Source organism: Salvelinus alpinus, chromosome 9 (genome assembly GCF_045679555.1).
Source record: "Salvelinus alpinus chromosome 9, SLU_Salpinus.1, whole genome shotgun sequence".
Taxonomy (NCBI): Eukaryota; Metazoa; Chordata; class Actinopteri; order Salmoniformes; family Salmonidae; genus Salvelinus; species Salvelinus alpinus.
In genome coordinates, this window is record NC_092094.1 from 78,025,491 (window position 1) to 78,097,579 (window position 72,089).

Sequence of the window (72,089 nt, forward strand, 5' to 3'; positions counted from 1 at the left end):
ATTCCAGAAAATGTCATGGCTTTAGAAGCTTCGGATAGGCTAATTGACATCATGAGTCAATTGGAGGTGTACATGTGGATGTATTTCAAGGCCTACCTTCAAACTCAGTGCCTCTTAGCTTGACATCATGGGAAAATCCAAAGAAAATCAGCCAAGACATCAGAAAAAAATTGTAGACCTCCACAAGTCTGGTTCATCCTTGGGAGCAATTTCCAAACGCCTGAAGGTACCACGTTCATCTGTACAAACAATAGTACGCAAGTATAAACACCATGGGTCCACGCAGCCGTCATACCGCTCAGGAAGGAGACGCGTTCTGTCTCCTAGAGATGAATGTACTGTGTTGCGAAAAGTGAAAATCAATCCCAGAACAACAGCAAAGGGCCTTGTGAAGATGCTGGATGAAACAGGTACAAACCTATCTATATCCACAGTAAAACAAGTCCTATATCGACATGGAAGAAGCCACTGCTCCAAAACCGCCATAAAAAAAAACAGACTACGGTTCGCAACTGCACATGGGGACAAAGATTGTACTTTTTGGAGAAATGTCCTCTGGTCTGATTAAACCCCAAAACATTGTTTGGCCATAACGATCAGGAAAAAGGGGGACTGACTTAAGACAGGACATTTTTACTAGGATTAAATGTCAGGAATTGTGAAAAACTGAGTTTAAATGTATTTGGCTAAGGTGTATGTAAACCTCCGACTTCAACTGTAAATGCAAAATGTAAAGTGTGGTCCCATGTTTCCTGAGCTGAAATAAAAGATCCCAGAAATGTTCAATATGCACAAAGCTTATTTCTCTAAAATGTTGTGCACACATTTTTTATATCCCTGTAAGTAAGCATTTCTCCTTTGCCAAGATAATCCATTCACCTTACAGGTGTGGCATATGAAGATTCTGATTAAACAGCATGATCATTACACAGGTGCACCTTGTGTGTGGCACAATTAAAGACCACGCTAAAATGTGCAGTTTTGTCAAACACCACAATGCCACAGATGTCTCAAGTTGAGGGAGTGTGCAATTGGCATGCTGACTGCAGGAATGTCCACCAGAGTTGTTGCCAGAAAATTGAATGTTAATTTCTCTACCATAAGCCGCCTCCAATGTCATTTCAGATAATTTGGCAGTACGTCCAACCAGCCACACAACCGCAGACCACGTGTTTGGCGTTGTGTGGGCAAGCAGTTCGCTGATGTCAATGTTGTGAACAGAGTGCCCCATGGTGGCGGTGGGGTTACAGTATGGGCAGGCATAAGCTACGGACAACGAACACAATTGCATTTTATCGATGGCAATTTGAATGCCCAAAAATACAGTGACAAGATCCATTGAGAGGACAATTGTGCATATCTATACGCTCAGTCATGTGAAATCCATAGATTAGGGCCTAAAGAATGAATTTATTTCAATTGACTGATTTCCTCAAATGAACTGTAAATCAGTAAAATCAATGAAATTGTTGCATGTTGCATTTATATTTTTATTCATTATACTTAGACAAATGCTAAATAAAGAATAGTAGCAACACCTAAAGCAAAGTAGTTGTACAACCTAAAAACACACATGGGCTTCGTTCTTAGATTAAAGGAAGGGAATCTGTCATGTTCCATTGTCTGAGTTTGTAGCAATGATGACCCTCGCTCCACATCTGTTTGTGCTTTAGCCAACTCTTCTCTGCAGTGTTCCTTTGTTGTCATGCCAAAGGTAGTCCATGGCATGACAACAATAGTTAGAAGAATTGGCTAAAGCACAAGTCGATCTGGGACTAGGCTAAAGCTGAAGGGTTACAGTATGTATAATCTGTTTCCTGATTTGGAAACAGGTCAGTTCATTGTTTACTGGAATGTCTTGTTAATATTTCTCACCTGCATGGTCTCCCTCAGACTCTGGACCTCTACGGTCAACTTCTGACGTTCCACCAGCAGATGCTTCAATACATCTAATAGATGGGGAGTGAGAAAAAGAAAGTGAGAGAGAGGAGAAGAGAAAAATATGTGTTTGTTCAGAGGTATGAGATCGTGCATTTCAGAAATATGTCATTGTGGGATTATTTTAGGCATTGCTAGAAAGAGGGTCTGTTAATGTCTACGTACAGTATGTGCTGCTCTTACCCGCGCTGCTCAGTGCAGCATACTGACTGGGGCTGAGACCCAGTGCTGACCTACACTCCTCCACCAGTCTCTCCAGCTCTCCCTGGTTGTCTGCCGTCCTATGGACCTCCAGCATGGATGTGCTCAGCCCACTGTCCTTTTCCTTCCAGCTATGCTCAGAGGGGCTGACCGGGCCGGCTGAAAACAAGGGGCTATCCAGAGATGGAGGACTCTTGGTGGGGCTAATCGTTGAGCTATTCCCCTGGGATACAGGACTCCTGGGAGTAGAGCAGGTGGGGCCTCCATTAAGCCCCATCACAACCTGCCTTTCAGGCGCTGCTGCATCACTTCCTGTCTTGCCCTGCAGGGAGATAAACCCAGGACCAATCACAGAGTAGCCTGGGCTGACAGGCAGGGAGGGTAGTAGTCTCTTCCCACTTAGGGCTGGAGCTGGGGCCGGAGCTGTGGCTGGGACCGGCTGGCCTGGTGTAGAGGGTGTGATCTGAGTGAGAGCAGGCAGGGTGGAGGTCACTGGAGAAGTAGGGGGGGTGTGAAACACATCCAAGTTGGGCCCTGGAGAGAATAAGAGCAACAACGCAAAAGTGTGAGTAAGAGACACAGCCAACGAGAGTGTGAGAGATTGAGTGCAGTGGTCACTGGTTGGGCATGTATCGTGTGATGGCATGCAAAGCTGCCAGGATGACTAATCCAGACCATCAACCCCCCACAATACTCAGGCTGTCATTCTCAGGATGAATGGGCCATTGCTTGTCAGGAGACACACATTCCTCTGCTCTGTGCTGCTGATCTATACCACCACTGACCCTAAGTCCTCCTTTGTTCTTGGTTTAAACAGATATTCTCTAAGCTTAATGGATATCATTCCTGATAGAGTTCAACAATACAAGTTATGGAAAGTGATGCATCATAATCAGGTCAATCTAACCCACAGCAAATTCAGTGACTGGCCGTAACTTCCCACTTCACCCGCTGCCTTCTATTCACCCATTCCAAGCCATAATGTGTGTGTCCGCCAGCATTAGGCTTACCATGATTAATCCATTTCAGTTGTGCTGAGCCGGGGAATTCTGCAGATTCATCACAGCTTGGGTAGCAAAGCCTGACAAATCGCAAGGGGACGCGAGGAGAATGACCACCGAGCAACACACACACAGGAACCAAGCCAAGATTCCTACCCCCTGACCCACACACACTCTGGAGATTGGGGAACACAAATGGAGAGATGGATCCAGTCTCTCCTCACTCCCTCTTGTCTCATTCCTTCTCTCTATTAATGCCTCTCTCTGTCCATCCCCATTCGGTCTTTTCACCATTGACTAAAAGCTGAAATAGGTATGTGAGCATCCCGCCGGGTATGCTGTCTGATCTCTGAAGGAAGAGTCAAAATACTTCAGAGACAGCTGTTCAGCACATCAGGAGGGTTGACAGGTTAAGTGAGGAGTGAGTGTGTGTGTGTGTGTGTGGGGGGGGGGGGGGGGGGGGGTACCTGTGGGTCCATGGCAGTCCTTGCTGGAGAAGTTACCCATGATGCAGTGGGAAAGTAGACAACACACCAGTGGCCCTGGCCTTTATTGGCTCTCTCTGTCTGGACAGAGCTGAGGCTGCAGAGGAGACCTGCACAACAAATCAGTACGATTAATCATCTCTAATATGGCACCGCACAATTACGTAATGTTCCACAAGGGAAATGATGCACCAATGAATAACATCCCGCACACAGCAATTCTCAAAACCCCTCGATATAGACACCAATCTATATTAAAAGTGATTAGAGAAGTATGCCCAGTGAGAGAGAGAGAGAGAGAGAGAGAGAGAGAGAGAGGACATGAGTGTACATCCAGACTAAACATTAGATAGACATCTTAGTTCTGCACCATGTTCATTTGAATTGTTCACCACCTTCGGGGAAAAACAAAAAGTCTGCAACAAACCAAAGCACATTTTAGTGAGGGATAGAACAGATGACAATATAATCCCACAACTCCATTTTAGTAGCTTTAATAAAACAGTGCCCGTATCATGAATTTGGTCGTCTAATCTGTCAGTGAGATCTGTCCAAAGCGTGCCAATACGTGACTGAGGAGCTGGCGGTTCTCAACTTTAATTATTCTCATTTGTAGCCGACTAATGACGGAGATCATTCAAACCTCAGTGGCTTTGGGCGTTTGCATTGATCTCCCATGTTAAATATACACGCAAGCCCATTTCAATATCTAAATTGGATGATTGATAGCCAAACGAAGTTGAATGCATGTAGCCCTAGAGTTACAGAACCGCACCTTCCCCTAAAATGAATTTATAGGCGCAACTCAGTCGTCCCATCAAAAATACTAAAACTCAACTTATATATTTATACAAGGAAGGAGAAGAGAAAACATTTCGTTTTTCTACCAACACGAAACCCGTCACAAAGAAATGTGAAAGTTGGCTGAGACATACGTCTTTCTATCCAAACTGCGACGCATTTATCAAGCTTTATAATCAGAGAAAAAATAAACTGTAGGCCTACACACCCTTTAAACTTTAAGGTATAATTATTTATTTGTATCCCTTTCTTTTCCTCCTCGTGCAAATATAATCAATTGTATCTCCTCCTCACCTACCTTCCCGCTGTAGCCTACCGCGGACTGGATCTGTCCTCTTTGTCAATGCGGGGAGTGCGTACCACGAAAGAGGAAGAAGTAGCCAAACGCACAAACTCCGCTTGTTCAAGGTGAAGTAGACCTATACACTCTTGTTTCTCTCGTGAGAACCCCCAATATGTAATGTGACAAGTATTTTTTAACAGAACTTAATGCATCTTCATCAACTTTATCTAACTTTCATCCATTCTGCTCTGATACAGTAAGCGCTCAGTTCTGGCCATGGCCACTAGGAGCATAATTGCGCTCTTCTATTTGCATGCAATAGTGATTGGTCGTTCGCGAACGGATCTTTTTGGTGAACGCAGGGAAAAGAATAGCATCGGTGAAAGAGACGTTAATTTGGCTCCCTGATTTGCATACTGCTACTACTGCTTTTTGAGCTCAAAACAACGTTTTTCTGTAGATAAATGACCAAATAATTATCGAAAGACAGTGAATTCTCACTGCAGACAATGAATAGTGGGGATGGAGAGTTGTCAATCTGGTCCACGTTGATGTTTTGTGCATAAAAAATGTAGTTCCTATTTTTTGCAGGCCATCTAATAATTTGGCCAGGTAAAATTGTATTTGAACAACCATTTCACGATCTGACATAATGGTAGCCTACTTTTTGGGCTTTACATTAAAGATGTTTTAAAAAAGCATGGTTCTAGGTAGATTTTTAAAGGGAAACTTACTGCTAGACACAATGTAGGGTGTTTTTCCAGTTCCCCTGCATAATTCTAATTGATGAGAGGGTGTTTCAGACATAATTATGCACTACAGCTGTGTTTTAGAATTTTCGAGCCGGTAGAGTTCAACCAATGACGTCATTGGTTGATTGATCCTGCTGTCAGATCTAAAACTGAATGGTCATGTTTTGTAGCAATTATTGTGTCTTTGTGTTTCGCAGATTGCACGATCACGCTAGCAGAGAGTAGATATGGTTTTCCTTGTTCAATAGAGCCATAGAGTACCACGGCATGAGTCATAATACCCATAAAACCTAGCGGTGAAACAGGGAAATGGTTCCAATCGTTTTTACACCATTCATTTTTCCCATAGGGGATTTTAGAAACATAAAAAATAAAGGCTGTGTTTCATGTAGACTTACCATGGTGTGACGTTTTGATAACCATATAAATCTCTCTTGGACAAGGTGACTTTTATCAAGACATCTTAGACATGCAAAACTACAAATCCCTGCAAGCTCCTGCACATCATCTCTAGCTGAAACCTTTGCTAAACAGGTATTGTCAATTTAAAGACAGTTCACAGAATTGTCAATTAAAAGAAATGTAGGCAATTTATTCATTACTATATTTAGCTAACGTTAGATAGTTAATCCAGAGATTCTTACCTTTGCCTTGATTCGGCAGTCTCATCCAGATCGCCATGGTAATTAGCATTTCATTTTTTCGGGTAAATTCAAGTTACTGGTTACTAGTTACTGGAGTTATGTTACCGTGCACTGTCTCGCCGAGATTGTTAAATAATTAACTACAATGGCTGCTTCTGATGATTCCTCTTTCCAAGATGAGCTGGATGACAATTATTATGTTTTTAATGTTCTATTAAACTGAAACATACAGCCCTATTTATTTGAGTTGGAATACATGGAAGAGGAGTTGAGACAGTGAGAGAAAAAAATTGCGAGACCAGCAAGCAGTGGGGACAGCTTAGACAAGTTAGTCCAGGACTCATGTGGGCAAATGACAAACTACTAAGTTGTTTTGCTGTCGGTAGCTAGCTAGCAATATGACCTCTCTTTTTACAGGAGGCAGAGTTGTTCAATACAGTACAATTTGGTGATACATTTGGCCATAACGGTACTTGCTAATACCACTACAAGCCAAGCTAGCCAAGTTTAGCTAGCTAGCTAACTGTGTTTGCCATACCTAAAATGTACTGCAATGTAATGTTATAGCTAGTTTGCTAAACTGGAGAATTGTTTTGATGATGATGGTAGAGGATAATGGAATGACTTTGGCTTTATATACTCCTATTAGTCTTCAGAAAACCCCCTTGACTTTTTCCACATTTTGTTGTGTTACAGTCTGAATTTTAAATTGAGATTTTTTTGTCACTGGCCTACTGTACACACAATACCCCATCACGTCAAAGTGTATTGTTCCCCCATACATTTTTTACAAATTAATAAAAAATGAACCCCTTTCTTAAGGCAAGCCTAAATAAGTTCAGTAGTAAACATTTGCTTAACAATTCACATAAGTTGCATGGACTCACTCTGTGTGCAATAATAGAGTTTGAGTAAAAATAGCATATTGTATGGATTATTTTCGCTATAACAAATACTCAGATGAAACATATTGTGCTATTTATCACAGACTACTTTGTGTCAAAGTTTAACAAGGACATTTGTTTTGAAACCATTTCAATTCTTTTTAATAGTGGTACAAAATAACATCTGTTGTGCTCCCGGTCAAAACTCACCGGTATGATTTTATGAGTAAAGAAAGGACATAGGCCCAAAACTACACATGAAAACTTTACCATATTACAAAATTAATGTCTGAACACATTAAAGAACAACAGTAACAATAACAGTATTACTAACAATAACAAAACATTCAAATCTGTCAATCAATTGTGGTTGCCTGTTGTGTGTTCTCATGCACCTGTTGGACATGCACCTGTTGTTGCATGTGCCTTGCAAATATATGCACTGCATTTATGGAACGTAATGCTCGTTTTGACATCTCTTGGTGCACACAGATCTCTTCCTTTTGTCTCTTCGGTCTCTGGTGGCCGTAGATCTTGCTTCTGGCCCTTGTATATCTCTAACCAATCCAGCAGAGGATGGTGTTGGAGGAAGGTGTTGGTGCCTTTGAATGAGGGGTGCCACCATGGCTTTCCCCAACTCTTCTCGGAATAGTCTCGTCTTGAAGAATTTCCCCTGCTTCCAGCCTGGATTCACCTCCATCCACGCCACAAACACGGTGTAGGCCGACACATCTATGATGTTGGAGAACACCACCATGAGCCAATGTGCCGTCATCCTCTTACAAGAGTATGTGCCAGTAACCTGCAAAAGTGCAACAATCAGTAAATAAAATAATGAGTACATACAAGTGATACTTCATGTCTTGCACAGTAACGTGAATAATTGTATTAAAGCGTTGTTTTAATTTATCACATCTAAAACATATTTACATATTCAAATGAATAGAATTGACTCCATACGATTAAAAAATTCAATGAGTATTTCACTAAACAACATGTCTTATTTTTATGGTGCAGATAAAACAATCTGATCATAGAGAAAAAGTACATGAGACTTGAAAGATAAAAAGTAACATACCTTAACATACCGACGAAGAGCATATGAGGTGAAGAAATTTTCCCCTGGAGACCTACAGTCATTTCCAGGACCACTCGCTTCCCCTGGTTCCTTTACGGGAACACCGTCAGAAGGTTTCCCGGTGTAAACCTGCATGTTCCAGGCATAACTTGTCCTGGCATCACATGCTGCCAATATCTTTATTCCATATTTAGACGGTTTGCTTGGCATGCACTGTTTGAATGGGCAGCGTCCCCTAAAAGCGACCAGACGCTCATCCACTGTGATGTCTGGACTTGGGTTATAGATGAGTGGCAGGCGCTCCACCCACTTGTGCCAAACCTCTCTGATCGCTGCCAGCTTGTCTTGTTGACGGCGGCCTGGTCTTGTATCACGGTTGTCGAAGCGAATCAACCGTGACAACACGTGAAATGTCTGGAGTGACATAGTGGCACCCAAAATTGCCTGACCAGACTCTATCCCATAAACTGGTGGTAGATTTGTTTCTGGATCTGAACACACCAGCCGAAATCAAGAGACCCACGTCTGCTTGGACGTCTGTCCGGTCTACCTCTTTCCAGTTGTCTGTGTAAACGCGTCTCCCCTCCAAGTTTGTCATGTTTATCGCTATAGTTTCGATTGACTCTGTCAGGAACAGTTCGAATCAGCGTATCTTGTTGGCCCTGGGGTCATCCTGATAACATTTTCAGCCGACAGCAGACCTCTCCTCTCAGCTGGGGATGAAGACCAGGACAAATTCCAATTCTTTGACCGGAATGTAGCAATAACCTCAGCAGGGCCCTCTTCCTCATCACTGGATTGTTCCACATCTTAAAAAATTATTATATAAAACACCATTATATACATATGTACAACAGCTAGCAATATCTATACCACAATGCAGTTATGAGCATACTAGGCACTCTATACTATACTACAACATCAGTCTAACTAAATATGGATGTTGTATTGGTTGAATGTTCCAGGCAGGTTCCAGAATGTTCTTCAGCTGGTGAACCTCTTCTTGTGGCAATGTTCTTCACCACCCACTGCTTAGACCTCTTGCAGAAGATTTGTATGTATGTACAGTACTGCAAGTCTCCTGGAAAGACATGAAGACTGATCATGAGAATGTGTAACCATACAATAAACCATGTTCATCTGTAAACAAGAAAGGGTACAGTAGACTGGTATGTGTTTTGTTACACTCAATAATGAGGCATTGAGATGGGCTGTTAGCAAAGATATAAAACATTTGAGGAGGGCTTGACTTATATACAGTCTAGTCGTGTATTGTTGTGTGTGAGCACCTACAGTTGTGCTGTTAAGTAGACAAGCACTGCCAACAGTAGAGTGGATAGGGTAGAAGAGTGTACTAACAGCCCCTCTCTCCCATGCCAAAGAACTGACTGCAAGGGTGTGAAAATTTGAGAAGCACTTACATTTATATATTTTTGTCTTGTACACAGTAGTTTATTCATGATTCTGTTTTCCATTTGGCTGTTCTGGCTTGTTTCAAAGTTTCAAAGTCAGATGATGTTGAGTTTGAGCTTATTCCAGGCTGAAAGCTTTCATCCAATGGGTCTACAGGCTCTGCACTACTGAAGCTGATGTCAAGGTCATCGTCGTCAGCAACAGCAGGACTAATCTGTAGAACACGCAGTGATTAGCCAACATTTTACTACTTTGTCCCATCAATAAACACTCAAACAACGTACTATTTTCACCCCCCCCCCCCATGTCAACAGATCATGCATACTAACCTTCACAGACAATACCCACCCCCAACAGACACCAGTCAGTGACCCACATCATCCGCTCCTTACTAATCCCTCCTTTTCTCCAATTTACACTTCAAGCCTTGCATGAACAATCAGCTAAACCTCTATAATACAGAGAAAACTACAGTAGTAGTTGTAGCCGACTTGTGAACACATCAACTGTCACAACAAGACCATGTTTATGCCTAGCTCATCATGGAGTCATGGAAAGATTTAGTCGATTTTATTAAGATTTTAGAAGGGGATTTCTTTACAATAGTTTCTGGTGCTTAGCTTGATGTTGATGCCTCTGCAGATGTTGATGGGATTGGACTCTAAATAGAACACAGTCATGTTAGCTCGCTAATGGTTAACTAATGTAACCTAACAAAGCTAATGTTAGCTTGCAAAGCTACACATCTTTTTTTGTTGTTGCACAAAACTACCCTCTATACTTCCTTTAATTTTTTTTAAACCGGTGCCGGTTACCTTCAGATGAGTCCCGTGACAGTTGTGGGGGTCGTAGAACCAAACGGAGAACACCATCGTGTTCGTGAGAGTCTCATCTTTCCATAGTGGCCATATTACTTTCCATGAGAAGACCGATTTTCGGGATGTCTGATGGTCTGACAAACACAGCTGTAGTCCGTTCACCTACCACCGCAGATGTGTAAGGCCGATATAGGTGGATGCTGTGGATTGAGACACAGTCCATGCAAGATATCTCTAGCTTGGTTGTAAAATAGTTGCAGGCCTGCGCCTGTGAGTCTCTCCCTTCCATAGTGGGGTAAAATATATTTCAAGTTTAAAGTTTTAATGTCACATGCACAAGTACAGTGAAATGCCTTTATTGTAAGCTCTAACCCCAACAATTCAGTAACAAAATAGAACAAAAACACACAAGATAAGAAATAAGAAGAACACAATAAAATAACTTAGCATACTATATACAGGGTCAGTTCCAGTACCATGATTACAATGTGCAGGGATACTGGATCGCCAGAGGTAGATACAGTTGAAGTCGGAAGTTTACATACACCTTAGCCAAATATATTTAAACTAGGTTTTTCACAATTCCTGACATTTAATCAAAGTAAAAAATATCCTGTCTTAGGTCAGTTAGGATCACTACTTTATTTTAAGAATGTGAAATGTCAGAATAATAGTAGATAATTATTTCAGCTTTTATTTCTTTCATCACATTCCCAGTGGTTCAGAAGTTTACATACACTCAATTAGTATTTGGTAGCATTGCCTTTAAATTGTTTAACTTGGGTCAAACGTTTTGGGTAGCCTTCCACAAGCTTCCCACAATAAGTTGGGTGAATTTTGGCCCATTCCTCCTGACAGAGTTGGTGTAACTGAGTCAGGTTTGTAGGCCTCCTTGCTCACACACACTTTTTCAGTTCTGCACACAAATGTTCTATCGGATTGAGGTCAGGGCTTTGTGATTGCCACTCCAATACCTTGACTTTGTTGTCCTTAAGCCATTTTGCCACAACTTTGGAAGTATGCTTGGGGTCATTGTCCATTTGGAAGACCCATTTGCAACCAAGTTTTAACTTCCTGACTCATGTCTTGAGATGTTACTTCAATATATCCACATCATTTTCCTACCTCATGATGCAATCTGTTTTGTGAAGTGCACCAGTCCCTCCTGCAGCAAAGCACCCCCACAACATGATGCTGCCACCCCCGTGCTTCACAGTTGGGATGGTGTTCTTCGTCTTGCAAGTCTCCCCCCTTTTCCTCCAAACATAACGATGGTCATTATGGCCAAACAGTTCTATTTTTGTTTCATCAGACCACAGGACATTTCTCCAAAAAGTACTATCTTTGTCCCCATCTGCAGTTACAAACCGTAGTCTGGCTTTTTTTATGGCGGTTTTGGAGCAGTGGCTTCTTCCTTGCTGAGCAGCCTTTCAGGTTATGTCGATATAGGACTTGTTTTACTGTGCATATAGATATGTCTGTACCTGTTTCCTCCAGCATCTTCACAAGGTCCTTTGCTGTTGTTCTGGGATTGATTTGCATTTTTCACACCAAAGTACGTTCATCTCTAGGAGACAGAACACGTCTCCTTTCAGAGCGGTATGATGGCTGCGTGGTCCCATGGTGTTTATACTTGCGTACTATTGTTTGTACAGATGAACGTGGTACCTTCAGGCGTTTGGAATTTGATCCCAAGGATGAACCAGACTTGTGGAGGTCTACAATTTTCTTTCTGAGGTCTTGGCTGATTTCTCTTGATTTTCCCATGATGTCAAGCAAAGAGGCACTGAGTTTGAAGGTAGGCCTTGAAATACATCCACAGGTACACCTCCAATTGACTCATATGGTGTCAATTAGCCTATCAGAAGCTTCTAAAGCCATGACATAATTTTATGCAATTTTCCAAGCTGTTTAAAGGCACAGTTAGTGTATGTAAACTTCTGACCCACCGGAATTGTGATACAGTGAATTATAAGTAAAATAATCTGTATGTAATCTGTATATAATCTGTATCCGTGCTTCTACACCTGCATTGCTTGCTGTTTGGGGTTTTAGGCTGGGTTTCTGTACAGCACTTCGAGATATTAGCTGATGTACGAAGGGCTATATAAAATAAACTTGATTTGATTTGATTTTGATGTAAACAATTGTTGGAAAAATGACTTGTGTCATGCACAAAGTAGATGTCCTAACCGATTTCAACTGGGGTAAGGTGACTAGGCATCAGGATACAGTTGAAGTCGGAAGTTTACATACACTTAGGTTGGAGTCATTAAAACTTGTTTTTAAACCACTCCACAAATTTCTTGTTAACAAACTATAGTTTTGGCAAGTCGGTTAGGACATCTACTTTGCATGACACAAGTCATTTTTTCCAACAATTGTTTACAGAGGTGTTCAGTCCCAGGGTCCTAAGCTTGAACGGCCCGACCAGCGCTCTAACATCCATGGGAGTGGAGAGGGGCTGAGTGGGGACATTCAGCTCAGAAGCCAGGGTAGCGTCTAAAAAGCTCTCATCGACCAAAGAGTCAATGAGGACCCGGAGAGATTTGGACTTGTTTCCCCACAGCAGAATGGCATGAGAAGGGGTGCTAGCAAGGGAAGCAGGAAAGTTCTCCATATGAACCACCCGAGTACTCGCTTCTACCAGTGAGCCTGGTCTTTTTTAGGCTCACTGAGCAGGTGGAGTGACCGATGAGACGGCACTGCTAGCAGCTGGGTTACTGAGGGGCTGTGGGGTTACCACCGTGGTAGGCTGCCTCCCAGACAACCCACGGAATTGCTCCAGCAAAATGTCCAATGCCCAGTCATGGCGTTCAGCCAACATTTGGACCCCCTCCATAAGGCCACAAAGCAGTTCCTCGTGCCTCCCGATGGTGGCTCATTGGGAGGAGATGGCGTCGCACAGCTGGCCCGGGTCTGCTGGGTCAATCATGGCCATTTCGTACTAACACGTTTGAAGGTAAGACCCAGGTGCAGACCATGTTGAAGTAACAAAAGTTTATTGATTCGAACACGGGCAGTCAAAGGTACAGGACGGCAGACAGGCTCAGGGTCAGGGCAGGCAGAAAGGTAAAAACCAGGAAACCTAGAAAACAGGCACTATAAACAGGACAGGAGAAAGGGGAAAAACGTTGGTAGGTATGAATGAACAAAACGAACTGGCAACAGACAAACAGAGAACACAGGAATAAATCCACAGGGGATAATGGGGAAGATGGGCGACACCTGGAGGGGGGTGGAGACGATCACAAAGACCAGTGAAACAGATAAGGGTGTGACATTCTTACTAATTAGTGACCTTAATCAATCAATTAGAAGGGTGGAGCGAAATCCGCAGACACTCGGCCCTCTGTGGAATGAGTTTGACACGTGGCTTACAGTGCTTGTTTACATTTATTTTGTTTATAAAATTTGGAGTAAAACAAGCTTATATTTTGGGTTCTGATGATCAACGAAAGTTGAACTAAGCTCATGAGGCATTTATAAGTTATCCTTTCACTGCTACCAAACCCGGATCCGGGAGCACCCCCCACAGTAAAAAAGCTGACTAGCATAGCCTAGCATAGCGTCACAAGTAAATACAAGCATCTAAATATCATTAAATCACAAGTCCAAGACACCAGATGAAAGATACAGATCTTGTGAATCCAGCCATCATTTCTGATTTTTTAAATGTTTTACAGGGAAGACACAATATGTAAATCTATTAGCTAACCACGTTAGCAAAAGACACCACTTTTTTTACTCCACCAGTTTTTTCCTGCATGGGCAGCTATCACAATTTCGACTAAATAAAGATATATATAGCCACTAACCAAGAAACAACTTCATAAGATGACAGTCTGATAACATATTTATGGTATAGCATATGTTTTTTTAGAAAAATGTGCATATTTCAGGTATAAATCACAGTTCTACATTGCAGCTGCAATCTGAAATAGCGTTGGAAGCAGCAGGAATAATTACAGAGACCGACGTCAATTACCAAAATACTCATCCTAAAACATTTCTGAAAAATACACAGCATACAGCAAATGAAAGACCAACATCTTGTGAATCCAGCCATCATTTCTGATTTTTAAAATGTTTTACAGGGAAGACACAATATGTAAATCTATTAGCTAACCACGTTAGCAAAAGACACCACTTTTTTTACTCCACCAGTTTTTTACTCCATCAGTAGCTATCACTAATTCGACTAAATAAAGATATATATAGCCACTAACCAAGAAACAACTTCATAAGATGACAGTCTGATAACATATTTATGGTATAGCATATGTTTTTTTAGAAAAATGTGCATTTTTCAGGTATAAATCACAGTTTACCATTGCAGCCACTATCACAAAACTCACCCAAAGCGACTAGAATAACTACAGAGAGCAACGTGTATTACCTAATTACTCATCTTAAAACATTTCTGAAAAATACACAGCGTACAGCAAATGAAAGCCCAACATCTTGTGAATCCAGACAATATTTCAGATTTTCTAAGTGTTTTACAGCGAAAACACAATATATCGTTATATTAGCATACCACATGAGCTAACATCACCCCAGCATTGATTCAAGGCAAAAAGCGCGATAACGTTATCACCACCAAAATATATAAATTTTTTCACTAACCTTCTCAGAATTCTTCAGATGACAGTCCTGTAACATCATATTACACAATGCATATAGAGTTTGTTCGAAAATGTGCATATTTAGCATCACAAATCGTGGTTATGCTATGTAATCAGTCAAAACATGGCATGCATTCTGGCCGGCGCCATCTTGGAAGGGCACCTAAGTTTACGATTATTTATCGATTAGATTGACTAAAAAAATACAGGTTGGACAGCTAATGAAAGATGCATTGGTTATTAATGCAACCGCTGATTTAGATTTTTAAAATTAACGTTACTAGACATACAATGTGCGTTACAGCCAGACTAGTGCCGCAATAATGGCCGAAAAATGCGTTTACATTTTTCCACATAAATACGGAATAAAATCATAAATAGCTCTTACTTTTGGACGAGCTTCCATCAGAATCTTGGGCAAGGTGTCCTTTTGTCCAAAATAATCGTTGCTTTGTTGTAAAACGTCCACTTCAACTTCAGAACTAGCAGCTAACATTAGCTACGTGGCACACACATGTCCAAATCCTCAAACGCAATACTACGAAAATTCCGAAAATAGCAATATACTCGCATAAACTGATATAAATAGGTTTCAAATAACTTCGTTATGATGTTTCTAACACCTATATCGAATTAAATCACAGACGGATATATCTTAGCCCGATAACAAGAGCTATTCAACATGCCATTCTGATGTCCTCTCTTGCGCCTTGGCGAGCGTCCAAAAGAACGTACATGTCACTCCATTGCCTTTTATAAACTCTGAGAAATAAGTAGAGACTCCATTCCACTTCTCATTGGTTACTGACATCCAGGGGAAGGCGGGTGCAGTACATTTCGATCCATAGGGCACACACAGAGCTTTAAACTGATCTGAGAACAGAGACTATTTTTCTGACCTTCGCATGTCCTGTCATGATTTTCGCTGTAGAAAGAGTTCTGGTTCACCCACAGACATAATTCAAACGGTTTTAGAAACTAGAGATTGTTTTCTATCCAATAGTAATAATAATATGCATATTGTACGAGCAAGAATTGAGTACGAGGCAGTTTAATTTGGAGACGCAAAATGTCGAAGTTGAAACAGCACCCCCTGTAGTGTTCTTCAAGAATCAATGGGAACATATCATTAATTTATAAGTCCAAAAATTGATGCAGCAACTGCAGATTGCCCATTTTAACCAACTTCAAAACGGCGGTCTTTGTGAGTCAAGATGTGGGTTTTTCATGACCGAAGGCACATGCACAATATGGAATTACATGCATGCGAACCATGCATAGAGCTGGCCGCCCAGCCAAACTGAGCAATCGGGGGAGAAGGGCCTTGGTCAGGGAGGTGACCAAGAACCCGATGGTCACACTGACAGAGCTCCAAAGTTCCTTACTGGAGATGGCAGAACCTTCCAGAAGGACAACCATCTCTGCAGCACTCCACCAATCAGGCCTTTATGGTACAATGACCAGTCGGAAGCCACTCCTTAGTAAAAGGCACATGACAGCCTGCTTGGAATTGGCCAAAAGGCACCTAAAGACTCTCAGACCATGAGAAACAAGATTCTCTGGTCTGATGAAACCAAGATTAAACTCTTTGGCCTGAATGCCAAGCGTCACGTCTGGAGTATACCTGGCAACACACCTATGCTGAAGCATGGTGGCGGCAGCATGCTGTGGGGATGTTTTTTAGTGGCAGGGACTGGGAAACTAGTCAGGATCGAGGGAAAGATGACCGTAGCAAAGTACAGAGAGATCCTTGATGAAAACCTGCTCCAGATTACTCAGGACCTCAGACTGGGGCGAAGGTTCACCTTCCAATAGGACAACGACCTTAAAACCTCTTAGGGCTAGGGGGCAGTGTTCGGAAGTTCGGATAAATGATGTGCCCAAAGTAAACTGCCGGTTACTCAGGCCCAGAAGCTAGGATATGCATATAATTGGTAGCATTGGATAGACTCTGAAGTTTCTAAAACGGTTACAATAATGTCTGTGAGTATAACAGAACTGATTTTGGAGGCGAAAACCCGAGGAAAATCCATTCAGAAATGTGTTTTTTGAGGTCACAGTCCATTTCAATGCTTGTCTATGGGATATACAAATAAATAGCTCCCAGATTGCAGTTCCTCTGGCTTCCACTAGATGTCAACAGTCTTTAGAAATGGTTTCAGGCTTGTTTTTTGAAAAATTAGCAAGTATTTGTAGTCTTTCAAGGTGTCCCTCGTTAGGACTCTAGTCTTGTGGCACGCGTGAATGAGGGAGCACACTTCGTTTTTTATCTCCGGTATTGAACATACTACATTCCGTCTTAAATTTTATCGTTTATTTACATATTAGGGTACCTGAGGATTGATTAGAAACGTTGTTGGGCGAAGTTTACCGGTAACTTTTGGGATTCCTTTGTCTGCATGTTGAACGAGTGGAACGGGTGGATTACTGAATCAAACGTGCCAACTAAACTGACTTTTTTGGGATATAAAGAAGGACTTTATCGAACAAAACGACCATTTGTTGTGTAGCTGGGACCCTTGGGATTGCAAACAGAGGAAAATCTTCAAAGGTAAGTGATTTATTTTATCGCTATTTCTGATTTTTGTGACGCCTATGCTCGTTTGGAAAATGTTTTTAATGCTGGTGTATGCAGGGCGCTGTCCTCAGATAATTGCATGGTATGCTTTCGCCGTAAAGCCTTTGGATTAACAAGAAATTAAGCTTTTAAATGATGTAAGACACTTGTATGTTCATGAATGTTTAATATTACAATTTTGTCATTTGAATTTGGCACGGTCCAGCTTCACCGGATGTTGTCGATTCTGATCCCGGTAACGGTATACGTGCGCTAAGAGGTTTAGGCACACAGCCAAGAAAACGCAGGAGTGGCTTCGGGACAAGTCTATGAATGTCCTTGAGTGGCCCAGTCAAAGCCTGACCTTGAACCCGATCAAACCCGACAGAGCTTGAGAGGATCTGGAGAGAAGAATGGGAGAAACTCCCCAAATACAGGTGTGCCAAGCTTGTAGTGTTATACCCAAGAAGACTCAAGGCTGTAATCACTGCCAAAGGTGCTTCAACAAAGTACTGAGGAAAGGGTAAATACTCGTAGATGTGATATTTCAGTTTTTTTTTTTTACATTTGCTGAAAATGTCTAAAAACAAGTTTTTGCTTTGTCATTCTGGAGTATTGTGTGTGGATTGATGAGGAAAAATAATAGGGCTGTAACGTCACAATTTGGAAAAAGTCAAGGGGTCTGAATACTTTCCAAATGCATTGTATAAGGTCCTTGGACGTTAAAGGAGTAGGCTTGCTTGCCTACATTCCTTAACAGTACATTCCTGATAGACATGAAAGAATGATTGATGTGTGTAGATGCTATGTAGGTGTCTCAGTGCTTCATAGCCCCGTGACAATGCCTTACATCTTAGGGACACATCAAGATTTATCTTTGCTTATTTTTCAGCACAATAAACTGATTTATTGATTTATAATGAACAACCAAATATCGCTATATATCTTTATGAAGAACATGAATGAAAACAACCCAGCTCTATGATTTTTTTTTAATTCACCTTTATTTAACCAGGTAGGCTAGTTGAGAACAAGTTCTCATTTGCAACTGCGACCTGGCCAAGATAAAGCAAAGCAGTTCGACACATACAACAACAGAGTTACACATGGAATAAACAAACATACAATCACAAATACAGTAGAAAAATCTATATACAGCATGTGCAAATGAGGTAGGTGCTCAGGAATGGCAGCAGGCAGGTGTGAGTGCATCTGCACGCACAGTGAGGCGAAGACTTTTGGAGGATGGCCTGGTGTCAAGAAGGGCAGCAAATAAGCCACTTCCCTCCAGGAAAAACATCAGGGACAGACTGATATTCTGCAAAAGGTACAGGGATTGGACTGCTGAGGTAAAGTCATTTTCTCTGATGAATCCCCTTTCCGATTGTTTGGGGCATCCGGAAAAAAGCTTGTCCGAAGAAGACAAGGTGAGCACTACCATCAGTCCTGTGTCATGCCAACAGTAAAGCATCCTGAGACCATTCATGTGTGGGGTTGCTTCTCAGCCAAGGGAATGGGCTCACTCACAATTTTGCCTAAGAACACAGCCATGAATAAAGAATGGTACCAACACATCCTCAGAGAGCAACTTTTCCCAACCATCCAGGAAAATTTTGGTGACGAACAATGCCTTTTCCAGCCTGATGGAGCACCTTGCCATGAGGCAAAAGTAATAACTAAGTGGCTCGGGGAACAAAACATCGATATTTTGGGTCCATGTGTCATGCCCTGACCTTAGAGATCCTTATTATTCTCTATGTTTGATTAGGTCAGGGTGTGACTCGGGTGGGAAAGTCTATGTTTTCTATTTCTTTGTTTTTGGCCGAGTGTGGTTCCCAATCAGAGGCAGCTGTCTATCGTTGTCTCTGATTGGGGATCATATATAAGTTGTAATTTTCCTTTTGGGTTTTGTGGGATCTTGTTTTCTGTTTAGTTTCTTAGCCTTACAGAACTGTGCGCTTTCGTTTTTTGACTTTGTTATTTTGTTTGGTGTCATCAATAAAGTTACGGTGTTAAAGTTACGCCTACAACGCTGCGCCTTGGTCCACTCTTCATTCTACACACGAGAGTCGTTACACCATGGCCAGGAAACTCCCCAGACCTTAATCCCATTGAGAACTTGTTGTCAAACCTTAAGAGGCAGGTGGACAAACAAAACCCCACAAATTCTGACAAACTCCAAGCATTGATTATGCAAGAATGGGCTGCCATCAGTCAGGATGTGGCCTTGAAGTTAATTGACAGCATGCCTGTGCGGATTGCAGAGGTCTTGAAAAAGAAGGGTCAACACTGCAAATATTGACTCTTTGCATCAACTTCATGTAATTGTCAGTAAAAGCCTTTGACACTTATGAAACACTTGTAATTATACTTCAGTGTTCCATAGTAACATCTGACAAAAATATCTAAAGACACTGAGGCAGCAGACTGTGAAAATTAATATTTGTGTCATTCTCAAAACTTTTGGCCACGACTGTATATGGATCTGCTAATACAGGACTAGTAAAGGCCCGGTGTACTATTTTTGTGAAAATTGTATTTGAGTGTTTACCAGCATTTGTAACTTTAGTCTGATAATTATATGTACAAAACAGTTAGTCTAATAATACAAAACAGTTAATCTGATAACACTTGTGGAATATAAAAATACTTGCTTGATATATGTTTTCCAGTTTCTTGTGAAAACGGAAATGGTCTATTCATTGCTTTTACATTTTAGTAGACACTCTTATCATACTTTTTTGTATCTGTGGGAATCGAAACCACAACCCTAGCATTGCCATACCAACTGAGCCACATCATCACAAACCACTTGATGTCTCAATCTACTCAATTACTGTATTGGTCATTGTTTTTCTTCAGGGTGATGGAAAGTCTACAGGTGCAAACCCCAGCGTATGTACAATACAGTAATGTACATTTACATTTAGTGGTTTGTACGGATGGTCAATTAATACTGCACAAAAGTGGTTGATTTCCATGTTATTTGATCAAGAAAAATATTTCATTTGATGTAGATGTTTTGTGTCTTCACCCATAACTTTGCACCTTTTGATGTAAATGTTTGAGGACAGGGTTTTGTTCTTTCTGGATCCCATTAGAATGGTGATCGCAGAGAAAGGGACAGGGCAACGACTCTTACAATTCCAACTATTGAATCCTGCAAGATACTGTTCTTAATTATACAATTACCTTTTTTTGCCAACGCACATGTTTGCCCTGCGCTATAGGCGTTTCTATTGGTCCGCTGATACTAGTAAAGGCCCAGTGCACTACTGTTGTGAAAAAATATTTGGTTCCAAAAATAATAATAACATTCGTTTTTTATTCTGATTTTCAGGGGTTGCTGCACTCAAACAATTCCTAATATGGTACTGATCAGTCTCCTAACCTCCCTGGTTGGCCTAGAGTGATGCACCCCTCCCCTCTCCAGACTGACCACAGCTTTTATGGCCTGTGTTGGTCAGTCCTTACACACCTACACACACACCCATCTGTATTGTTTGTGTGTGTGTGTTACAAAACAATATTCATCTTCAAACAATATGCTAACAGGCTATAGTGCATAAACATAAATCCTAACAGTATGCTCCGGTCTTTTAAATGAACATGTTCACAAATTCACAAGAAAAGACGAGAAAAAGTTATATCGTCACTGATTTAGTGTTGCATTACTGTTTATAGCAATATATATTCATGTGAATGGGGATAATGTTCGAGTGCAACTTTGCAAGGCTAGCCCAGCTACTGTTAGCTTTGTTGCGGGAGAGGGTCTCTATCAGGTGCAGACATCGTGAGTTTTAAAAATTATTTTCTCATGGGTTTTCTGCACTGTCTTTTGTCTTTTATCAGGCAAATGTACTTGTATGTAGTCTAGACGGCAGCATTATCTTTTGTATTTGTATCCATTCCATGCAGGTATGTTGTGAAATGTGATGATTTTGTATTTCATGTTTAATGTGCCTAGTTAGCTGTCGTTCATTTTGTTACTTGCCCGGGCATGTCAACAATGGCGTTTCATTAGTATGCCTCAGGTATAATGGTACAATAGTACACTCTCTTCGAAATATTTAGCACTTATTAACAAATTATTGGTGTACAACATTTATAAAATGTAATGAGTCTTTTGAAAATATGAACATGTACAATGTATTTTTTTGTTGATGCTTTTACTACTGAGTTTGCTCAGAACGTGATGAGGAGAGGCAAATATAGTTGCATGGGAGTCCAGGCGGCAGCATTAACTTTTGCCTTGTATTTGTATCCATTCCATGCAGTCATTAAAAGAGAGACAACCAGCAGAATTGTGTCCAGAGCCTAATCTTCCACCTACACCTTACCAGAACACAACGCAGAAAGGTACCGGTGCAGAACCGGTTACAGTTACTTTAGGCAAAAACTAAAGTAGGGTGGTTGGCCAGGCGTATATGTTACGAATACTCAGGGAGTCAGGAAGCAGGTGCATAAAGAGAGTTTAATAATGATGATGCAAGGCAGATGAACATAACAGGGATAGCGTACTGAACACGTTGAAATCTCATCATGGACAGCTTTCACATTTGATCTAATTAGCAACTTTTCAACTACTTACTATTTTTTAGCTACATGTACTTTGCAACTACTAGTAGCATGTTAGCTAATCTTTCCTCTAACCCTAACCTTAACCCCTTTAGCTAACCCTTCCCATAACCTTGACCCTTCAACCTAACTCCAAAATGTACATATTGTGTAAATTCGTAACATATAATACGAATTGTAATTCGTAACATATATCATACGAAATGGGGTGATGGACCTCCACAAATTAATACATAAGAAATGTAACATAATCTACTAAATTGACTATCTGGGATTTGCGTACAGAATAATCCTAAATGCTAAGAGACCAGGTCGCATAAGACGGTTCATGTCCATTCTAGTATTCTAATTCCTAATTGTGCTTTATACACTCACACAAAAGGGCACTTTTCCTCGCTAAATTGAATGAATGACGCAATATCTCCCTGGTAAAACAGAGTTGAATCCATTTGGAATTTACTACAGTGTAAAAGCACATCTCTTACACCCTTTGGGTTCATTAAGAGAATTGATGGTATCTAGTTGGATGATGATAGTGAGTCGGATGGGGGATACATCAGCAATATGTGCTCTATGGACCACAGCTAACAGAGCTGATGTAGAGCTAACGCCTCTGAATGGTGTTTCATGCTTCAAGTCTTTATTATACAGCCAAAGAGCCTGAAGCCTCCACAGGAAACAAGTCTGGAATTGGGAATAGAAAGACCAATATCAATCGTTCTAACTATGCCTGTTAGGGTTCTGGGTACAGTTTATGCTATTCTACATGCCGTTTCAATTACCATTATTATGTCTAAGTGATCTGACAAAACAATATAATACATTGGTCAACCATTTTGAAAAACGTTTTATTGATTTTCTACTGTACAGGTAGATATAACAGACAGATTACAGGGGTAGTGAAGGTCAACAATAGTCAACAGTAATAACTTAAAATAGTAGTGACACATTTGTAGAAACAAGATAAATTAGAGAAGGAAAAAGTGCAAAATTGCCACATTTCTTTGTCCCAGAAATACCTTACAAGGTATAGGTATAGAATACATGATGTTCCATTTAGAGGGAAATGGGGGGTGACCTAACAGGAAGCATTAGAGTTTTGTGCTGTTTCGACATGTCATGTTTCTGTGTAAGATCATTAGCCAGTCCATTGACGAGTTGTTTATGAGTGTCGGTCTCAGCCGAGTTGAGGGGACTGCCGGTCGCTCTCTGACGCCAGCTCGGCCAATTAGAACATCTGCTGAGTGGATTAGGGCCAATTGTAGTGACCTACAATGCAGTGGCAGTGCTAGCACAGCTAATCTGGTCCTGCTAAAATCGTATATCTTGGCAGACTCAGGAAACTGTCTCGGCTGCAGTGGAAAAAGATTATGGGATCAGATTCTGCTGACCTCTACTGTACCTGCTCTCCTTAAAAATTCCTCCTCCTCTTTGTTTAAGGTAATGCGCGTTAATTTGACGTTTAGTGGTTTTACAATAGCTGGTGATTTTGAATTTCTCATTTCCCAACATAGACTGGATAAAGAGCTCCCATAATATGATCGCTTTGGTACCCAGCCTCTGTTCACAGCAGGAACCAGTCTCCTGTCCTCATTGGTCATCATCCCTAATACCAGATTAGAGCGGTGCCAACTCCACCTGGTTAAATCCTACAGGAGGAAAATGGCTTAGTGAATAGGAGCTTCGTCATCCTGCTCTCTCTGTCTGTCTCTGCCAGCATCATTTTAACCATTAGACTATACGAACGTGACTATACGAACGTACCCAAACCAAAAACCGTGGATTACAGGCAATATCCTCACTGGGTTAAAGACTAGAGCTACCGCTGACAAGGAACAGGACACAGACATGGACACACGACCTCTGACGAGACATCAAACGTACAAAAGGACAATATAGGAGGAAGGTAGAATCCTATTACACCGGCTCCAACGCTCGTCGCAGGGCTTGTAGACGATAACGGATTACAAAGGAAAACCCAGCCGCTTCGAGGACTGTGTGATCTCGCTCTCTGAGGCCGATGTGAGCAAAAAGTTTAAACAGGTTAAAAATCACAATCCCAACATGTTTCAAGCTGACCACCCTGTCCTGTTACCAAGTGCTCCAAGGTAAACTGCCTAAATGACTATCGCCCTGTAACACTCACATCTGTAATCATGAAGTGCTTTGAAAGGCTGGTCATGACACACATCAACACCATCATCCCAGACACCATGGACCCACTCCAATTTGCATACCGCCCCAGCAGATCTACAGATGACGCCATCTCAATTACACTTCACAATGCCTTCTCACACCTGGACAAGAGCGGAAATAATTATGTGAAAATGCTGTTCATAGACTACAGTGTTCAGTACTATAGTTCCCTCCAAGCTCATTATCAAGCTAGGGACCCTGGAACTGAACCTCTCCATCGGCAACTGGATCCTGGACTTCCCAATGGGCCGGGCCCAGGTGGTGAGGCATAGTCCCTTCCTGTACTCCCCACAATTGTGTGGCCACGCACGACTCCAACACCAAGTTTGCTAACGACACAACGGTGGTAGGACTGATCACCGATGGCGAGACAGCTTCTACCCCAAAGCAATAAGACTGCTAAATAGCCAGACTGTTAAATAGTAAATTAATGGTCCCCAAACTATCTGCACTGACCCTACGCACACCTAGACTATACAAACCAGATACACACTGACTCACAACCACTACATTGACATTCCCACAGAAAACCCTCACACATTCACATACACTACATACATACGCACGCACACACACACACACGCATACCTACACAACACACACACACACGCATACCTACACAACACACACACACACGCATACCTACACAACACAAACACACACGCATACCTACACAACACAAACACACACACACACGCATACCTACACAACACACACACACACACGCATACCTACACAACACAAACACACACGCATACATACACATTACACACACTCATAATTTGCTGCTGCTACTCTGTTCTTTATTTTACTCTTATCTATTCTGATGCCTGGTTACTTTACCCTGCCTTCATGTACATATCTACCTCAATTACCTCATGCCTCTGCACACTGATCTGGTACTGGTACTTCCTGGATATACTGTAGCTCCATTCTTGTGTATTTTATTTCGTTCTTCTTCTGTTACTATTTTATCCTTATTTTTCTTTGTATTATTATTTTTAAACTCTGCATCGTTGGGAAGGGGTCATAAAGCAAGCATTTCACGGTAAAGTCTACACCAATTGTATTCGGTGCATGTGACAAATAACATGTGATTCGATTTGAAAATAGGAACAGTATCTAATAAGCAGTATTAATAAAGTGGCATTATTTACATGGCATTGCAGTCTGGATGTTGTCCTCAAGTGAGAAATCATATTGAGAGTATGGTCCATCCTATACAACCGGAAGAATCACTAGCTTGCTTCAGTGACTGTATCTGAAAAATCGCCCAAAACACCCTTGGACATCCCTCATTACAGTGTACAATGTACCTCATTACATACAGTATCAATATGTAAGAGAATTGACACCTTCAGAGAGGACGACTGTAGTGCTATCGTTTGACAGCGCAGTGAAATAAAAAAAACCTGTCTTTCACTCTAGTCCAGACCGGACCTGACAGTGCATGCCAAGCTATGGTGACGGATGGCTCCTCCTGTTTCTTATTCATTGAAATCAATGAAAGTAGTTGGACGTGGATGAGCTGCCCCAGCCCTTATGGATGGCAATCTGCCCGAGGGAGCGGGGGTTGCCAACCATCTGTGTACCAGGGGGCTGAGCCAAACATGGTGCCAATTTCCCAGCCTTCACAGGCACACAATATGTAGCTATTCAGATAGACTTCCACAGTTAACTCTTCCGAGCTACTGTAGCAACAGGTTGAACTACTCATCAAATCAGTCATCTCAAATTCATAACCTGGTATAGCAGCTCATATACTGTATGCCAATGAAGGATTTTACACAGGTGAGGCTAGTAATCATTGGTTATCAGATTATTGATCACTAGGTTAGGGTTCAACTTCTGTTAACACTAAAGTGCTTGCACAGTGGAGTAAAGCTCCACCATACCTGGCTAGAAAGATACTACATACTGAGGGATTCATATTGATTGATTGTTGTTTTAAGGCACTTTCTGCCCAGCAAATGATGGAGGCGGGATGTTCTGACAGACAGTGTGGCGTTGAGACAGGTCCATGAAGGAGGGGGCTCTCCCCTTCACCGGGGTGCTCCCGACGTCCATCCAGGTCAGCACGCGAGCGGAGGGCCGGTGGTACAGTGCCAACTGCCTGGAGCTGTAGCCACACACCCCAATCCCCAAGGCCCCCAGGAACATGGCCAGACGGGGCATGGCCAGGTCCCCAGCCCTCTGGGTCTCACTTGCCACAGCCTGGGTCTGAGTGGGAGACAAAGCAACATGATGTGGTTACAAGGGAAAGCTTTCTTATTCATTAATAATTGACTTGGGAGATGGCATGGCATTGGCATCTATAGGATAACCAGAACAGGGTTTCAATACTCAATACTGGCTCAATGCCAACCACTGAGACCACGACCAATGTACTGAATGTACTGTGCATTGTGGCCATATAATCACATATATAATGCAATTATTTGCTATACTGATAGATGGGGGGATGTTGTAGGCTGCAGTCGCTTCAGTCGCGACAGAAGTCTCAACTTTCCTCTGCGCCAATCAAGTCAGCCACAATTATGCCCCCGTCACCCCCACCCAAGAAATTAAAAACCCACTTTCTCCCATTTTGCCAAATTATCTCTGACAAAGGCTCTGTGATTCGGGCACATTTCCATGCAGGCCCCTAGACAATAATAAAGAGAAGAGGAAATAACAGGAACCTGAGCTCTGAGTCCCAGCCCCATTCCTGATGCTCTCTCACTGAGTTATTTGTAATCATAATTCAACCAAACATGTCATGGATTTTTCCCTCACTAGCTTGCGGTAAACAGCAGTAAACGTCAAATAAAGCTTTGTGAGCTAAAACAAAAGACTTCCTCAAGTCTATAGCTGATAAGTAAAACAGAGAATATAGTTTTTTTTTGATGGAAGTAGAAACGTAAACAGCACTGTGCAAATTTACACATTGCAAATTCACAGTTTTTTCCTCTGTCATTGCCTGCAGTCACTCTCAAATGTGAATGATTGCAAGGCCGCTGAACTTTCGAATAAGGATCTAAACATAAAACTATTTGAGACAAACTGCCCTAATATAAGTTGCAATGGACTAGTAATATATGATAACATTAGGCTCAGTAAAGCAATCTATGGATAAGATGTAAACCTAGATGCTGAGCTGTACCTGTCCACCCATCCACAACAACTACAGGCAATACAGCATACGTCAATACACCATCTCAAGTTCATTCCATTTCTTTACATCCCATGTACTCCCTAGAGACTCCTAAAGCCTCAGAATGCCAAGGACCAAGTCATCTATACTACAACATCAGCAGATATTGCCAGGCATTATGTTTGAAAGGTCCTCAATCAAAACAGGCCAGGCCAAGTCATGGCAAACAAAGCAGAGTCCATTGACTCATGCTATCCAGTGTCGAGGGCAGAGTCCACTGCCTCATGCTATCCAGGGTCGAGGGCAGAGTCCACTGCCTCATGCTATCCAGTGTCGAGGGCAGAGTCCACTGCCTCATGCTATCCAGTGTCGAGGGCAGAGTCCACTGCCTCATGCTATCCAGTGTCGAGGGCAGAGTCCACTGCCTCATGCTATCCAGTGTCGAGGGCAGAGTCCACTGACTCAACCAAAGAGATCATCTGGACCTGAGCTACTTGATGTAGCAGACAGGTTACAGGTACAAAAAAACTAAACTAAAATCTAAGAAATGCATATAAAAAGATAACCCCAACCCATTCTCCCCACAGTCCCCATCCACCTGCCCGCCCGCATCCTCCCACCCCACCTAGCCGCATTGTTTTTCGCAGCAGGGGTGCATGCCAGCAGTCACTTTCTCTGATTGATATAGAGATTCAAGAGGCTATCATCGTTATGTAACATGATAGTTGCAAAGCATTGAATATTTCAATTCATGCACTTCTAAATTAATTTTTTTACTTTGCCCCAGTAGCATTTAACTGCAGGGCACTCCCACATCATATGAAGGAATATGCCTACCTGATTTAGGGGACACAATGAACAGTTGGGAGTGGGGGCCAATTTCATCCTAAAAAGTTTCCTTGGTGTTAAATAGTCTGTGACCAAAATTAAAATGTATAAATTGATGGTTCGGATTACGGGATGTCAAGGTCATATTTTTCCATATTCTGTTCCAATTAAAGGGTTGTGGACCATACTTTTTTTAATGGCTAGCTCAGAATATTAGCTTTCCAAAAGTTGTTTATATATTATAGAGATCAGCCCTTTCAGGAGCCCAGATAATTTATTTATAAATACCATCATTGGATGGTTCGGTAGCAGACAGTTTTAACAACACTTATCGCCTTAAAGTAAGGAATGCTACAGCAAAACATACTGTCCTTTTGTATCATTTTATAAGATTTATCTAAAATGAGTACATTTCACTGGCCACTCACCTGTAGATATCGTATGTACGCAGGAGTTAATCTTGGGAGTCTAAAAAACATCTTGCTGCTGGTCTCCAGGGTTTCAACTGGTTGCTTAGAGACTGATAGTGAAAATACAGCTCTGCTGGGCAGCTCCTCTCAAACGGTTTCCTCTGTCTTCCTAGACTCCCTCTCTTTCTCTCCGATGGGGAACCCTCTGTAAGAGAGAGGACTGGATCTGGATGTGTGGACCTGCTGTTGTCTACCTGGTGTGGGTCAGTGTCTGAAGCTCTTATATAGCCTCTTTATATAACCACTCAAACACAGTACAGTATAGGACACAGGTGGTGCATCTGAGTGGATTATGGGAGTTGCTGGCACAAAGACAATGACCTAGGAGTAAACACATGGGGGAGACCATCAATGGGGAGACACAAGTCAATCGTTAGAGAGCCAGGTGAGACATGGGTCAAATTCCTTAGAGATCAAGCATGTAAACACAGCATACAGTTTCAAGTTTTACTAGTCATATGTATGGGATACACCGTCCAACTAAATGCTGACTTGCAGGTTCCTTCTCGACAATGCAACAATAAGAAATAAGAAAATATAAAAATAGGATCATAAAGTAAATGGCTCAGTAGAAAAGAATAAACATTTTAGCATAAGTATAATACAGGATAGTCCAAAATGTACATGTGTTTTGGGAAAGGGGGGGATTGGGGAGCACGTGTTTAAACGGTGCAGTATTTAGCAATAATAATTAAGAGTCTGGTAGCAGCAGTTGTGATGTTTGTGTAGCATGAATGTACTGTATATACTGTATGTGTATGTGTAGATGTGTGTATGTGTGTCACAGGAGGCTGCTGAGGGGAGGACAGCAAATAATAATGGCAGGAACGGAGCAAAAGGAATAGCATCAAACACATGGAAACCATGTGTTTGATGTATTTGATACCATTCCCCTGATTCCGCTCCAGCCATTAAAACTAGCCAGTCCTCCCCAATTTAAGTCCCACCAACCTCCTGTGGTCTGAGGGTGTATGCATGACTGCATGTGTTCTAAGGTGCAGAGAATCAGAGCAGGTGGTCAGTCCAGTTCAAGTGTTCAGCAGTCTGATGACTTGTACAGTACATACAAACTGCGTCTGAGCCTGTTGGTATCAGACCTCATGCTACGATACCGTCTGCGTGACGATAAGGGAGTGAACAGCTCATGGCGGGGGTGTGTGGTGTCCTTGATTTATATTGCCTTCCTCATCCAGCGTTTAAGTAGATGTCCTGGATGGGTGGGAGCATACAGTATATACACTGAGTGTACAAAACACTAATATTGAGTTCACCTGGTCAGTCTGTCATGGAAAGAGTAGGTGTTCTTAATGTGTTGTACACTCAGTGTACACTGTAGCATACAGTATACTGTACAGCAGTAGTAATAAAAAAATGACCCCAGTAAAAGTGAAAGTCACCTAGTAAAATACTAGAGTAAAAGTCTAAAAGTATTTGGTTTTAAATATACTTCAGTACCAAAAGTAAATGTAATTGCTAAAATATACTTAAGTATCAAAAGTAAAAGTATAAATAATTTCAAATTCCTTATATTAAGCAAACCAGAAGTCACAATTGTATTTATGGATAGCCAGGGGCACACTCCAACACGCAGACATAATTTACAAACAAAGCATGTGTTTAGTGAGTCCGCCAGATCAGATGCAGTAGGGATGACCAGGGATGTTCTCTTGATAAGTGTGTGAATTGTAAAAATGTTGTCCTGCTAATCATTCAAAATGTGACGAGTACTTTTGGGTGTCACGGAAAAGGTATGGAGTAAAAAGTATATTATTTTCTTTAGGAATGTAGTGAAGTACAGATACCCCCAGAAAACGTTTTACTTAGGAAGTTTAACCACTGAGTAATGATTTATGGTCAAGCATGCTAAATGGATGGACATTAGGACCCCAGTTGGTTAGTTACTCTCCCCTTCCCAATCTTAGAGTGATTGATAGTTGTGAGTTGAACCCTGCTTGTAACTTACAAAAAGTATTTAAGAGGGGGTACGATAACCCATCCATGTCACATCACCCCGAAAGATGACAAGCCAGACTGAAATAAGTCTGAATTTTAGCAGCACCACCATGCAAAGTGCTAATGGTATGCTGCTAACTCTAACTGTTATCACAGCATAATGGCAATGTTGTGTTTGACCTCACCGTCCCCTCTGGCTAATGACTCGAGAATGGGACTATAAGCATGAACCAGACACCACAAACCTGGTGGATCCTCCTATGAATAGGGGCCACAGATGGTGGCCCTTGTGTTAATCGTTCACTACTGCTGTGGTAGGTAGCTACTGATCCAGTCTGAGCTATTCCTGATCTCATAATGCCACTCAGTTCTAAATCAGCATCTGAGCACCGGAATGAAATCAATTCCTCTTAATCTAGTGTAAATTTACTATTGAATGCTGGGCAACCACAACCCAAACTAATTCCCTTCACCCCCTCCTCTCCGTCGCACACGCTACTGCCAGTTCTATTAGATTAGAAAGCTCAGTGCTAAAGTCAGATGCTGTGATGTTAGTGGATAGGCTGTTGGCTCTGTGACAATAGGTGATTATCAACTTAAGTTAACTCACCAAGGCCAGAGTCCCTAAGGCCAGAGTTTTTCCATGCGATCTGATCAGCAACAATAGCCTGTTACTAGGGCTCAGAGTTCTCCTGTTCAGGAAAAACGTCATATGTGCACCTTGACTTGATTAGTGAAGTAAATTGTCACCAAGTTAGCTTGTTCAAGAGGTGTAGGTTCTGACCTTGTTTAAAGTGGATTGTGAAGACTACACTGTACAGTAATTGGTAAGCTATCAAGTTGGTCCAAATGTCATATCAACAAACAAACAAACAACAAAGCCAATAATTGGGCTAGACTTGGCATTTCCGTCTCTGGTAATTTGGAAGGACGCTGTGTGATGCTACTCCCATTAGGTATCCATGCTATCATATGAAACAACTTTAACAGTAACTCAATAGTGGCATTATCATGCTTACTCATGGTAGGTATAATGATCCAACAGCCTGTCAATTTGAGGAAGTAATTAGGGTGCAATGTCATACTGTATATCAGGTGGACAATACAAATAAATACAATATATATATTTTAAAAAACATTTTAATACGCACAAAGACATTTCCATGTACAGTACCAGTAATGTTGGACACACTTACTCATTCAAGGGTTTTTCTTTATTTTTACTATTTTCTACATTGTAGAATAATAGTGTAGACATCAAAACTATGAAATAACACATGGAATCATGTAGTAACCAAAAAAGTGTTAAACAAATCAAAATATATTTTATATTTGATATTCTTCATAGCCACCCTTTGCCTTGATGACAGCTTTGCACACTCTTGGCATTCTCTCAACCAGCTTCATGAGGAATGCTTTTCTAACAGTCTTGAAGGAGATCCCACATATGCTGAGCACTTGTTGGCTGTTTTTACCTCACTCTGCGGTCCAACTCATCCCAAACCATCTCAATTGGGTTGAGGTCGGGTGATTGTGGAGGTCATGACATCTCATGCAGCACTCCATCACTCTCCTTCTTGGTCAAATAGCCCTTACACAGCCTGGAGATGTGTTGGGTCATTGTCTTGTTGAAAAACAAATAGTCCCACCAAGCGCAAACCAGATGGGATGGAGTATCACTGTAGAATGTGGTGGCAGCCATGCTGGTTAAGTATGCCTTGAATTCTAAATAAATCACGACAGTGTCATCAGCAAAGCACCCCCACACCATCACACCTCCTCTTCCATGCTTCACAGTGGGAACCACACATGCTGTCATGACTTCCGCCGAAGTCGGCTCCTCTTCTTGTTCGGGCGGCGTTTGGCGGTCGACGTCACCGGCTTTCTAGCCATCACGCTCCATTTTTCATGTATCAATTTGTTTTGTCTTGTTCCCTGCACACCTGGTTTTCATTCCCCCATCATGTCTTTGTGTAAGATTGTTTGTGTTACATGTATTTGGAATTGTTGATATTGTTACGCGCATCACTTTTTGTCTATGTTCTGTGTTTGGGCACATTTTATGTTACTTTGTGCTGTCATTTTGGACTGGAATAAAAAGTATGCCTGTTCACTACACTCTGCTCTCCTGCACCTGACTTCGCCTCCAATACACACTCCTAACACATGCAGAGATCATCCGTTCACCTACTCTGCATCTCACAAAGACACGGCGGTTGGAACCAAAAATTTCAAATTTGGACTCATCAGACCAAAGGACAGATTTTCACCGGTCTAATGTCCATTGTTCATGTTTCTTGGCCCAAGCAAGTCTCTTCTTATTATTGGTGTCCTTTAGTAGTGCTTTCTTTGTAGCAATTCAACCATAAAGGCCTGATTCACGTGATAAGTGCAGTGTCCTCTGAACAGTTGATACTGAGATGTGTCTGTTAATTGAACTCTGTGAAGCATTAATTTGGGCAGCAATCTGAGGTGCAGTTAACTCTAATGAATGTATCCTCTGCAGCAGAGGTAACTCTGGGTCTTCCTTTATTGTGGCGGTCCTCACGAGAGCCAGTTTCATCATAGCGCTTGATGGTTTTTGCGACTGCACTTATCACGTTTCAGGTAAGACCCAAATACAGACTGTGTTGAAGTAACAATGTTTATTACAGCAACAGGGGCAGGCAAACGACAGGTCAAGGCAGGCAGGGGTCGATAATCCAGAGTAGTGGGGCAAAGGTACAGGACGGCAGGTAAGCTCAGGGTCAGGTCAGGCAGAGGTCGGTAATCTTGAGTAGGGGCAAAGATACGGGACAGCAGGCAGGCTCAGGGTCAGGCAGATTGGTCAGGCAGGCGGGTTCAGAGTCAGGACGGGCAAGGGTCAAAACCAGGAGGGTGAGAAAAAGAGACTAGGGAAAAGCAGGAGCTGAGACAAAACGCTGGTTGACTTGACAAACAAGATGAACGGGCAACAGACAAACAGAGAACACAGGTATAAGTACCCAGGGGATAATGGGGAAGATGGGCGACACCTGGAGTGGGGTGGAGACAAGCACAAGGACAGGTGAAAAACAGATCAGGGCGTGACAGCACATGAAGAAACTTTAAGTTCTTGAAATTTTCCTGGATTGACTGACCTTCATGTCTTAAAGTAATGATGGACTGTCGTTTCTCTTTGCTTATTTGAGCTGTTCTTGCCATAATATGGATTTGGTCTTTTACCAAATATCTTCTGTATACCACCCCTACCTTGTCAGAACCCAAATGATTGGCTCAAACACATTAAGAAGGAAAGAAATTCTACAAATTAACTTTTAACAAGGCACACCTGTTAATTTAAATCCATTCCAGGTGACTACCTCATGAAGCTGGTTGAGATAATGCTAAGTGTGCAAAGCTGTCATCAAGGCAAAGGGTGGCTACTTTAAAGAATCTCAAATATTTTGGACAACCAAATTAAAGCCAAAATGATTGATGAAATCAAAGTGTTTCAGCTGTATGGCGATTTGCGATTCATAACTTACATTTTACCGGTACTACCAGTAGTAGCAGGCCAACCGATAACACCAAGACGGAATGCTTTTGAAGTGATAATGCGCCGCCGAGAACATGTCCAGCGAAGTACATCGCACACACACACTTCGTGCCGATCAGCAGCTCCACAATGATGTGATCGACTGTCTCTCCAAGGTGGGGGCTTTTCGTGGCAGCCAGACGAGACAATCAAAGGAGGATGTGGTGAGCAAAGTTACAGGGCTCAAACTTGCTCTATAGATTTGATGCTTCTAATTGTGCACGTTAAAAACAAAAAACAAAATTTGGTGATGATAGGCTATACTCTATGGCTGGATTCATGTATTTTTGCCAATGGTACATTAATTTGGCAGACCTAACTTGATTGACCCTCTTTCTACAAGGCCTAGTCTATGAGAGGCCTAATCATATTTGAATTAATATTTTGTTAACGCCTAGGCTATAGAGATGCAGTCAGGTAATGAACGCATTATTATGCATCAACATTTTAATCTGATTACAATTATTTATTGTCCATCATTCTTGAATTAGATTTTTTTTGTCTACTCTATTTCCCTATACATCACATTCAATTACGAGATTGGATTGCACTTTTTCCATTAATTTGACCCAATTCAAATGATTGCCCTTTATTAATGGCATATTTTTTCCTAGAAAGGGTAGTCTATGAAAGGCCTTTATATTTGTATTGTCTTCATTTGTTAATGCCTTGTTAGGCTATTTCCCAATCATTTTTGAATATATCATTCTATTATATATCCTATGTGAACAATGTTCATTAATGTTAATTTCTGTTTTAATAATCTGATAATCAGGATGAAATATAATATTTCTCCTATTTTTCATGTCCATATAGCCTGGACATCCGTTACCCGATTATCAAAAGCACTCTGGTATATGGACCTCCATCTAGAGAAGTTTAAAGAGGGAGGCTTAGCCATACCAGACAGATTCCTGCAATTACCACAAGGCCTTGGATCCAACAACAGGTACCAGGAAACACGACACAAGGCACCAAAACTAAGTCAGAATCAGGACACAATGGAATCACTTCACAGGTATTTTAATGAATGTATTGTGTCATTTTTCTATATCAATTAAGTTTGTGGCGCACTACTACTCCTTGTAGATTCATGTCAAACACACTGTGTCTGGTATTGTAAAATGTCACCATTTATTCAGGGAATGTAAAACGTGCAAGCTTTATGTTTTAAACCTCTCAACTAAAACTGCCTGTATTCCTTGTTCACATTAGATCTCAGAGAAGATGTGCTGCGTCTAACAGAGTCCATAGCAGCTGAAGCATCCCACTGGGAGAAGGTGAATCAAGCAATGACCAGACGTCACCAACAGCCCACTCCCCTACGTACACCAGAGTCTGATGTTTTATGCTACACTGTGAGAGCATCATGCGGACCGGTCAGCCCCCAGTACAGCACTCTGTTACAAGCTTTGGATAAAGTGCCCCAATTACAGCCCCCTCTTTCTACTGGACTTTGCTGCTGAAGATAGATTCCCAAGGAAATGGATTGACAACTTGAAACTTCCATTGACTTTCACTGTATACAAGTATGCCTGTGGTAACCACCTAGGCACTCTGACATTCATATGGAAGGTATCCTCACATAGCAATGGTGTTCATGAGACCAGGCAAGCTTCTGTCATCTCCACACTGAGAAAAGAAATACCAACATACTCCACACTAGAGCAATGCAAAAAACATTCATGAACAAATACGCACACGCTGCAAAGTGAACAGCTACTTCCTGAGAGAAATGTATCAGTTTCTGACAGATGACAAGAGTTAAGCAAACGATGATGAACAGGGCCTACTTGATAAGAGAGTATCCTTGTTCCTCCTTGATGTTGATGACCCAGACCTGATCATGGATTTAAGGAAGCTGAATGGTAAACCACAATCCTAATTTCAGCCCTTTTGGGATGAAGTACAGAGGTATTTTAACGAATACACAGCTCAGGTCAATGATTGCAGACATGGAGTGGCAGGTAACCTAGTGGTTAGAGCATTGGACTAGTAACCGAAAGGTTGCAAGATCGAATCCCCGAGCTGACAAGGTAAAAATCTGTCGTTCTGCCCCTGAACAAGGCAGTTAACCCACTGTTCCTAGGCTGTCATTGAAAATAAGAATTTGTCTGCTCTCCAGTACACAGGAAGGGTTGACCTCAAGTTCATGGTCCAGTCTTGGGTGATAAGAAAGGAACATCAAGACTCAAAGTTTGGAACTACATTAAAACAGTTTGCCTGCATGTGGCAGAAGGACAGTGAAATGTTATGTGTGGATGATAAGGCAATCATCCCTGTCGGAGAACCTGGCCAGCCTATAGGGACCTGTAACAGAGGAAAACATCCAAGCATTGCTCCTGTGAGTGGGCAAGTTCTAGCAGCTGCCGACCATGATTATCACATCAGTGGACTTATACCATCTGTCATGTTGATCCCAGCATCTCCATCTAGTTCATTCTATGATGGGAAAGTTCACTGTCAAGGACAAGGTTTCCTAGCCATCCAGCCCCCTTCGACATACAGTTGAAAAATCTCAGCATCCTCAGTGAATAGAACTACGGCGAAGATGATGTGTCTCTCAGCAAGTCAATATTGATCATTCAATCTGATGGTGGGCCAGACCACAGAACCACAAATGCCTCTGTTCAAGCACGCCACACACTCAAACCCACAAATGCTGATGCTCCAGATTCTCAACTAGTCTAAAGAAGGCCAGTTTTATTGCTTCTTTAATCAGGACAACAGTTTTCAGCTGTGCAAACATAATTGCAAAAGGGTTTTCTAATGATCAATTAGCCTTTTAAAATGATAAACTTAGATTAGCTAACACAACGTGCCATTGGAACACAGGAGTGATGGTTGCTGATAATGGGCCTCTGTACGGCTATGTAGATATTCCTTTAAAAGAAAAATGTGCCGTTTCCAGCTGCAATAGTCATTTATAACATGAACAATGTCTACACTGTATTTCTGATCAATTTGATGTTATTTTAAATGGACAAAAAAAAAAGGTGCTTTTCTTTCAAAAACAAGGACATTTCTAAGTGACCCCAAACTTTTGAACGATTGTGTATATCAGAGATCATTTTTTTGATCAGGAATAACGAAACTGTCACGAGTTATACTTTAGTGTGTTTCATTTCTCATGGTTATAACAACATTGTAACATCTGCATTCTTTTTAAGAAAAATTGTGTAGGTTTTCACATGGAATAATATAACTCTTGAATCTCACACTAGGCCTAGAGCTCGTACAGGTGCATAGGACAATGTGGTAAAGTACTGTTATTCCTTATCCACTTAATGTTTTCATTTATAAAAAACTAAAATAAAACACTTGCTCGCCTCACTTTTCTGTGGGAAAAATCCATTAAACGGTTAATAAATTTTGTCTGGTTTCACCTCCCCGATTCGGCTCGTACCTGGCTCGAACTCGGGACCTCTGCTTTGCTAACACACGTGACCGCCCTCCTTGACAACATTCCAACGGTTTGAGCCACCCAAAAGGTACCGATTGGATGGCTCCATCCGCAACATTTCAAGCTAGCTGTGAAGTGAGCTTACGGTATGTACTTAACTCCGTTACATGGGCTCACAATGAATCAGTGAATGAATGAGTCAGACATGTTTTCCGTCAGCAGTATTGTTTAAAACCCTGAACATCTAGGAAAGTCTAAGGCTGTGTTGTTGGTTGGCCTGTTTTCCATTCTCTGCATGGGCGGGATGTCTGTGATCCAATACTGAAACAGGTACACAACTGCAGTGGCATCACCTGGAAAGAGAAGACACAAACGTTACATTACAGTTTGATTGCAATCAGGAATAGTGGGTGGTTAAACGTTAGTTATTTAATGAGGTCATTACTGCTGTTCCATAGCGGTGAGGACAAGTAAACTAGTTATCCTAGGCTAAATCCATATTGTACTGCCAGTGTACTCCTGTCACCTACAGTACCTCCCTGTTTCCTAACAGCTTCCGTTTCCCCCTGGGCTATGGCTTTTATCTGACTGTTCCGTTCAAGCAAAAATTTAAAGATTCCATTCAGCCGGATGCATGAAAGTCATTAAATAAAACTGGCAGCAGACGTCCTCCCTGAGCCAGAGGTGTTGGGTGAAACAGTGAAATATAAGCTGTGGGATATTCTTTAGTGCTGCCCCTATGGTGAATTGATTCCTCCTCTCTCTCAGTTCTGAAAAGAAGCTCCAGTGAACTGTAAAAAGACTTGAAGGACTTTAAAACAGGCTAAACCAACAGCACACAGCAGGCTTACTGGGCTAAAGCATTGGTGGCCAGAAGCAGCTGGTTTTATTCCACTGGTGGCCAATTCCATTTGTGTTTAGCTAGATGAATACCCCACTTTGCATTTGCCACCTAAAACATTTATAGTACCCCATTGACATTCTGTTAAATGGAAATTTGCTTCTAGCAAAAAATAACAAGGGGGAATATTTTGCCGCTCCGACACAATATACAGGTGGGAATAGATTTGTTTTAACAGACTAAATGGTTATTAGACTTCTTTATTTCCCCTTTAAATGACTAATTAAGTTTCAGGGAAATACACAAAGCATGTTCACATCTGGAGAGCAGGTGGAGGGACCAGCAAGAATACACTGTGTGGTTTGAGTCTAAAGTGAGTCTATTGTTGGAACTGATCACTGGTTTGGACTGGAGCCTGTTTTCCTCCTCAGCGTTGCCTTAGCGACGAGAATGGAAAGAGGAGCGTCACTATTGCCACCTGCTCAACCGTGCCCTGAATCCCCTGGACAGGACAGTCATATAACACTCCAGAATAGTACACTCTTCCCCAGGGACAGCCAAGTATCCACTGATCCTATTAGTCATTAGGGCTGGGAATTGCCAGGGACCTCACGATACAATATTGCCAATACTATATGTATTGCGATTCGATTCTGCGATTTCATGTTCCAAACATATTGGTCTGCTGCAGAGAGACAAGAGACCATGATCAGTCATGGAAATAAAAGTGCTGTAAACATGTTGGCTCAGGTACAGCCGACTAGCTCTAAGTAACGCAAAGAATATATATAACAATATATATAATATCATCCAAAAATAATATTGCAATATGTAACTATCGATTTTCCCTCCCATCACTATTAGTAGGGTGTCTAATCAAAAACGCATCTTTTGACCAATGGATAAAATAATATGTTAATTGTGTAGATGCCCCTCTATGAAAACCAATGGTCCAAACCTCATGTCTCTATCGTAATCTGTTCAAAAGTTTTGGCGTTTTTAGGATGTAAAAATTAGGGTGAATAATTCAATGGAGGCCAGAGGGAAAAAGTTGTCAAATATTAGGAAAATAGCATCGTGTCAGCTAGGCTGAATGCTGTGCGAAAATTGAGGCAAACTGACAGGCTCACTGTTGAACTCGTCCCCTTTTCTTCTCGAATCCAGAGGACATAAAACAATATTGAGGTAAGCTATATATCGATTTTGAGACATGACATGATATTTTAGTATACGCTTTTCATATTAAATGCGAAATTCCTGTTATTTTTCAAAGATTTCACATAAACAAGCAGATCTCTGAAACGTCAACGGAGCACTGAGCGTACAGCAAGCTTTAAAAAAAAAAAACAACTTTATGTTAATTTAGCTTTTTGCGACTCGGGGAAACAACTTTGCAGACTACCACCACAACATGTAAAATCCTCAAAAGTCACTGCGAGAAAGCGTTGCCACTACTGTATGTAAACAGAGCTCGGTGCTTATTATCGGAAGTATTAGGTTACGAAATCCGACTTTTTTAATATAATGTTCCACTGAACAATTCAGAACATGAAAATCATATTTGTCTTGGTAAAATGTACTTTATAACCTCTAGGCTACCCACCAAAGTGTGGGCAGAGTGGGTGGACAACATACTATTAGACAGATTTGACCCAAATACACACCTGAGGCCATCTCATTCACAATTTCTAGATCTGTACAAAGTGTGGTCTCCTGGCAGCTCGAGTGAAACTCCAGGTGAATGAATGGCAGGAGACGCTGATGCTTTTCAAACTGGTTAGTGTTTGGATAGGTGAGAGCATGCATGTATAGGTAAGTGATAGTATGGACAGGTGTGGTCTGGTATTTAAGGACAGGTGAGGGCTGATACTGACCGGTGACTGTATGCATGTGTACGTGAATGGCGAGCTCAGACAAACGCAGGTTAATCCAGGCGAGGTAAAACCAGATAAGACTACTCACCAGTAGACATGGTAGAGCTGTTCTGGAGCTCCTGCAGATCCTTTGCCATCCTTGCTGTGTCCTGTTGCTGCACAAGGGACTAGAGGCTGTGGAGCTGGGCCAAAACAGCAGGGGGGAATGTTCCATTGTACAGGCTGGTCAGAAGGCCCTCCACTACCAGATGAACCTGCTTGGTAGTGGAGTAAGTATACTATTACTCCACCAACCATTATAAGCTCCGTTGCTGAATGGGCCTGTGTCTAATCACCTGGTCTATCTCTAGACTGAGGTGCATATAAGGAACAGGAGCATCTGGCCCCTTTAACTGAACTACTGTGGACATTTCCAGAGGTCTTCCTCCTTAGCCTTCCACAGTAATTCACCAACAGAGAAACCTTAATCCCTGGAACCAATGGGATTCTTTGGACTGACTGACTGTCTGTCTAGTCCTCCAGAGGCAAGTCACGGAGGGATTATGACAGACCAGATGACTGAGCCTGTCCATTACATTTGAGCATGATGAAGTAAACCCAAACCTCTACACCTCGATTCCTAAATCTCTCATGGTCCTCAAGTTGTTATAGGCTAGTGATTAATGAGCTGTGCTTTCACTTTCAATTTGCGTGTGCTCTGCACAGTGCTGTTCAAATTATTTACTTTCTGCCAATCTGAAAGCTATAAAATGAACTATGCTTCAGCACTTTTGGCCAGCTCTTAGGAAGACTGAAACACAGCTTAGGCTATATGTGACCGTATCTGGGTTGATTAGCAGCCCTGGTACGTCACACTCACAATCAGACACGTAGATCTTGTGTGGTCCTGAGGAAGATTATCACTTCAGCTGCTCTTCTCTGCCTCATCTCTTCCTCCCCCCTCCGCTCCCCCTCGCTCTCGTAGGTGGACTCGAGCTGCAGCACGGGGCACCAGACCCAGAGACAAGAGCTTCTGTTGATTACGTTGCTTCCTCCTCTTCTTGTTGAGCCACACTCCTTCCTCCATGGGGGTCCCCAGGGTTGGATTCTGTAACCTGGCCCGCTCCGTCCACCACTGTCCCACCTCCTGGAGCTATAGTTCCCATTTCTCCTTCTTCTTCCTCCATCGTCTTCTTCTACCTCTTCATCTTTGTTGGACTCATGAGTGTTCTCAACTGAAGGGAACATGAAAAAGTGAGCGCTTTTTAACTTTCATGACTTTCACAAACTAGTGTCTAATCCCTTAAAGCTGGAATCCTCAATTGTAAAACTGCCACGTCCTTTCGCGATATTAGAACAACAAAGTTACTGCAAACAACGAACACAGTTTTCCCCCCTCGGACATCATTGCATGCAGCTGCATATGTAGTGCAATTTGTTTTACTACCATGCAATACGCCCCCCAGCTCTGCTTCGCCAACAAGAACAACGGCTATGGCGCTGTTTCCCCATATTACGGATTCCAATGCAGCCGTTTTAGATCAATACCTATCTTACTGTAATAGTTTTCCATTTAAAATTAACAAAAATAGCTTTCTAGCAAAAAAATGATTTCTCAAGCAGAATTTAACTATTATTATTGGTCTATTAACAAATGTTCCGCTTGGTGACGTCAGCAGGCAAGCAGAAACTCACGTCCATGCAAACCTGCTGATTAGAAGGTCCTGTGTAGATTGTATTTTAAACCAGCAACTATCAGAAAATAACTAATTGATTTGGCGGCAGGTAGCCTAGAGGTTAGAGCGTTGGACTAGTAACTGAAAGGTTTCAAGATCGAATCCCCAGGCCGACAAGGTAAAAATCTGTCATTCTGCCACTGAACAAGGCAGTTAACCCACTGTTCCTAGGCCGTCATTGAAAATAAGAATTTGTTCTTAAGTGACCTGCCTAGTTAAATAAAGGAAAATAAAATGTCACATTGTTACCATGTTAGTTTCATCAGCTGTTGTACAATATGATACAAAACACAGGAAAAACATTTTGACTGCCCTGGGCCTATAAGGCAAGAATCCCATTTGGTTGTAGTACTGTAAGTCCCTGTGATCCAAATTCATCAAAAGTACCCATTTCATCGCACTTGGAATGAGCCACCTTCAACACCATGTCTACCCGGCCTTTAACACAAGACTTTGTTTATTTTGTAACAGATCAAGCTAATTCAGGAGGCATATTCAGCCAAGCTGCACCCCTTGGATGACCCTGCCTATAGACCTCTCTGTAGCTGAGGGGCTGGATCGATGCTCCAGGATGGGTGGATATCCACTGTCCAGGATCACAGAGCACAAATCTGACCGAATCGCCTGTGATAAAGATGGGGCCTTCCGACACACAGCAGAGAGTGGAGGTTTTTCCCTAGGGTAACTGGTGGGTAGAGAGGCTGTCTGGAAATCAGCAACTCAACCACAGTCTATAGACTCCAGCACCACTACTGCAGAGCGTAAATGCACACACTGTTAGGTGGGCGGCACACACACACTCTTTCTCTAGGCTTTCAGCAGTGTCGATAGCTTACCGGTCTGAAGGGGAAGCAACTACCATATGGGCAGCTGTGCAGAGACAGAGAAAGTGGCATTTTAAGCATCTTAAAAAACATTTAACTTATTTATCAATTTTCAGCTGTGAAAGGAAACTGCGCAAATACCAAGCTGGTAAATTATTATTCACGGCATTTACATAAAACTAATCATAAAAACCATGTACAGTGCATTTGGAAAGTATTCAAACCCCTTGACCTTTTCCACATTTTGTTACGTTACAGCCTTTCTAAAATTGACAAAAAAATGTTTTTCCATCAATCGACACACTATACCCCATAATGACGAATTTAAAACAGATTTTTAGAAATGTTGGCTAATTTATTAAAAAAAAAAAAAACAGAAATACCTTATTTACATAAGTATTTAGACCCTTTACGATGAGACTCGAAATTGATCTCAGGTGCATCCTGTTTTCATTGATCATCCTTGAGCTGTTTCTACAACTTGATTGTAGTCCACCTATGATAAATTAAATTGCGTGGACATGATTTGGAAAGGTACACACCTGTCTATATAAGTTCCCACAGTTGACAGTCCGTGTTAGAGAAAAAAACCAAGCCATGAGGTCGAAGGAATTGTCCGTAGAGCTCTGAGACAGGATTGTGTCGAGACACAGATCTGGGGAAGGGTACCAAAACATTTCTGCAGCATCGAAGATCCCCAAGAACAATGGCCTCCATCATTCCTAAATGGAAGACGTTTGGAACCACCAAGACAAACTGAGCAATCGGGGGAGAAGGGCCTTGGTCAGGGAGGTGACCAAGAGTTCCTCTGTGAAGATGGGAGAACCTTCCAGAAGGACAACCATCTCTGCATCACTTCGCCAATCAGGCCGTTACGGTAGAGTGGCGAGACGGAAGCCATTCCTCATTAAAAAGCATGACAGCCCGCTTGGAGTTTGCCAAAAGGCATATAAAGACTCTCAGACCGTGAGAAACAAGATTCTCTGGTATGATGAAACCAAGATTGAACTCTGGCCTGAATGCCAAACGTAACGTCTGGAAGAAACCTGGCACCATCCCTACGGTGAAGCATGGTGGTGGCAGCATCATGCTGTGGGGATGTTTTTCAGTGGCAGGTACTGGGAGTTTAGTCAAGATTGTGGGAAAGGTGAACGGAGCAAAGTACAGAGAGATCCTTGATGAAAACTTGCTCCAGAGTGCTCAGGACCTCAGACTGGGGAAAAGATTCACATTCCAACAGGACAACGACCCTAATCACACAGCCAAGACAACGCATCTTGGAGTGGCTTTGGGACAAGTCTCTGAATGTCCTCGAGTGGCCCAGCCAAAGCCCGGACTTGATCCCAATCGAACATCTCTGGAAAGACTTGAAAATAGCTGTGCAGTGAATCTCCCGATTGAACCTGACAGAGCTTGAGAGGATCTGCAGAGAAGTATGGGAGAAACTCCCAAAATACAGGTGTGCCAAGCTTGTAGCGTCATACCCAAAAAGACACCGAGGCTGTAATCGCTGCCAAAGGTGGTTCAACAAAGTACTGAGTAAAGGGTCTGAATACCTACCTGTTTTTGCTTTGTCACTTTGTCATTATGGGGTAGTGTTTTAAATACATTTTTGAATAAGGCTGTAATGTAACAAAATGTGGGAAAAGTCAAGGGGTCTGAATACTTTCTGAATGCACTGTAGGAAGCGATTTGCTGTTGGAGGTAATATGTAAATTATGCGGCAGATATGGGGCTAAGTGGACATGGGCTCGATAATAGACGCTTAATGCAGCAAGGTCCAGCTCAATCAATCGTGGTTAAAAGACACAGGCTGTCCTGTAGAATGAAGACGGACGTGTGGTACATTCACACGCACGCATAGTATTAGTCATGAAAAAAAATGGTCTGTTTAAAAGGGAAACAGGTGAACTGCAGTCATCTAAGGAATGTGAGTCACACTGCTCCCTCTAGTGGTCAGGTAGGCTAAGTCTATTAGTGATCCAGAAACAACATTGTAATGTTGACAGGAGGGATGAATAGTAAGGTCATCCAAGGTCTCTCTGATGAGTAAATCTAAACCACTGCTAAGATATCATTCTTGGCTGAGTTGGTCCCTCACTTTACACATTTTGACGGTCTAAGAACTCCAAGGCCTTGTGGGAGGTTGAAGGAATTAGGCTTTTGGAAACAAATTCCTTGTGACATGCATAGACACACAGGCCCAAAACTACTGTGCAGCCCAAATAATAGCAACTCTACTGCATTGTAACTAGGCAAATAGCAGTAGACATTGCTCTTACAGTGTCAGATTATTCAGTCACTTGAATATTGCTGACCTTCTCCCCATGCCTCTTTACTTGTTTTTGGTGTGTATACTGTTCACTGAGATTTTCCCATAAGTGGGCCTTTTCAAATATGCAATATACATGATGACTTCATTCCTTGCTTAGATGTTAATAAAAAAAGAGAGAAGAACTGCATCATGCGTATACGCCCAGCTGCTCTACATGGAAGTACTTTAAGCCATTATTCAAAATAGACATCTGCCACGGTAAATGTTAAGACTTTGAAAAAAAGAAAAAGAAAAAAGAAACTATGACTATGAGGTTGTCATGGTGCTCTTTGCTTTCTCCATGGTAACAAATATTTAAAGCGGTAGGCATACTGTACCTGCAAGTGTACTGTAGCACAGAGCCACAGGCACAAACATCTACTCAAAACCACTCTACTACTCCATGTGTACTACTACAAGATTAGGCCTATCCTGTAATTGCTAACCTCTACTACTTCTAAAATAGTGCTGCTTGTCAGAAAAATGGAATGGCCAAGCATTAAAGGTGCAATACGAAGAAATCGCTCCGCCATTTCCTGGTTACAAAAATGTGAAGAGTTTAGTTCGCCAAATTTCAGTTTGTGACAAAACAAGCAATATAGTGTAGAGAATCATTGTACCATGTAAACTGCTGTGAAATATATTTTTAATAAAGAAAAATATTGTGTTTTCAGCTTGTGTACAAAACCGAAAGACGCAAGAACAAAACTTAACGGGAAGCATAGAAATAGCGCACATAGAACCGATCTACCGGTTCTTAGACTTGCTTTAATGAGAATGATAGATCTATAACTCATATTTCTATGTGAATTTGGACGGGCTTTAAGAGAAAGTATTAATAGGCCTAAATTGCTGACTCGGCCTAAACCATTGTAACGGGCGAATATAGCTGAATTGAGTATGCCTTGATGTCATAAATTCTTGAGCTGCTAGAAAAACGTATCTTCCAATTAATTAACACAATTGCTGCAGAGAGCTTGTAAAGTGTAAATACTAGTACAACCCATTCTGTGTACAAATTAAGGTGTTGCCTTAGGCTATTCTCTAATGGCAACTACTAATCTCATCAGTTTCAGCCAGGTAGCCTAATCCCCCTACCTCACCAGCAGGCAGACGGTGAGTGAGTGAAATGGACTGGGGTAGGACGGCTTAGCGCTGCTTGTTCATTCAGCTGTTTCGTGATGCCAGGGAAACCTCCACTAAACACATCTACTGTACTTGGTTACATCTCAGTCTACTGATCACATAACAAAAAAAATATACGTTCTATGGTAAATCAATGTCAACTGTTCAGCATAAATGGTTTAAATGAGTGCCCACATAAGCCATTTACACTGAGATAATCAACCCATATCTGTAATAATAACCATAACATTTGACCTTGAGAGAACACACTGAGCAACAGCATCAACCATTTTATTTAACCTTTATTTAACTAGGCAAGTCATTTAAGAACAAATTCTTATTTACAATGACGGCTTACCCCAGCCAAACCCGAACCCGGGCGACGCTGGGCCAATTGTGCACCGCCCTATGGGACTCCCAATCACGGCCGGTTGCGATACAGCCTGGAATCGAACCAGGATCTGTAGTGATGCGCCACTCGGGAGCCCCTAACTGGCTGGTCTAATCCATGTGGCACAGATCCCATCTCAATGCTTTGGGGTACACTCTGCATAACCATCTAACAACTAAGATCATTGTTAAAAATATTTGTTCCTGCTTTTCCCCCACAACTGGACTGGAAAAGACAATCAAGGAGAGTGATAGTAACACTGAGCACTGAGCCGAACTGGGGAACCTACTATCGAGAGGCCTCGATAGTAAATCCCTTGCTTTACGGAGCATCTCTGTCCCCACAGACAGTCCATAAATGTAAGATTATAGCCCTCTTACCAACTCCACAGTATTTATGCATGCTGCCTGAAGGCGTGACAGATCCCTCTGCACTCGTCTTGTAATCTGCAGGGGGAGCTAGGACTGTGTATACTCGTCTGCCTGGCTGGGGATAGTGTTATCCCTCTATCTCCTGAGACACAGAGCAAATGAGAAAGAAAGAACATTAGCTATACTGTAAGTACTGGCAGTTGGTTTGGAGGTGTTTGTAGCTATATCATTTCCTGAGTGTGACACCAACTTAGTTGGGAGTAATAAAAAGCAGGTGATGTCTCACTCAGCTCCGGAAACAATATTTATTTCAAATCAAATTTTATTTGTTACATGTGCCGAATACAACAGGTGTAGACCTTACAGTGAAATGCTTACTTACAAGCCCTTAACCAACAATGCAGTTTTAACAAAAGTTTGTGATAAGTAAAAAACAAGAAACAAAAAGTTACAAATAATTAAAGAGCAGCAGTAAAATAACAATAGCGAGGCTATATACTTGGGGTACCGGTACAGAGTCAATGTACAGAGGCACTGGTTAGTCGAGGTGATTGAGGTAATATGTACATACATGTAGGTAGAGTTATTAAAGTGACTATACATAGATAATAAACAGAGAAAAGCAGCAGCGTAAAAGAGTGGAGGAGGTGCGATGCAAATAGTCTGGGTAGAAGCTGTTGAGAAGCCTTTTGGACCTAGACTTGGCGCTCCGGTACTGCTTGCCGTGCGGTTGCAGAGAGAACAGTCTACAGTTTAAAGTGTAGTTTACATACACTTATGTTGGAGTCATTAAAATTAATTTTTCAAATTTCTTCTTAACAAACTATAGTTTTGGCAAGTCGGTTAGGACATCTACATTGTGCATGACACAAGTAATTTTCCCAACAATTGTTTACAGACAGATTATTTCACTTATAATTCCTGTATCATAATTCCAGTGGGTCAGAAGTTTACATACACTAAGTTGACTGTGCCTTTAAACAGCTTGGAAAATTCCAGAAAATGATCACGGCGCTAGAAGCTTCTGATAGGCTAATTGACATAATTTGAGTCAATTGGAGGTGTACCTTTGGATGTATTTCAAGGCCGACCTTCAAACTCAGTGCCTCTTTGCTTGACAAAATGGGAAAATCAAAAGAAATCAGCCAAGACCTTTTTTTTTTAAGACCTCCGCAAGTCTGGTTCATCCTTGGGAACAATTTCCAAACGCCTGAAGGTACCACGTTCATCTGTACAAACAATAGTACGCAAGTATAAACACCATGGGACCACGCAGCCATCATACCGCTCAGAAAGGAGACGCGTTCTGTCTCCTAGAGATGAACGTACTTTGGTGCGAAAAGTGCAAATCAATCCCAGAACAACAGCAAAGGACTTTGTGAAGATGCTGGAGGAAACAGGTACAAAAGTATCTAAATCCACAGTAAAACGAGTCCTACATAGTCATAACCTGAAAGGCCGCTCAGCAAGGAAGAAGCCACTGCTCCAAAACCGCCATAAAAAAGCCAGACTACGGTTTGCAACTGCACATGGAGACAAAGATCGTACATTTTGGAGAAATGTCCTCTGGTCTGATGAAACAAAAATAGAACTGTTTGGCCATAATGACCATCGTTATGTTTGGAGGAAAAAGGGGGAGGCTTGCAAGCTGAAGAACACCATCCCAACCGTGAAGCACGGGGGTGGCAGCATCATGTTGTGGGAGTGCTTTGCTGCAGGAGGGACTGGTGCACTTCACAAAATAGATGGCATCATGAGAAAGGAAAATTATGTGGATATATTGAAGCAACATCTCAAGACATCAGTCAGGAAGTTAAAGCTTGGTCGCAAATGGGTCTTCCAAATGGACAATGACCCCAAGCATACTTCCAAAGTTGTGGCAAAATGGCTTAAGGACAACAAAGTCAAGATATTGGAGTGGCCTCATTCCTATAGAACATTTGTGGGCAGAGCTGAAAAAGTGTGTGCGAGCAAGGAGGCCTAAAAACCTGATTCAGTTACACCAGCTCTGTCAGGAGGAATGGGCCAAAATTCACCCAACTTATTGTGGGAAGCTTGTGGAAGGCTACCCGAAACGTTTGACCCAAGTTAAACAATTTAAAAAGGCAATGCTACCAAATACTAATTGAGCGTATGTAAACTTCTGACCCACTGGGAATGTGATGAAAGAAATAAAAGCTGAAATAAATAATTCTCTACTATTATTTTGACATTTCACATTCTTCAAATGAAGAGGGGATCCTAACTGACATAAGACAGGGAATTTTTACTTGGATTAAATGTCAGGAATTGTGAAAAACTGAGTTAAAATGTATTTGGCTAAGGTGTATGTAAACTTCCGACTTAAACTGTATGACCTGACTTGGGTGGCTGTATTCATTGACAATTTTCAGGGCCTTCCTCTGACAACGCCTGGTGTAGAGGTCCTGGATGGCAGGAAGCTTGGCCCCAGTGATGTACTGGGCTGTACGCACTACCCTCTGCCTTGGGGTCGGAGGCCGAGCAGTTGCCATACCAGGCAGTGATGCAACCAGTCAGGATGCTCTCGGTGGTGCAGCTGTAGAAACTTTTGAGGATCTGAGGACCTGTGCAAATCTTTTCAGTCTCCTGAGGGGGAATAGGTTGTCGTGCCCACTTCACGACTGTCTTGGTGTGCTTGGACCATGATAGTTTGTTGGTGATGTGGACACCAAGGAACTTGAAGCTCTCAACCTGTTTCACTACAGCCCCATCAATGAGAATGGGGGCAGGCTTCGTGCGTCTATTCTTGTAGTCCACAATCATCTCCTTTATCTTGATCACGTTGAGGGAGAGGTTGTTGTCCTGGAACCACACGGCCAGGTCTCTGACCTCCTCCCTATAGGCTGTCTCATCGTTGTCGGTGATCAGGCCTACCACTGTTGTGTCATCAGCTAACTTAATAATGGTGTTGGAGTCATGTCTGGCCATGCAGTCATGAGTGAACAGGAAGTACACTGAGCACGCACCCTGAGGGCCCCCGTGTTGAGGATCAGCGTGGAGGATGTTTTTTTACCTACCCTTAGCACCTGGGGGGGGGGGGGGGGGGCGTCAGGAAGTACAGGATCCAGTTGCAGAAGCAGGTGTTTAGTCCCAGGGGCCTTGGCTTAGTGATGAGCTTTGAGGGCACTATGGTGTTGAACGCTGAGCTGTAGTCAATGAATAGCATTCTCACATAGGTGTTCCTTTAGTCCAGGTAGGAAAGTGCAGTGTGGAGTGCAATAGAGTTTGCATCACCTGTGGATCTGTTGGGGCGGTATGCAAATTGTAGTGGGTCTATATTTTCTGGGATAATGATGTTGATGTGGGCCATGACCAGCCTTTCAAAGCACTTCATGGCTACAGACGTGAATGCTACGCGTCGGTAGTCATTTATGCAGGTTACTTTAGTGTTCTTGGGCACAAGGACTATGTTGGTCTGCTTGAAACATGTTGGTATTACAGACTCCGACAGTGAGAGGTTGAAAATGTCAGTGAAGACACTTGCTAGTTGGTCAGCGCATGCTCGCAGTACACGTCCTGGTAATCCGTCTGGCCCTGCGGCCTTGTGAATGTTGACCTGTTTAAAGGGCTTACTTACATCGGCTACGGAGAGCGTGATCACACAGTCGTCCGGAACAGCTGATGCTCTCATGCAATTTTCAGTGTTACTTGCATCGAAGCAAGCATAGAAGTAATTTAGCTCATCTGGTAGGCTCATGTCATTGGGAAGCTCGCGGCTGTAATAGTTTGCAAGCCATGCCACATCCGACGAGCTTCAGAGCCGGTGTAGTACGATTCGATCATTGTCCTGTATTGACGCTTTGCCTGTTTGATGGTTTGTCGGATGGCATAGCAGGATTTCTTACAAGCTTCCGGGTTAGAGTCCCGCTCCTTGATAGCGGCAGCTCTACCCTTTAGCTCAGTGCGGATGTTGCCTGTAATCCATGGCTTCTGGTTGGAGTATGTATGTACATACACTGTGGGTACGATGTCGTCAATGCAATTATTGATGAAGCCAGTGACTGTTGTGGTGTACCTCTCAATGCCATCGGAAGAATCACGGAACATATTCCATTCTGTGCTATCAAAACAGTCCTGTAGCTTAGCATCTGCTTCATCTGACCACTTTTTTATTGACCAAGCAGGTGCTTCCTGCTTTAGTTTTTGCTTGTAAGCAGAAATCAGGAAGATAGAATTAGGGTCAGATTTGCCAAATGAAGGGCGAGGGAGAGCTTTGTATGCGTCTCTGTGTGTGGAATAAAGGTGGTCTAGTGTTTTTCCCTCTGGTTGCACATTTAACATGCTGATAGAAATTAGGTAAAACGGATTTAAGTTTCCTTGCATTAAAGTCCCCGGCCACTAGGAGCGCCACCTCTGGATGAGCGTTTTCCTGTTTGCTTATGGCCGTATACAGCTCATTGATTGCGGTCTTAGTGCCAGCATCGGTTTGTGGTGGTAAATAGACAGCTACGAAGAATATAGATGAAAACTCTTGGTAAATAGTGTGGTCTACAGCTTATCACGAGAGACTATCACAGGCGAGCAAAACCTTGAGACATCCTTAGATATCATGCACCAGCTGTTGTTTACAAATATACATAGACCGCCACCCCTTGTCTTACCAGAGGCTGCTGTTCTATCCTGCCGATATGGTGTATAACCCGCCAGCTGTATGTTATTCATGTCGTCATTCAGCCATGACTCGATGAAACATAAGATTTTACAGTTTTTAATGTCCTGTTGGTAGGATATACGTGCTTGTAGTTCGTCTATTTTATTATCCAATGATTGTACGTTGGCTAACAGTACCGATGGTAAAGGAAAATTACCCACTCACCGCCGGATCCTTACAAGGCACCCTGACCTTCGTCCTCGATATCGCCGTCTCTTTCTCTTTCTCCTCTTGACAGAGATAAGAATAATTTGAGAATAACTTGTATATTGTAATATGAAACTCTACTTACCAGTGATAGTGCCCTCCTCCTCTAGGCCTACTTTTTGTTTCACAGAGGTCTCAGCGGGTGGAGACCTGGATTCTTTCGCAGGCCTGGGAGGTAAGGTACAGCCTCTGAAGAACCTTAGACTGGAATACTGAAACACTGAAATACTGAAAGTTAACTAACATTCTTAAAGGTGCTATACATATATATTTTTTTGCATAGTAATGTCTAAAAATGTCTAATATACCTGGTGCTAATAGTGGAATGATAGTGTTTCACAACATTACTTAACTGCCACTGTTGTGATTGGCTAAGATATTTGCCTATTGATTTCTCCCTTCAGGGGCGGCTTCTGTTGTAAAAAATATATATAATCTAATGTGTAGCATCTTTTAACTTTTATTTCACTTTGCTGTCCATGTCAAGTACAAGCCATAGGCTTCAAATAAAAATGTAGTTAATGGACAAATGGGGGGGGGGGGAATCATCACAACAGCAGCTGATAGATTAAAGTAAAACAGACAGTAAGCATAAACACTTGATTAAAATCAGAAGCTTACAATAAAAGGAATACGTATCCAATGATGTATACATCTATGAATGTATTACAAAAACACGCGGAATTGACAGGGCCAAAGATGCCACTTGCGTTTGACACAGTGAGATGCGCGAGGTGAGTAGCTGCCTTGCTAGCAGGATAGCTAGCTAGTACAAACTTGTAAAACCAGCTAATGTTAGCTAACGGTACGTCTGGCGTTAGAAGCGAAATTGACTTACCTTGTTTCCTATGTGCCATATCACTAGAATTAACTCGAATGCACCATTAAACAAACCTGTGATGAACGCTAAAGCTATCAGCTAGATAGCTCGTTAGCATAGCCATCTACCCTGCTAGTGAGTGTTTTGCAGCTTTTAAGAACTTCTGGAATGACACTCCATCATTTGCATCATTGCATTGACTAAGCATGCCCCGTTACCACTGAAATCATTTAGCCAAATATCATTGTGTGTGTGTGTGTGTGCACAGCGGTGAAAGAAAAAAACAAGCAAGCTGGAGCGCAGACCTCACTTAGCTATCCACACGAGAATGGAACCAAAGACGGTATAGTTTAGAAACGGATAGAAGTTCAACTGCCTGCATCAGTGCCCCTGCCAGACAGTGGCTCCCTATATCCTGATCAACAGCTCCCCCTCTGGTCGCATCCAGTAATATCAACTCCATTGACATGCGCAAACTAAGCCAGATGTGAAAAAGGGTTTGAAAGCAGCGCATGGAAACCGCGATGTGAATATCAAATAGGTAGGTACCCATGGCTCAGCATCAGGACCAGAGTGAGCCTAGTTTGGAATGGGCGCACCCTCTAAACTTCGCTGGAAACCTCAGCATGTGAACGGGATTTGAGGAGGAATTACCTACTGTAGAATGTCAGCTCTGAAGAAGGTAACATCATTTTTGATAATCTACCCCTCATGTCATAGTTATACCCTATTCGAAAAGTCTAAGGGTGTCGGATTAGCAACGTTGGCAGCACATGGATTTCAGTGTGTTTGAATAGTCAGTGATTTTAGCATAGTGATAGATTAAGTGTTCAGTTTGGAAATGGGTGGGTCTCAGCATCTTACTTCCAAATACATTTGTTCTGTATGGCTGATCAGTCTTATGTAATATCCACTGTTTAAGAATTTTGAAAGATGATTTTGGTAGAAAAGATCATTCATTACTTTTTAGTTAGCTGTAATTATTAATTCCACCCCTGCATCTTTCCTAGAAAGATTCTCATTGGAATGATTTTGCACTGTGGTGCACCTGACAGGCTTTTGTACACAAACACACCACTGTTCTCTCTGGCTGCTGCTGCATACATGCACAACTTTGTCCCGGAAGAGAAGAGTGAGAGATGGGAACTTTCTAGGCAAAAAACTGATTTTTTTTTGTGAGATGTAAACCTCTGAAATGGAAGAAATGTATCTTTCACAGTGCATCTCATCTCACACACTTCTGTGTGCAGCCGGCAGACATGCAATGTGCTGCTGCTATCTGTCTGTGTGGACTATGTTCAGTGGAAGCAGTGGTGCTGGTTAGTAGTGGGTACCGCTTGCCTTGCATGCTTTGAAGGGAGAGCTCGGTTCAGCTAGGGAAGGGAGGCAGGCAGCCGTGTTTGAATAGTCAGTTTCTCTGTCTGTGAGGAGCTGGGAGGAAACCTGGGTAAACATGTTATGTAATGATCGGGTGTTGAGGACACTGTGAGAGAAGCCAAGTATTCAACAAGACTATCTGGGACAATAATAATCAACTAGTACACTGTGCATTTATTTATTTGTGGCCAAAGAGCAATAGCAGCAAGACTAGATGTATTCCCGTGAAGGGTGTATAGAATCTGTGAATTAGGTTACATCACTTGGGCTGCGGCTGGCGTATAGATACAGTATGATGTGCTATTGTCAGGTATGATGATGAGTCAAATGCCACAGTAGTTAGGATTCACAATTTGCAGATGCAATGATTGATGCCAAACAAAAATGCTGTTATTGTGAGCAAAATTGTGCTTTTGAACACCACGGGAAGAAGTGCTGTAAAATTCCTGGTATACCATTGGCACAGTACAATACATTATCTGGTTGCACAGAGACCGCATATAGGCTAGTGGTTGACAGAGTTCCCACTGGGCTCAGATGTCAGTTAAACGTCTAGTTTTGATTTACATTGGTTGAGTTGTCAACTTATGTGAATTCAATGTGAAAGGAACAAAAAATGTCTGGATCATTGGATTTAGTTTAAAAGTTGGATGAAAAAAATATGTAATTCCCTTATGTTGATGACTTTTTGCAAGTCAGTTTACGACATTGATTCAACATCGTATTGAATTATTTTGTTGAACTGATGTGGAAACAACATTGATTCAACCAGTTTTTTCCCAGTAGGTTGTAAATATTCCACATACATCATAGGTGTTTTTATTTAACTAGGCAAGTCAGTTATGAACTAATTCTTATTTAGAATGGTTAACTGCCTTGTTCAGGGGTAGAACAACAGATTTTTACCTTGTCAGCTCGGGGATTTAATCTAGCAACCTTTAGGTTACTGGCCTAACACTCTAACCACTAGGCTACCTGCCACCCCTAAAAAGGTGAACATTGTAATTTGTATGTAATCACTCTCCTAAAAGCTGAATGGCACATTGTGATCCCTCAAACCTCATATTTCCTAAACAGTTCAAATACGCTACACCCTGCCTCTTCAATAATACAAAGAGATTGTCCGTATTTTTAGCCCATAGTTGCCAACGCATCTTTCTTCAATGACAACCAGCTGCGCGGCAGAAACTTTGTGTTAGATTCCTGTGTGTTTCTCTCTGGACGAGGAACAGAGAGGATCGCTACAGTCGCAACATGGAAACTGCATTTCTTACCATGTGGAAGCAAACTGAGGGCACGTCAATTGCAAAGTGTTCTGTGTTCATTTATTATGCAAGCGTGTGTGAGAGATAGTGGTTTGGCAAAGCCCTGTCGTGACAGCCAGGAGGAAAGCAGAGTGTAATGAAATGAAGTGAATGGAAGAGGGGGGCGGACCTAGTGTCGAATGAGCAGGGAGTTATCAAGATTGGCAACTGTAAATTATTAGCATGTGTTTGTGTGGTATTGTACGTGTGTGTGTGTGTGTTCTTGTGTGCGTCAGGGCTGGGCTCAATTCAGAATTGAATTGAGAATGCCTCATGAATTCCAATGAAATGAATGCATTTTAATTTAATTTTAATTTAAGTACTTAACAGGATACAGAATTGCAATTAGAATTTGCATGAAAGGAAATATAATTGATATCAGTGAAATTCAATGAAATTAAAATGTCTCTTCTATTCTATATTAGGTGTAGTCTATACAAAGATTAATCTTGTACATTAAACATCATATGTCGTTATATACAGAAAGTATTCAGACGCCTTGACTTTTCCAACATTTTGTTGCATTACAGCCTTATTCTAAAATTGATTTTTTTTGTAAATTTACTCAGCAATCTACACACAATACCCCATTACGAAAAAGCGAAAACAGGTTTTTAGAAATATTTGCAAATGTATAAAATATTAAAAACAGAAATACATATTTACATAAGTATTCAGACCCTTTGCTATGAGACTCGAAATTGAGTTCAGGTACATCCTGTTTCCACTGATCATTCTTGAGATTGGACATGATTTGGAAAGGCACAATGATGGATTGTGTTGAGGCACAGATCTGAGGAAGGGTACCAAAAAATGTCTTTAGCATTGAAGGTTCCCAAGAACACAGTGGCCTCCATCATTCTTAAATGGAAGAAGTTTGGAACCACCGTGACTCTTCATAGAGCTGGCCGCCCGGCCAAACTGATAGCCACTCTGACCTTCCAGAAACCCAATCATCTCTGCAGCACTCCACCAATCAGGCCTTTATGGTAGAGTGGCCAGACGGAAGCCACTCCTCAGTAAAAGGCAGTACGCTTGGAGTTTGCCAAAAGGCACCTAAAAGACTCTCAGACCGTGAGAAACATTATTTAACTCTTTGGCCTGAAGGCGTCACGTCTGGAGGAAACCTGGCACCATCCCTACGGTGAAGCATGGTGGTGGCAGCATCATGTTGTGGGGATGTTTTCAGTGGCAGGGACTGGGAGACTAGTCAGGATCGAGTGAAAGATAAACAGTGCAAAGTACAGAGAGATCCTTGATGAAAATCTGCCCCAGAGCGCTCAGGACCTCAAACTGGGGCGAAGGTTCACCTTCCAACAGGACAACGACCCTACAGGACAACGACCCAACGACCCAGCCAATACAACGCAGGAGTGGCTTCGGGACAAGTCTCTGAATGTCCTTGAATGGCCCAGCCAGATCCCTGACTTGAACCCGATCGTACATCTCTGGAGAGACCTGAAAATAGCTGTGCAGTGACGGTCCGCATCCAACATGACAGAGCTTGAGAGGATCTGCAGAGAACAATGGGAGAAACTCCCCAAATCAGGTGTGCCAAGCTTGTAGTGTCATACCCAAGAAGACGCAAGGCTGTAATCGCTGCCAAAGGTGCTTCAACAAAGTACTGAGTAAAGGGTCGGAATACTTATGTAAATGTAATATTTCCGTTTTTTTGTGCAACAAATTCTAAAAACCTGTTTTTGCTTTGTAATTATGGGGTATTGTGTGTAGATTGATGAAAGAAAAAAAACGATTTAATCAATTTTAGAACAATGCTGTAATGTAACAAAAATCGAGAAAATGTCAAGGGGTCTGAACACTTTCCGAATGCACTGTATAACCCTTTGTATCCAGGACAAAACGGGAATTGCTTTGCCACATATTCTGTACAGGCTAACTTCTTTTCAGTTCTTTTTGTCAATTAGGTTAGTATTGTGGTGTAACTACAATGTGGTTGATCCATCCTCAGTTTTCTCCTATCACAGCCATTAAGCTCTGTAACTGTTTTAAAGTCACCATTGGCCTTATGGTGAAATTTCTGAGCAGTTTCCTTCCTCTCTGCCAACTGAGTTAGGATGGACCCCTGTATCTTTCTAGCGACTGGGTGTATTGATACACCATCCAAAGTATAATTAATTTCACCATGCTCAACGGGATATTCAATGTCTGCTTTTTTATTTTTACCCATCTCGCAATAGTTCCCTTTTTTGCGAGGCATTTGCAAACCACCCTGCTTTGTGATTGAATCTGTGTTTGAAATTCACTGCTCAACTGAATTACGTATAATTGTATGTGTAGTGTACAGACATGAAGTAGTTGTTCAAAAATCATGTTATACACTATTATTGCACACAGAGTGAGTCCATGCAACTTATTATGTGACTTGTTAAGCAAATGTTTACTCCTGAACTTGTTTTAGGCTTGCTATAACAAAGGGGTTTAAAACATATCGACTCAAGACATTTCAGCTTATTCATTTTTTATTAATTTGTAAATATTTCAAAAAACATAATTCCACTTTGACATAATGGGGTATTGTGTGTAGGCCAGTGACACAAAAATATACATTTAATCATTTTTAAATTCAGGCTTTAACACAACAAAATTTGAAGAAAGTCAAGAAGTGTGAATTCTTTCTGAAGGCACTGTATATCAAAATGAACCCAGCTGAATGAAGACACATATATAAGAGTGTGTTGTATTACAACTGGAAATGAGACAATATGCACGTGCCTATACCTTAAGTATAATTATGAATGTGGTTTTATTTGGAAATGACAAATTTTGTTTGGGCATGCTCAGGTTGACTTTTTCATGGAATCGCCCAGGCACAGACTTAATGGGTCCAGTCAGTGTGAGTTAAATTTTATTAAGTTAATGTAAAAACACAGAGTTCTGGCTTCTTTAGTCAACAAACAGTAGGCTAATTGTTTAAATTGGGCTTAATTGGTAGTTGTTCTCCCTTTGGTATCACTTCTCCTGCTCTTGTTTGCTCTGATTTCAGCTGTTGAAGAACTTAACCACTATTTTGTACAGTACTGTATAGGGCTGCACAATTAATTTAATTGACATCGAAATCGCAATATTAACATGTGCAATATCCATATCGCAAGAGATCCATAGCGCATGCAATATTTTGAAACGCATCTCCTCACTGTTAGATTCACCATAAGGGTAAAATGCAGTCAACTGATTGTTCCAAACAAGAACGATGCTTCTTTTCACTTTGCTTCTTACCATAAGTCGTTACATTTCTATGATTCCAACAGTTGGCCCAAGTGTTTTGATCTAGGCAATATCGCATGTCAAATCACAATAGCAAAATTTGGTAATATGGGTAATGTTTGGCCATATCATGCAGCCCTAGTACAGTACAGTTGTTCAGCTATAGGTCTAGTAGTCTATCTTGTCTGTGGGTGTAGTTTGCTGGTGCAAATCGTGAATGTGAAAGTGCAGTTTTCTTGAACAAACTCTCACCTCCTGTGCTCTGCAGCGCTCTGCTCTGCTTTGAAAGTTAAGCGGAGGGAGAGATTATCAGTCATACAGACGTGAGAAAAACACTCTACTGTGTGAACTTAATGGAGGGGTGATGATATTAGAGGCTGAGATGTTCTCATTTACAGCAGCCACCTGGGGAATAGTTACAGGGGAGAGGAGATGAATGAGCCCATTGGAAGCTGAAGATGATTAGGTGGCCATGATGTTGTGAGGGCCAGATTGGGAATTCAGCCAGGACACTGGGGTTAACACCCCTACTCTTACGATAAGTGCCATGGGATCTTTAGTGACCACAGAGAGTCACGACACCCGTTTAACGTCCCATCCGAAAGACACCACCCTACACAGGGCAATGTCCCCAATCACTGCCTTGAGATATTTTATCTAGGACCGGAGGAAAGAGTGCCTCCTACTAGCCCTCCAACACCACTTCCAGCAGCATCTGGTCTTCCTTCCAGGGACCGACCAGGACCAACCCTACTTAGCTTCAGAGGCAAGCCGGCAGTGGGATGCAGGGTGGTATACTGCTGGCAAATTTTAATGCATGCCATAGGTAGTGGATTTGGAAACAAAAAACATAGCATGTCATTCTGGAAAGTGGCTGCTTTACCTGATTTATTGTCATATTGTGTAGCGATAATGTGGTAATCTTTACAAACTGTCTTTCTACAGTTTGTTTTGTGAGAGAGGCTACCATGTTCAAATCCTCCTCCTGAAGTATAGCCTAGACTTCATCTCATTTTAACCTTCATTCAGAAAGTCTCTCTCTCGCTCTCTTTTCTTTCCTGATATGAACTGTTGGCACTGCCTCGGTCTGGCCCCCCTTCTATCTAACATGAGTGTCAGACGCTGTAGCCAACCTCTTCACCCTGCTGTGCACCACAAGTACTGTATAACTGGTCACCTGTACCTTTGCCAAAATCAACCATGCTATGTCTATGGGATGTATCGACCTCTCCTCAACCCCACCGCTCACTCCTCTGATATGGAGGGCTGCCTGCAGATGGACATCCTGTAGTGATTTCACCTCCAGAAGTTAAAAACATATTTTATATCTCCATGTGCAGATATATGCAGTGAAGTGCAGTGCTCTCAACTCTAAATGAACACGGTTCTATATGAAAGAATGCACAGTATACTGCCAGTGAGCGGTGCACCGTAAATCTTTACGAAGCGGTTTTGGTGGGTATTTTGGTGTGAACCTTTATGGGTGATACAAACATGGCATAGGTGTTGTAAAATACAGTATCTTCACTTTAGGGTGCATGAGTACACTTGTTCTGAAACTGAAAGCATCTACATGTGAAGTGGGGGTAGTCTACTTGGTGTAGTACAGAACTTTCCTGCAATGCAGGACATTTTAAACTTGTAGTGCATTTGAGGTTTAAAAAGGCTCCTGAAGTTCTGAACCCCTACACAAATGTCCGTTAATTATAACCCATAATTCGCATTTCCTGTTGCTGCAGGATTATTATCGTGCTGTGGCAAACTGGCTCAAATGAAGATCCTACATCAATAGGTAGCTTATAGTGCTACCCCCTTTAGGTCCCTGTCAGTCAGTTCACTGGTTGTAATACTATCATTACGTGGGAAGCCGTTCCTCAGCAGACTAAGCTGCAGTTTATTAAGTCTCTAACTTCCTCAGGGGATTCTGATTAAACATAGCACTTATCTAACATTTCATCTACACACCAGTGATCTTGATAGCTTGACTGAGCATCGGGGACCAAATAGGGGACAGTAGCAAACACTTTGAAATGCATTGAATCTACTCCACTTCTCAGCTGCAGGAAGAGTTGCTCCCCAGCCACCCACCCGTAGTTTGTGCCAAGATATCCCATTATACACAGCTTTTTTTCATAATTATCTGTGTGCTTGTGTGTGTGTGTGTGTGTGTGTGTGTGTGTGTGTGTGTGTGTGTGTGTGTGTGTGTGTGTGTGTGTGTGTGTGTGTGTGTGTGTGTGTGTGTGTGTGTGTGTGTGTGTGTGTGTGTGTGTGTGTGTGTGTGTGTGAACGTATGTGTGTATAGTATGTGTGTATGTATGTGAATGCATGCATGCGTGAGTGAGTCTGGATTTGACACTGTCAGTGGATCTGAGTCTCTGCTGGGACAGTAGGCATTTCTGTTGACTACCCTCCTCTTGATAAACTGTGTTGCATCTCCCCAGCCCTGCATGCAGTGCAGAGGCGTTAAATGAAACTGGGACAGTGTGTGCATCCAACCCTGTCTTGTATTCAGGGGAGTTTTCAACTTTCTTCAGCTTACTAGAGTCAATGTCCGTGCCGCACGGAATTCTAATTACCATACGCCAAACAAATCCCCATCAAAATCTGTTTGTTTAAGCGACACTAAGAAAAAAAGGTTCCAAAAGGGCTCTAAAGCTGTCCCAATAAGATAACCCTTTTTGGTTCCAGGTAGAACCATTTTTTGTTCTAGGTAGAACCCTTTTTTGGTTTCAGGTAGAACTATTTTGGGTTCTATGTAGAACCCTCTGTGGAAAGGGTGTTACATGGAACCCAAGAGAGTTCCACCTGGAATCAAAGGGGTCTGCCTGGAACCAAAAAAGGTTATTCAAGGGGTTTTCCTTCTAGATAGTATCTTTTTTTCTAAGAGTGTGGAGATGTCTATTTTTTGCACGGGCTGCGAAGATGCAGTGGAGATGTATTCCTGTTGGTGGTCTTGGGTGGAAAACAACCCAAGACATTTATAACATTTACATGTATGCTCCTCTGTTATCTATGACTGGGAGAGTTCATGCTAAAGCTAAGCGTCTGCTAAATGACTTAAATGTAATGTAAATGTAAAGCTGCTGTATCAGTGTCCTATTGAGGGACAATCAGTGTTCTGCTGATTTCTATTCAGCAGTCATATCCACTGGCATGGCCAAACGGTACTTTTGCTTTCTGCTCCTCAAATGGCCATTCAGAGAATAGGCAATCAGTTCCTTTTATATGAGATGCCATCAGTAAAAAAATAAAAAAATATATAGTGTTGGACTTTTCTGGTCTGTATTGGCTTTTTTTCCTTTCGTTTTGCATCTCTCTCGCCTTCTCACTTTTACTTTCCTGAGTGTGTGATTGTTATTGTGTGAAATTACCACTGGCCAATCTCTCTTTTCATTGGTAGTCTACATTTTATGCTTGTATTTATATTGAGAGCGATCGTATTCAGTTAAGACATGATTATGAAACTAACAGTCAGTGGTCGAAAAAGTACTCATTAGTCATACGTGAGTAAAAGAAAAGATACCTTAATAGAAAATGACTCATGGAAAAGTTAAAGTTACCCAGCAAAATACAATACTGAACAAAAATATAAATGTAACATGTAAAGTGTTGGTCCCATGTTTCATGAGCTGAAATATAAGATCCCAGAAATTCTCCATACGCACAACAAGCTTATTTCTCTCAAATTGTGTGTACAAATGTGTTTACATCCTGTTAGTGAGCATTTCTCCTTTGCCAAGATAATCTATCCACCTGAAAGATGTGGCATATCAAGAAGCTGATTAAACAGACTGATCATTACACAGGTGCAACTTGTGCTGGGGACAATAAAAGGCCACTCTAACATGTGCAGTTTTGTCACACAACACAATGCCACAGGTGTCTCAAGTTTTGAGGGAGTGTGCAATTGGCATGCTCACTGCAGGAATATCCATCAGAGCTGTTGCCAGAAAATGTTATGTTAATTTCTCTACCATAAGCCACCTCAAACATTGTTTTAGAGAATTTAGCAGTATGTCCAACTGGCCTCACAACTGCAGACCACGTGTAACCATGCCAGCCCAAGTCGGTTACGGTGACCGTATTACCGCCACACCGGCGGTCACAAGTCATGCTGGCAGTCAAATTCCACGTGCTCGTTTAGTCACGATAATTAGGCTTCTCCAAGCCATGCTGATACTAATGGTCATTAGTAGCCTACCAAACTTGCCAACTGCCTGGTACTCAGCACTCTATTGTCCCTCTAATCACTCTGACATCAATGCAAATGTAATCAAAAATCTAAACAAACACTTCATGAGAGCCCATGAGCTCATGTTGTGCAACATTTCTATAGGCTATGAAATTGCGTGAGAAAACAGAGTGATGGTCTCTTTTAAAAATAGGAGGATCCCATCAGCTTTCTATAGGCTATTTCTACTATATTTATTTCTCAACTTCCCTAATATTAAGCACATTGCTTCTCGTTACAACAGGAGTATAGCCTACCTGGCTGGCATGAAAATGAACCAATGGAAAAGCGTCCTCCATTCTCTATTTAAGTGCATAGATGGCATGTATTTTTTTCTGCTGCCCCTGTTTCGATACAGGTACTTGATAATGGTCCATTCTAAATCAAAACAAATTTCACACATATATGATTTAGTATATGTAAAGACAAGATTAAATCAAGAATAGTCGGATGGGTGTCAATATTAGCCTATCACTTGTGAATGATATATTATCACTTGTGAATGATGCCCAGCTTGTGTTCAGTAAGGCAAGGTACAGTGCATTCGGAAAGTATTCAGACCCCTTGACTTTTTCGACACTTTGTTACGCCTTATTCTAAAATGTATTAAATAGTTTTTCTCCCTTATCAACCTACACACAATACCCCATAATGACAAATTGAAAACTGGTCTAAAATTCTGGGGGCAAATGCCTGAAGTCCATTGATAGGTATTCTGAGCATGCCATACTTGCGTGTTTAGACAGTTTAACAGAGGCAAAGAAAGTGTGAGAGAGTGGTGTATGTAATCTCTCGTGGACTGACAGTTATAGGTTAACTGAGATTAGGTGAATGTGTCCACTACACACAGTGGCGTTTTTACCATGTAAATCTTGGTGGGGAAAAAATTAAAAATACATGGTGGTATAATGCCAAGAGTGTGCAAAGCTGTCATCAAGGCAAAGGGTGGCTACTTTGAAGAATCTCAAATATAACAGATATTTGGATTTGTTTGACACTTTTGATTACTACATGATTCCATATGTGTTATTTCATAGTTTTGATGTCTTCAATATTATTCTACAATGTAGAAAACAGAATGAGAATGAGCAGGTGTGTCCAAACATTTGACTGGTACTGTATTAACAATAAAAAACTGAAATATCACATTTACATAAGTATTCTGACCCTTTACTCAGTATTTTGTGGCAGCACCTTTGGCAGGGATTATAGCCTTGAGTCTTCTTGGGTATGACTCTACAAGATTGGCACACCTGTATTTGGGGAGTTTCTGCCATTCTTCTTTACAGATCGTCTCAAGCTCTGTCAGGTTGGATGCGGACCGTCACTGCACGGCTATTTTCAGGTCTTTCCAGAGATGTTCGATCGGGTTCAAGTCCGGGCTCTGGCTGAGCCATTTAAGGACATTCAGAGACTTGTCTGGAAGCCACTCCTGCGTTGTCTTGCCTGTGTGCTTAGGGTTGTTGTCCTGTTGGAAGGTGAACCTTCGCTCCAGTCTGAGTTCCTGAGCACTCTGGAGCAGGTTTTCATCAAGGATCTCTCTGTACTTTGCTCCGTTTATCTTTCCCTCGATTAGTCTCCCATACCCAGCCACTGAAAAACATCCCCACAGCATGATGCTACCACCACTATGCTTCACCGTAGGGATGGTGCCTGGTTTCCTCCAGACGTGATGCTTGGCATTCAGCCAAAGAGTTCAATCTTGATTTTATCAGACCAGGTAATCTTGTTTTTCATGGTCTGAGAATCCTTTAGGTGCCTTTTGGCAAACTCCAAGCGGGCTGTCATGTTACTTTTACCGAGAAGTGGCTTCCTTCTGGCCACTCTATATTAAAGGCCTGATTGGTGGAGTGCTGCAGAGATGGTTGTTCTTCTGGAAGGTTCTCCCATCTCCACAGAGGAACTCTGGAGCTCTGCCAGAGTGACCATTGGGTTCTTGGTCACCTCCCTGAACAAGGCCCTTCTCCCCTGATTGCTCAGTTTGGCCGGGCAGCCAGCTTTAGCTTTAGTAATTGTGGTTAAAAACTTCTTCCATTTAATAATGATGAAGGCTACTGTGTTCTTGGGGACCTTTAATGCTGCAGACATTTGGTACCCTTCCTCAGATCTGTGCCTCAACACAATCCTGTCTCGGAGCCCTATGGAAAATTCCTTCGACCTCATGGATTGGTTTTTGCTCTGACATGCACTATCAACTGTGGGACCTTATATAGACAGATGTGTGCCTTTCCAAATCATGTCCAATCAAGTTGTAGAAACATCTCAAGGATTATCAATGGAAACAGGATGCACCTGAGCTCAGTTTAAAGTCATATAGCAAAGGGTCTGAATTAGAGGTTGACCGATTAATCGGAATGGCCGATTTAGTTAGGGCCGATTTCAAATTTTCATTACAATCGGTAATCGGCTTTTTTGACACCGATCATGGCCGATTACATTGCACTCCACGAGGAGACTGCGTGGCAGGCTGACTACCTGTTATGCGAGTGCAGCAAGGAGCCAAGGTAAGGTGCTAGCTAGCATTAAACGTATCTTATAAAAAACAATCAATCTTAACATAATCACTATGTCACGTTCCTGACCTGTTTTCATTTGTCATGTATTTGTTTTAGTTGGTCAGGGCGTGAGTTGGGTGGGTTGGTCTAGGTTTGATTTTCTATGTTGGGATTTTGTGTTCGGCCTGGTATGATTCTCAATCAGAGACAGCTGTGAATCGTTGTCCCTGATTGAGAATCATACTAAGGCAGCCAGGGTTTCACTTGTGTTTTGGTGGGTGTTTGTTCCTGTGTCAGTGTTTGGGCCACACAGGACTGTTTCAGGTTAGTCACGTTTGTTGGTTGTTGTATTTTGTAGTGTTTGTTGTTTTCCCATTAAAATATGAATACTTACCAATCCGCATCTTGGTCCGATCCATGCTCCTCCTCGTCTGAGGAGGAGAACGACTACGACAGCCGTTACACACTAGTTAACTACACCTGCATATAATCGATGCGGTGCCTGTTAATTTATCATTAAATCACAGCCTACTTCGCCAAACGGGTGATTTAACAAGCGCATTCGGGAAAAAAGCACTGTCGTTGCACCAATGTGTACCTAACCATAAACATCAACGTCTTTCTTAAAATCTTAAACCTGCATATTTAGTTAATATTGCCTGCTAACATGAATTTCTTTTAACTAGGGAAATTGTGTCACTTCTCTTGCGTTCTGTGCAACAGAGTCAGGGTATGTGCAGCAGTTTGGGCCGCCTGGCTCGTTGCGAACTGTGTGAAGACTATTTCTTCCTAACAAAGACAGCCAACTTCGCCAAACGGGGGATGATTTAACAAAAGCGCATTTGCGGAAAAAGCACAATCGTTGCACGAATGTACCTAACCATAAACATCAATGCACTTCTTAAAATCAATACACAGAAGTATATTTTTTTAAACCTGCATATTTAGTTAAAATAAATTAATGTTAGCAGGCAATATTAAACTAGGGAAATTGTGTCACTTCTCTTGCGTTCATTGCAAGCAGAGTCAGGGTATATGCAGTTTTGGCCGCCTGGCTCGTTGCGAACTAATTTGCCAGAATTTTATGTAATTATGACATAACATTGAAGGTTGTGCAATGTAACAGCAATATTTAGACTTATGGATGCCACCCGTTAGATAAAATATGGAACGGTTCCGTATTTCACTGAAAGAATAAATGTTTTGTTTTCGAAATGATAGTTTCCGGATTTGACCATATTAACGACCTAGGGCTCGTATTTCTGTGTGTTATTATATTATAATTAAGTCTATGATTTGATAGAGCAGTCTGACTGAGCGGTGGTAGGCAGCAGCAGGCTCGTAAGCGTTCATTCAAATAACACAGCATTATGACTTCAAGCCTATCAACTCCCGAGATTAGGCTGGCAATACTAAAGTACCTATTAGAACATCCAATAGTCAAAGGTATATGAAATACAAAATGGTATAGAGAGAAATAGTCCTATAATAACTACAACCTAAAACTTCTTACCTGGGAATATTGAAGACTCATGTTAAAAGGAACCACCAGCTTTCATATGGTCTCATGTTCTGAGCAAGGAACTTAAACGTTAGCTTCTTTACATGGCACATATTGCACTTTTACTTTCTTCTCCAACACTTTGTTTTTTCATTAATTAAACCAAATTGAACATGTTTCATTATTTATTTGAGACTAAATTGATTTTATTGATGTATTATATTAAGTTAAAATAAAAGTGTTCATTGTTCATTCAGTATTGTTCTAATTGTCATTATTACAAATATATATATCAAAACCGGCCGATTAATCGGTATCGGCTTTTTTTGGTCCTCCAATAATCGGTATCGGTGTTGAAAAATCATAATCGGTCGACCTCTAGTCTGAATACTTATGTAAATAAGTAAAATTAAATTTCTAAAAACCTGTTTTTGCTTTGTCATTATTGGGTATTGTGTGTAGATTGATCTGGAAAACATTTAATTAAATCCATTTTAGAATAAGGCTGTAACGTAACAAAATGTGGAAAAAGGGAAGGGGTCTAAATCCTTAAAGAATGAACTGCAGCCTAGCCCATAGGCCTATATGTTTTGATAAGGTTTGTATTGGTACTTGTATTTATTAAGGATCCCCATTAGCTGCTGCCCAGGATACTCTTCCTGGGGTCCAGCAACATTAAGGCAGCCAAAGACAATTTAAAATATTACATGACACTACATTTAACAACACACCAAGTGTGTTCTTTCAGGCCACTGCTCTACTATCACATATCCACAACACAAAAACCTTGTGTACATGTGTGTAGAGTGCTTGTCTTATCTTGTGTATGTGTGCCTGTGTGTGTGTCTCTTCACAGTCGTCGTTGTTCACTAAGGTGTATTTGTATCTGTTTTTTAAATCTGATTCTACTGCTTGCATCAGTTACCTGATGTGGAATAGAGTTCCATGTAGCCATGGGTCTATGTAATACTGTGCGCCTCCCTTAGTCTGTTCTTGACTTGGGGATTGTGAAGAGACCTTTGGTGGCATGTCTTGTGGGGTGTGCATGGGTGTCTGAGCAGTGTGCTAGTAGTTTAAACAGACAGCTCAGTGTATTCAGTGTATGCGCGCTAATAGCCTTTCAATCGGTTACGTCACTTGCTCTGAGACCTTGAAGTAGTGGTTCCCCTTGCTCTGCAAGGGCCGAGGTTTTTGTGGAGCGATGGGTAACGACGCTTCGTGGGTGACTGTTGTTGATGTGTGCAGAGGGTGCCTGGTTCGCGCCCGGGTCGGGGTGAGGGGACGGACTAAAGTTATACTGTTACATTGATGCTGTTGACCCGGATCACTGGTTGCTGCGGAAAAGAAGGAGGTTGAAGGGGGGTGAGTGTAACGGATGTGAAATGGCTAGCTAGGTAGCGGTGGTGCGCGCTAATAGCCTTTCAATCGGTTACGTCACTTGCTCTGAGACCTTGAAGTAGTGGTTCCCCTTGCTCTGCAAGGGCCGCGGCTTTTGTTTGAGCGATGGGTAACGATGCTTCGTGGGTGACTGTTGTTGATGTGTGCAGAGGGTCCCTGGTTCGCGCGAGGGGACGGACTAAAGTTATACTGTTACATCAGCATGTCAACACTTCTTACAAAAACACGTAGTGATGAAGTCAATCTCTCCTCCACTTTAAGCCATGAGATATTTACATGCATATTATTAATGTTATCTCTCCTTGTACATTTAAGGCCCAGCCATGCTGCCCTGTTCTGAGTCAATTGTAATTTTCCGAGGTCCCTCTTTGTGGCACCTGACCACACGACACTACAGTGGTAGGCGCAACAGCGCCTCTTCAACCTCAGGAGGCTGAAGAAATTTGGCTTGTCACCAAAAACACTCAAACTTTTACAGATGCACAATCAAGAGCATCCTGTCGGGCTGTATCACCGCCTGGTACGGCAACTGCTCCGCCCACAACCGTAAGGCTCTCCAGAGGGTAGTGAGGTCTGCACAACGCATCACCGGGGGCAAACTACCTGCTCTCCAGGACACCTACACCACCTGATGTCACAGGAAGGCCAAAAAGATTATCAAGGACAACAACCACCCGAGCCACTGCCTGTTCACCCCGCTATCATCCAGAAGGCGAGGTCAGTACAGGTGCATCAAAGCTGGGACCGAGAGACTGAAAAACAGCTTCTATCTCAAGGCCATCAGACTGTTAAACAGCCATCACTAACATTGAGTGGCTGCTGCCAACATACTGACTCAATCTCTAGCCACTTAATAATAAAAAATTGGATGTAATAAATGTATCACTAGTCACTTTAAACTATGCCACTTTATATTATTATTTATATATATTATATATTTACATACCCTACACTACTCATCTCATATGTATATACTGTACTCTATACCATCTACTGCATCTTGCCTAAGCCGTTCGGCCATCGCTCATCCATATATATTTTTATGTACATATTCTAATTCATTCCTTTACACTTGTGTGTATAAGGTAGTTGTTGTGAAATTGTTAGATTACTTGTTAGATATTACTGCATGGTCGGGGTAATGCGGTGCGTGCTGGTGGCAGGGAAGTCAGGTGCAGGAGAATGAACTTGGTAAAAACTGAGCTGTTTAATAAACATTCAAAAAACCTCAGAAAACCAAAGTATACAAAAAATAACATAATAGGGTGCAAAACCCGTCGCACACCAGAACAAATAACACACCTACATACAACAATCTCTGACAAGGACATGAGGGGAAACAGAGGGTTAAATACACAACATGTGATGAATGGGATTGGAACCAGGTGTGTAGGAAGACAAGACAAAACCAATGGAAAATGAAAAATGGATCAATGATGGCTAGAAGGTGATGTCGACCGCCGAACACCACCCGAACAAGGAGAGGGACCGACTTTGGCGGAAGTCGTGACAGTTGGAACTAGAAGCACAAGCATTTCGCTACACTCGCATTAACATCTGCTAACCATGTGTATGTGACAAATCAAATTTGATTTGATTTATTTTATTTGAACAGTAGTCCAGGTGCGACAAAGCTAGGACCTGTAGGACCTGCCTTGTTGGTAGTGTTGTTCAAAAGTCAGATCAGGGCTTTATTATGGACAGACTTCTCCCCATTTTAGCTACTGTTGTATTAACATGTTTTGACAATGACAGTTTACAATCCAGGGTTATTTCAAGCAGTTTAGTCACCTCTACTTGCTCCATTTCCACATCATTTATTACAATATTTAGTTGAGGTTTAGGGTTTAGTGAATGATTTGTCCCACGTACAATGATTTTAGTTTTTTAAATATTTTATTTATTCCTTCCCACCTATTCTGAAACTAACTGCAGCTCTTTCTTAAGTGTTGCAGGGATAAGGGTTTGCAGTGATTTCACTCGCTGTAGTAGCTGACGTGTAGTGTTTTGTCATCCACATATATTGTGAGGACAAACGCTGGGAGACGAGAAGCAGGTACAGGGAGTGAATATTTAATAAATAACCGACATGAAAGAAAACAAGGACAGCGTCTGGACAAGGGGAACAAAACAACATTAATGCAGACACAGGGAAGAGACTGAGGAAGCCCCATGTGCGCACTCCCTCAAATCATATCCTTTCTATTGTATTCAGCTATGTTCAATTGTATTCTTCATACTATAACATAATGCCACGGAATTCTAAGCAAATCTTGTCTGGTAAATGAACTAGTGTAGTCCACAACCATATGGCATAGCCAGATCAGGGCCTAACATAAGAACAACTCAGAGTATGCTATTCTGTTCTTCTACATTTTCTTCATATCATGATTCTTTAGAACAGAGTGCCCCATGGTGGCGGTGGGGTTATGGTATGGGCAGGCATAAGCTATGGACAACACACACAATTGCATTTTATCGATGGCAATTTGAATGCACAGAGATACCATGACGAGTTCCTGAAGCCCATTGTCATGCCATTCTTCCACCGACATCACCTCATGTTTCAGCATGATAATGCACAGCCCCATGTTGCAAGGATCTGTACACAATTCCTGGAAGCTGAATATGTCCCAGTTCTTCCATGTCCTGCATACTCACCTGACATGTCACCCATTGAGCATGTTTGGGATGCTCTGGATCAACATATAGGACAGCGTATTCCAGTTCACGCACAGCCATTGAAGAGGAGTGGGACAACATTCCACAGGCCACAATCAACAGCCTGATCAACTATGCAAAGGAGATGTATCGAGCTGCATGAGGCAAATGGTGGTCAAACCAGATACTGACCGGTTTTCTGATCCACGCCCCTACTTAAAAAAAAAGATAACTGTGACTAACAGATGCATATATTAGGGCCTAATGGATTTATTTCAATGAACTGATTTTCTCTAACTCAGAAAAATCGTTGAAATTGTTGCATGTTGCGTTTATATTTTTGTTCAGTGTATTTGAGTAAAAGTCTAAAAGTATCTGGTTTAAAATGTTCTTAAGTACAGTGGTGGAAAAATTACTCAATTGTCATACTTGAGTAAAAGTAAATGCTATACATCAAATTCCTTAATTTATCAAACCAGATGGCACAATTTTCTTGTTTTTAATTTTATTATAAGGACAGCCAGGGGCACACTCAGACATAATTTACAAACGCAGTATTTGTGTTTAGTGAGTCCACCAGATCAGAGGCAGTAGGGATGACAATGCCTTATATTGACAGGTGCTTGAATTGGACCATATGGCTGTCCTGCCTGAGCATTTGAAATGTAAAGAGTACTTTTGGGTGTCAGGGAAAATGAATGGAAGTAAAAATGACATATTTTCTTTAGGAATGTAGTGGAGTAAAAGTAAAAGTTGCACATTCATACTTATCTGAAACCTCCAAGTTGCACAATACATGCCTCATGATATTTTTCTCTCTCTTCTGAGAAAAGTCCCCCTCCTGTGATCTGCTGGCTTTGCCTGGAAACACAGGACATGGTTGTGGTGTGCATTCTCTTTGGCTGCAGAGGCAGATAAGGGAAGAAGGACAGGAGGCATCCAGAATGCAAATAATGAGATACAAAAGAATTAGAGTGTATTTCGTCTGCAGCCCCGAAGAGTAATTAAGCAAAAAATATAACATTGAATAATATTGGCAGTAGCACAGAGGATTTGAAAGCACTTATGCTAAATTGTACCTTTTAATAGCACATTGGCACAGTGGATTAAGACTGTTCATTCACAAGATCTGTCCTTTAGTCC

The 72,089-nt window shown here is 41.8% G+C and overlaps 1 protein-coding gene and 1 long non-coding RNA gene across 8 annotated transcripts in view; both read right to left on the minus strand.

The window, feature by feature from the left end:
• Nucleotides 1-5,539, minus strand: part of LOC139530672 (cytospin-A-like) — a 19,676-nt gene extending 14,137 nt beyond the window's left edge. Inside the window, exons 1-4 of one of the 7 annotated variants that reach the window (XR_011666097.1) lie at nt 4,725-5,032; nt 3,608-3,735; nt 2,104-2,673; nt 1,876-1,949 (exon numbers count right to left, since the gene is read on the minus strand). Coding sequence is in view for 6 of the 7 variants with exons in the window: in XM_071327273.1 (XP_071183374.1) it covers nt 1,876-1,949; nt 2,104-2,673; nt 3,608-3,647 (684 nt within the window). In the remaining variant the exon portion in view is untranslated. Of the gene's footprint in view, nt 1-1,875; nt 1,950-2,103; nt 2,674-3,607; nt 3,736-3,995; nt 4,066-4,720; nt 5,033-5,443 lie in introns of those variants that run through there. The other 6 variants (XM_071327277.1, XM_071327273.1, XM_071327271.1 and 3 more) reach the window with 6 other exon arrangements.
• A 26,224-nt stretch (nt 5,540-31,763) lies between these two features.
• On the minus strand, nt 31,764-53,152 carry LOC139530673 (uncharacterized). The gene is made up of 4 exons (XR_011666098.1): nt 52,020-53,152; nt 47,065-47,197; nt 40,404-41,529; nt 31,764-37,953 (listed from the first exon to the last, which is right to left on the minus strand). It is a non-coding gene; the product is annotated as an uncharacterized lncRNA (long non-coding RNA).
• Nucleotides 53,153-72,089: the final 18,937 nt, after the last annotated feature.